Source organism: Cupressus sempervirens, chromosome 1 (assembly GCF_028749045.1).
Source record: "Cupressus sempervirens isolate cs-2001-9-10 chromosome 1, ASM2874904v1, whole genome shotgun sequence".
Lineage (NCBI taxonomy): Eukaryota > Viridiplantae > Streptophyta > Pinopsida > Cupressales > Cupressaceae > Cupressus > Cupressus sempervirens.
The window spans coordinates 68,289,521-68,361,609 of record NC_143118.1 but is presented as its reverse complement, the minus strand read 5'-3'; positions in this window follow the sequence as shown (position 1 = coordinate 68,361,609).

The following is a 72,089-nucleotide window of genomic DNA, read 5'->3' as shown; positions in this document are numbered from 1 at the left end:
CACAACTTGAGATCTAGGACTATCTTCCTTGTTAAACTCTTGATGACCTTCTCCTTAGGTACATAGTGTTGGGCCAATGTCATGATCAACTCAAATGATTGGACTGATGTTAGGTGAGAAGCAACCTTCACTAACCCACTTCGAATTAGATCCAACACCATAGCTGATGTCTCTTTTGGTTTGTTGCATAGGGTGAGGAAGAAGTTCTAGTTAGTGTGTCCCAATTCAATGTCTCAGATCTCCATGTGTTTTATCTTGTGATGCAGAGGGTAAGTGTGGTGGACAAGGTTTTCAATAAGTGAATGATACAACCCAAGAAACTCAATGCTTCAACTATGCTGCAAGAAACTCAAATTATGATTTCACCCTCCCTAATGGAAAAAAATGACAAAATAAATCTATTTATATTGTATTATAAAAGATTCATATGGTTAATGGGTTTACAACAACACCCAACACTTCAATCTAGAGCACTTTTCCTCAAACTCTTGCTCTTTACTAAGAACAACCAAAAATACTTTTAATCCCCCAAAAATGATCTAATTTAACCTTTGAAAAACCAACCACAGGAACCTACAACCTCTCATACCCTTTTTATTCATTATCTCAACCTTAGAAAGAAAATAAGACAAAATACACCACCTTGCTGCCCTCTGGATAGACCTATGGACAGTCGTAGTAACTTTTTAACCAGATCAAATTTCTTCAATCCCTTTGGTGAGCTTGGGCATAATTAGGTTATCTTAATTTTTTCTAAAGCATATCAAAATCCAACAGTTCAATCCAAAAATATTGCCCCCGCACCAGGCTGCATTTTTTACAACCTTTATTTCTGAACTTTTACCCTTTCTCCAAACTGTGATCACTCATTCTTATTATTTCTACACATCACTTGTTAAACATGTATAAAAAAATGCTAGTGAACATTATTCCATGAGGTCTAGGACTTTGATCCCATGTAACAATCAATCCCTCATTGAAACTTCAAAATAATTGCTAAAATGCAAAGAAAATTGTGATTGTATAGTATGAATGAACATAACAAGAGTAACTAAAAGATCTTCAATGCATTAGGATAATATTACAATAAGATTCAAACCCTTCTCAATACATTTTCAATCCTCCTCAATGAAATTCCCAATTCTAAAAGTCAAACAAAAACAAATGCCTTGAAAAAGTGATCTGTATTGATGTTTTCCTTGCACAATCCATACACTCCAACATTTTTCCATACAATCCTTCATTTTCTAATATATAGACCATTCCTAACTTCCAAAACCATATTTGAATGGTTGGAATGTTTATTTAAGACTTTAGACACTAACAAAATCTAATTCATTCCAAATTTATAATCTAACCATTGCTTTTCAAATATTTGAATTTGTAACCTTACAATTTATTAATTCAATGACCTCTTACTTTATTTTATTGATCTAATAACCTATTGACTTTCTCAAAAGACTCCTAGACCTTTTAAATACTCAAATTTATCAATTGGATGCTATTGGTCCATTACAAATCATGTTTACTCTTTGAAGGACACTTTGCCAACTTATAGAGCTTTTTTCTTATTATATACTATCAAAAGCCATTATAGGCTTCAATATGGTCTAATTGACCTTCTTAGAGTCTTTATGGTTTTTCTTCATCCATTGATCTTCATTGGCCTTTATGATATTCATGTTGGTTTTGACTATCTATTTTGTTTTGACTAATTGTCCTTGGTGCCCTACACCATCTTGAAGTCGGGACTTCTTCAGTGCTCCCTAGTATTTGAAAGCTATGAGCTTTCGTGCTATCTTTGTCACTATAGAGGATGATGATGACGCCATTTGTATCTACAAAAAAGGAAGAAATGTTAGCATTCAAATGTCAGGAGACCCTAATGACACTCAGATGAGACCTAGACTCACGAGAAATTGATCGAAAATAGACAAAAGTGATCAAAAAACCCTAAAGAGCCTGATATATGCACTAACGCACCTATAGGTGCACAAAGTGCACAAGTGCGCTTTGATTTTGTACTTAGAAAATAATATGCATAGTTGTGCACATGCACATATGCGTTAGGTGTGCACATGCAAATTTATCATCTTTAAAGGAAGGGGGTTGGTGATTTGTTTTGTGCACTAATGCACCTACTAAAGGTGTGCCCATGTACATGTGCACATCCTCAATACTTTATGTTTTACCTTTAGAAAAGGTTTGAAGTCTTTGGCAGAGATGCAGACGTGCAGTGGAGCAGAGTAGTGCAGTTGGTGAGGGTGTGAAGGTGTGGCAATAGTAGATGAGAAGATGACAAGTGACAAGAAAATGGTGGGGTGGGGGGGGGTGTTTGGTAATGGTATGGTTTATATAGGCCATGGGTTGGCCTTAGTGCGCACCTCCGAGGGTATGCACATGCACAAGTGCGCATCCTAAGAGAGAGGTGAGTGCACATATGCACACTTAGTGCACATGTGCATGTGCACACTTTATGCACTTAGAAGCCTAAATTTTATTTCGGATCCTACCTGAACTATTTGATGTTGCCTAACCAGAAATTGGGGTCCTCACTTTGTGACTCAAATTGGGGTGTGTGTTGTGAGACCAGAAGAGGGTAGAGGATATATTGGCATGTAGAAAATAAACACATCAACATAGATGGTAAAAAGAAAAAACCATTAAAAAAAAAATTCATGATTACTACCTATTGGCAAAGGAATTTAACTAGACTAAATTGTACATTTTTCTTGGCCAAAGAAGAATTTGGTAGACCAATCATTTAAAAATCGAAGTTGGCAATGTTGGGTGCAAGATTTTCATTGAAATCGATCTAAAAGTCATATGATTTGCTAGTGTTGTAATGTTGAAAAACTTATTCATATTTTCTTGAATGATGACTAAGCCTTGTATATGGTGGTGATATGAACTAATAAGAATAAAGTAGGAGGTCATATATGTTAGCATTAATTGTAGTCAACAATGAATGTGCACAAAGTTGCATGCAAAACAGACAAGAAACATTTTCCAAGATGGGAAATTTGACATTGGGCTTGTGAAATGTTAGCATTAGATACATTTTTAGTGGATTGTTCCTAGTTAAAGAAGTCTATTGGTTAATTAAAGGTCCATGAACTCAAAACATTCTCATTGAAGAATACTTATATAGTAATCAAGGAAATGTAATATTCTCATACATACATTCTCAATGTACATATCTCCACCATCTAGTGTATCTTGAACCAAATTAAATTAGTAGGAAAAGGGAAGTTTTGGCACACCCCAATAGCCGCTCACCAAAAAAAAAAGTGCTTTTGGCACAAATGGATCAATCAGTGAGCAAGAAAGCTAAAAAATGATCAATTATTCGTACATGTATGATGGGTTAATAGTACATTGTTATCGACTATTAATACAAGTGTTATTTTTTTTGCGACTTTTTTATAAGTTGTAATTAAGAAGTATCTATATCGATCATTGAACCCCTCAAGTAATCTCTTCCCCAATTACCTAACAAAAATAATGATCATTGTCAAACTTGTAAATTATATTATTAAATAATTTATTAATTTTTTGAAACAGAATTCAATGTTCAAAGATCTGGCACTGGCTAAATAGCCGAATATTTGCACCCGGCTAATTAGTGCCTTTCCAAACCCGTTATGTTTCCCTCGACAGCATCCATTACGATTCTTGTCAGTCATGTCAGGGTGTCGTAAGTCAATTACCTCCCATACCAACCATTCCAAAAGCTCGTCGTCTACTGTCAATTGAAGTACCATAGCTTCCATCTTCCGCAAGAGCATTGGAGACTATTTTGTCTTCCCCATTCTGCAATTTATTTTTATTGATACCTATTTGCAGCGAGTAGCCTTTATGTTTTAGTTTGGCTTCAAATAAATCACCATCGCCCAATCGATTCGATTGCACATGTAGTTGCTCCCAAAATTAAAGAGAAAGTCGATGAATATGTTGGTCACAAATTATGCATTCCATTAAGAAAAATCTCATCGTTTTTATCATGTCTGATCTTATCAAAATTAGATGAGGGTATGGACAAGTCATCGAAAATAGTTCTTGGTATTTTCAAATATTTGAATCGGGTAAACCATCCCATGGAGATTTATATCCTATATTGAATGGAGATTTATGTAACACATTCCACCCTTATTGTCCTTAAGCTATCCCATATTTATAAGATACAAATAAGACTTTCATAGTAGACACTTAGATAATTGATTGATTTCTCTTTATTAATTATAATTTGGTTTAATTTTTTATTTATATTTGTAACATAATAATATAATATACATTTACTTTGTTTTATAATTTTAGTCAATTTAGATTTACAATAAAAAGAAAAATGGTGATAAAATTTTACTTGAAATTAAAAGTTAGATATTTATTTAAATTGAAATTAATTTATGAAAGATCGGGTATCGAAAAAATATTCCATAAGCAAGAAAATGATGAAAGAATATGAAAAAAACCATGAGTGCCAAAGATGGAGAATGGCTTTGATGCATATAAAATTGAAGATAATCTATCTCTAATGATATATTTGAAATTAAAATGTGGACTAGAAGCTAGAAATCATTGTTAAAATGAGAGGCCCAACCTTATCACCAAAAAAGTCAAGGACCGTCAAGTTATAGTTTGAAGTAAATATACACCCTCTTAAATCATAACATGCAAGACATAAAACAAGGAATATCATGTACTATATGGGGGATAAGAACTTCATACAAGGAATAATAATTCGCATTATTTAGTTTTGTATCAATATTTATAAAACAAATATCATCTTAATACATTCATCACTAAGTTAGTCATCATAATTTTACATAACCTAAAAGAGAATGGTAAGATGTGTGACTTTCACTAGTGCATTTACTAAAGAACAAAAAAAACAAGAATAACTAAACTATTTTGATTCTTCAAAGTGGAAAAAAACAAATGACTTTATTAGGATTGTCAACTCAAAGGAATGTGGTTTTATTTGATTAAACACTATACATACATCAAACTCAAAAGAAATTTCTTGATCAAAGTTTTTTTTTAAAGTAAAGAGTTATGACATGATGAGTCAACTTTCGAAAACAAATGAATTCCATGTCTTCTATTAAAGATAGTTTAGTACTTAACAACTAATATCTAAAATATAATATATTATAAATATTATCTTAAAATGTCTTAACATGATCTTCTATATAAATATCATCAACATGTGATTATCCAAATATATGTTGGTCATGATCCTCGATATAAATATCATCAACACTTGCAAATAAATTGAGTTAGTTATAAAATTGATCTCTAAACTAATGGTGAAATTGATTAAATTTGAATACATAAATTCCTTACCATCTCCACTTTGCATTATGTCTCTTATTGTTATTGCTTGGTTAAGATCAAGATAAAAGGGTAACACACGGTCTTGGTTGTTGTATTGATCATTTAAATTTGCAACAGAATTCACATTCAAAGGCTCAAAACTTAACTTTTGCATTAAAGGCACAAAACTTACGAAAATGGATTTACCATTTATAGCTTGCATTGCATCCATTGTTGTTGTCTTGGATAGGATATCTTCTTGAGTTTTTTCGTCCACCATCTAACATTGCAACACAATTGCATATTTAATACATTGAATCGTATAAAATCAATATACAAACAAAAGAATCAAAATTTATTTATTGTTATTTTGTAATTTCATTACCATTTCTAGTTTGGATTTCATTTTCATGACAAAAACTCACTCTAACTTCATCACTTTCATCAACCAGTGGAGTGGCATCATCTATAATTGAATAAAATTAATTTAGTTAGTTTTGAAGAAACATAATGATCATTAAAAATAATTGCCATATGTAACTTGTATTTCACCTATAACCATTTGGTTCAAATCAATGGAGAAAGGTAATTGATGTTGAGATTTGCTATCTGGATTTGATTGTGTGACCAATTTTTTACATCAACGTTTCGGATCACACTCCGTGATCCATCATCAGGATGCATGCAAAAGAAGAGAAGGATAAAAGAGAAAGTTAGCAAACCAGACTTCAAATAAAAGGTAGGGGGTTGGGGGGAGAGGAGGAAGAAAGCACACAAAACGAGGACAACTACCAAATAAAGGAAACCCAAAAGACAACCAAGCCAACCTGAAGAGGAAAAAGAGTTGCAAGACCCAAAGAGAAAATCCTGGTGAGCAACCGAAAGACCCCAAAAGATAAGAAAGGAGAATATAACACTAAAAAATTAAAAAGAATAGAAAATACTTGAAAAAATTAAAAGAGGTTCTAACGAAGAAAAAGAAGAAAAAATTAATTAAGAGACTGGAAGAACCAAAAGAATAATGAAGAAAACTACTAAAATAATTAAGAAAAATGATAAAATAGAAAGGAAAGAGAAAAGACGCCTAAAATATTTTAATGATTGTGTATTAAAATAAAAAGAGAGGTTTGAATTTATAAATAGAGTTTCTTATTCGTATCCAAAAAAAAATTCTTTTCAAAATTAATATTTTATTTCTTTTGTTTGATAATATATTTTTATTTTCTTTAAAACAATGTGTATTGTCTTTGTTTTCTTATATAAAACTTAAATTTATGTTAGTTATTGTCTTGTATTCTAACTCATATGTTTATAAATACAATATCATTAATATTTTAAATTATACTCTATGATCTATTATTATACGACTACCTATTTTTTAATTATAAAACAAATTTTAAAATGAACTTAAATGATTTTTTTGTGATTCTCACATTGACGACAAATAAATAACTTTGAGTATTGTTCAAGCTCAATAGTCTTACTCTCTTATTAAAAGTTAAAATACTAATGTAGTGTGGGTTCTCTAATATTGAAAAATTGAGCAAATAGCCTAAATGAAAAACAAGGATGATAAACACATCAATACACCGGGTGCTTCACCCCTGTGAGCATCACCTAGATCCAATGAGTGCTAAGTGTTCCATTTATTCTCATGAGAGATGGATTCATGTTGAATCACTACTCATGAAACATGGGTCATCGAGTTTGACTCAAAATCACACAGTTAAATCCTGATATTTACATCACAATTTGACTAGCTGTGGAAATCATGTCCTACTTACCACATCAATACAGTTAAAATCTTCCTTAAATACAAAATAATATCTTCGAACAAAAAAATGCAGATTCAGGTATTCATAAAGACAGCGGACAGCGGGCTTCAGGCATAGTTGGTACGGGAGGTAATTGACTTACGGCACCCTGACATGACTGACAGGGACCGCAGTGGATGCCGTCGAGGGAAACGGAACGGGTTTGAAAAGGCACTGGCTAGCCGGGTGCAAATATTCGGCTATTTAGCATCTAATGCTTGGAGAATTCTTGACCAAAACATAAAAGTTCTCCGGACAAAAACGTGTTGGGGCCAACAAAAATAAGACAAAAAAGTGTGGGAGCCGAATAAATTGGTGGAATGAATGTACGCGGCTCCGCTACACGACAGACAAGTGCTCAAAAAGTTTTATTTTGTACGCAAGCGAAGATTTTAATTTCAAAAGCTGCCAATTTCTGTACCTTTCAGATATTTATTCAGCTAAACTAAATAGTTTTGAGTTAAATTATTGTTTACTGAATTACAAAACAAATATAAAATACTACATATATTCTGTATGTACCCAAATAAATCGTACTAGATATTATGGTGGGATTTTCAACGATGATACATTCACAATTATTATCCGCTTGAACGTGGATTTTATTTTTCTATGGTAATCCGACAAGAAGTAGTTAATGTGAGGTGAAAGGTCAGATAAAAGGTAGTGGATGACATATGTTGTAGCTTTTGGAATTCAATATACAGACTACGTTTGATTTGACCGAAATAGGTTGGCTACATAAATGCCTTGGTTCAAGAAAGCTTGTTGCTATATCAAGGCCTAAAGATTACAACAATAATTTTTTTGCTGACAATTATTACAAAGATTAAGCTATTGTCATATAACTTTATTTTTTCATTTTAAAAAAATTACATTTAATAGAATTGGAGAGGTAGATTATAAGAGTCAAATAAGAGAGAATTGTGGAAAATTCTGTCGTATTTTGTGAAATTAGGTTTTCATACAAATTTGTTAACTTGTGTTATGAGACTATTGGTTTGGAGAACAACTATTTCCTAAACATTAGGATATCAATTTTTAATCAAGTTTTCAATTATAAAATTTACCCATCTATTATTCAATTGAGTGATTCATCTAGGGGAAGAGAATGAGTAGTTATTATAGCTAACTTTGTGCACCCTAAGTTCCTATATAGTATCTTAGATTCCAATGATATTTTTGTTGTCTTCATATATGGCTTAGTTGCTCATAATAGTTGTTTCGGCTTATGGATAGTAAATACATATGCTATTGGATTTGATATGCACCAAAGGGTCAAAAGTTGATCATTTCAAAGTGTCATGTGAAATATGTTCCATATTGCCTCGCTATCGATATGTTTTGAGAACCAAAAAAAATTGAATAATTGGTCTAATACTTATGCACAAATACCCCATTGATTGTGAGCTATTGGTACTAATAAAGTTATACAATTGATCAAATCACTAACTTTCTTGATTTTTTCCAAAAATTTGGTAGTTATTTGCTCACTAGATGGTTTTTCAGTAGGGATTTGATTACTGAAATCTAGTGAAAAATTGGAATATAGGTAGTGAGTTCTCTTCTCCTATTAAGTTGTGTTAAATGGAAAGTTTTACATTCACATGCATCTAATTCATCTAATAAGCATGGATTTGGTAACCCATAAACCCTCCAAAATGAGAAGGTAAAACTAGGGTGGGGATGACACCCACAAAGTATCACTGCAACAATATGTAACTATTCAAGGTTACAAAGTTTGACCACTTCCAATGGTCTGCCCTGTGAAAGGCCTATCCTATTAAAGACTATACACCTGGTTAAAGGATTTAACCACCCTATTAGAAGTGGACCTGGTTAAAGGACTTTAGTACATTCACTTGGAATGCTACCCTGTTAAAGGATTTACAAATGGCTGCTAGGCCAATCTAAGTCCATAGAATTTTCATTCCTAATACAATTGCTAGATAGTATTAGAAAGTCTTGACCTAATAACTTGTAATCCTCAATTGCTGATTCTAGATCCTTGTTCTGCTCTGACTACATTGATCCTTGCTTGATCTAATATGTCACTCTTCGAAACTTTGATACTATGTTCTTGATCAACTGAATTCTGCAATGCTGCTTTGTTCTGTTCTAAGTCTTTAAACACCCCTCTGAACTTCGCTATATTTCACCCATACACTTCGTACACGCACATATAAAATGGGGTATTTTCCTCCTTTTAAAGATTTTGAAGACTTAGGGTTAGGTATGAATCTACATCAATATTAAATCTTCATTTCTCGCTCAATTCTTGCACTTTTGCTATTGGTTGCATGCCTTCTCCATTTTTCTTATTGGTTGCATGCTAATTACATAGGTTATGCAAAAGATTCGATCTTATCTTCAAGATCCTTTGAGATTAATCCTATGTTGGCTCCAAAAATGGTTTTCATCTGAGTTTGTGAAGATACAAACTCATATGTTGATTCTATGTTACTCGGTACTTACTAATTGTTGATGCTTGACACATATAGGAATTTTGTATCACTCGGCTCATATAGCAATTCTATCTCACTCAACATCTATACTCTGCTCAGCACCTATGGTGACTCGACATCACTTATCACTTAGCACTTGAACTTCACTCAACACCTAATGATCACTTGACACCTGAAGTTCACTCGACACCTATTGAATTCTCTGGCTTAGCACACACTATAGATCGACTTTTGTATTATACTTGACATTAACTGAAGAATTGGTTAAGTATGTTGGCACTCAAATGTCAAAACCAATTTGAGACCAACAATCTCCCCCTTTGATATGAGTGGAAAAAACACTTAACTAGGCATTATGAATCTAATCTCTATGAGTATACTACACATTCTGTTCAAAACTTCAAAAAAAAATTCAAAATTTTGTATACCTCAAAAATTTTGTAACTCCCCCTGAGTTGATGTGCCATTTCTATAAGCAAAAACTCTTGTGCTGAATTTTTCTCATGATAATGTATCTAATACTCTTTGCCTCGTTTGCACTATGTATCTATTTGTACCTTGTTTCTACTCCCTATACTCTGTATTTGTTCCCTTTTCACATCTTCTTGTAGTTTTGTATCCTTTTGGCTATATCTCCTTATTTCTCCTCAAAAATTCAAAATTTTATATCTCCCCCTTTTGGTATGTCTCCCCTTATTTACACATCCATTCTTATTATATTATGCACAATATTTATATCTACCCTTGTTTATTTACATAATGCATATCTCCCCCTTTATTATCTCTCCCCCCTTTTTGACACTTATGTCAAAGGGTCCTAAGAATGAATAGAATATTTAGCCAAAAAATTTGTATTTACCTCCATGATCATCTTTAGAGAAGCATCCCAATTGTCTAAAGCAATTTCCAATGATTTGTGTTGGATGGCTATCTCTACTGCTTGATGTACTAGGCCTTCTAGAGTAGAAAGATTAGGATATTTCTTTAGTACATTTTCTGCATAGGCCATTTCTTTATGGAGTACTTCTAAATGTGGGGTAATGGAGGATTGAATTTGTATCAATTTGGCTTTAATATTGGCCTCTTCTACTGTCCATACAGCTAACTCTTTCTATGTGTGAAGCATAGTTGCAAAATGCTTCTCACTTTGAGCTGGATCTTTAGGTAGTTGTGTGCTAGAAATCTTGAGATTTTGTTCCAAGCTGAGTATCCTTTAGCTAGTTTCTTGTGTGAAATATGATGAGTCAAACAATTTGGAGTACAACAAGAATACATTCCCAATTACTATTTTTGTCTTCTCAATCTTCTTAGCCAATTCAACTCGTGAAAGTGCTATTTCACTAGATATCTTCTCATTGACTTTCATTTAAAACTTCTTTTCAAACCATTCTAATAATTTAAAATTAGTCCAAAGGTCTTCATTCTATACCTGGTCCACTATGTTGGACAATTGCTCCATGATGGGTTGTGTTTCATTAGGTACTGGTAAGCTAAATGCATCAAGTAATATATCTTTGATTTCCACAAGTGCTTGTTTCTATCTATACTCATTTATGAGTATCTCTTGTTTCTTCCTTCTCTCAAGTGCCTCTTTCATTTATCTATGCTAAATTCATTGTCCTAGAGTCATAGCTAGGTATGACTATTTCTTCATCAAGTGCAGGGTCTCCATAATGAAGTACCCTTGCAACCTTGGTGGAGCTCGAGCCTGGTGCTAAAATTTGCAATGGTACTGCATTAGTGCTCGACTTCTTAGTAGGAGTCCCTGAGGTAGGCAAGTTTACCAATGTCTGTATTGCCTCCTACTCCTTATGGGTTTTCTCTTCTTCTTTCTCCTCTTCTCTATTGCCTTGATCAATAATAATAATCTGAGGAGGTGCACCTTGGGTTTGTGCAGTAGGAACATCTTGTCCTATTTGTTCCTTTGTTGGCTCCTCGACAGTTGTTGTCATTATGACTGTAGAATCAACCTTAGCAGTTTTATCTTGTGTTTCTTGCTCTTTAGGTTGATCTACTGTAGCTGTGGGAGGTTGTGAAGGTGGCTTTTGTATATTTTCCTTCTCCATTGTGATTTTTGCTACAAGCTTCTGCAACTCATCCACACTCACCAAAATCAGATTAGTACATAGTTGTGATTGCAGTGTACTTTGGTGAAGGATCTTTTTGAGATCCTCTACAATAAGTAGATTGATGTTCTGACCTGAAGTGTCAGGAACATCCTTTACAATTATTGTTTCTACAGGTGTTGCATGTGGAGGACTAGGTGGTGGCATTTGGGTGTCTTGGACACTCTATTCTATCTGCTGCTCTTTAGCTGTTGCCTCTTCACCTTGTGTCTTCTCCAATGTTTCCTCTTCTTTTCCTATCTCTACCTCTTCCTCTTTCTCATTCTCCTCTTCTTCTTCATCATTTCTTCCTTCAAATGGGTCTTCCTATCCTTCCTTTACAGTTGTTAAACCATATATCAGTTTCCACATTTGTGTGGACTTTTACACAACATCTTCTATTTGGTTTTGCAAAATTCTAAAGGCTCTATATTTGGGTGAAAATTTGCTCCCATGTTTCTTGTTAACCTTAGTTATTTGACCTTTAGTAAGGTCTGGCATTACATGAGCCAATGTAGACTCTCTTATTTCTTTCTCCATTTTGAGATAGTAATGACATTTATTTTCAACTAATTAGCTTAGCTCCTTAGGCATTGAGTTGTCAAGTGGGGTGGTCTTGAACTTAGCCATCATAGTATAGATGGACTCTTTCACTATGTTCTATTGTTCCTTTGAAAACTTATTAAAATCAATGGTCTTTAGACTAGTTAGATCTGCATTATCTCTAATATTATTGCAAATACTTTCCAATTTAGATGTGGTAGAATGCCTTACCAATCTGAATTGCTCTTCATTAGACTCTATCCTTTACTTCATTTGATTTAGGAGGTGCAACATACTTTCTTCTTTTCTTCTATTGTGCAAGTTCTCCTTGCACTATAGCCTTCTGCTTCTCCTATTCTTTTGCTACCTGAGTTGTAGCCCTGGTATCTGCCCTTGTAGTTGGCTTGGCTTTGTTGCCTTCTTCTTCCCCTTGGATTATGTAGCTGGCTATTTTTGGGATTTTCTTTTCTTTAGCTCTAGCTTGGGTGCTTCTTACTCAACACCTTCTTCCTCTTCAACATCCTCGCCCATACCTTGGGTTATAGCAAGTGGCCCCTGACCTTGTTCCTCTTCATCATCCTCAGCTTCTTCACCTTCTACTTCTTCTACTTTTGCAGTGCCCTCACCAAATTTGGCCTTTATCTTCTTAACAAGTTTATCCTTCTTTTTCAGAGTGGAGGTAGTCTTTAACTCCATATCCACTTTTGATCTCACCATGTCATAGGTTCCAAGATGTGGTACATTCTTGTCTACTTCTTCTGCTAATAATGTAGTTATTACTGCTAATGCTTCATCTATATTAATTTCATAGCCAAGAAGTCTTAACCATCTCACTCTTGGTATGGAAGCTTGAGTGTATGTATAGTCAATATCTACAAGAAAGCATATATCTTTTACATGTTTCTCTACTAAGGAAACCGTAATTCTTTGCCTTTGCTTCATTGACTTCTTGAAATCTTCAAAATAGCTAGTCATTAAGGTCTCAAAATTAGCTCCCATCTACTCAATATATTCATTTACTTGAGCTATTATTGACCTATTAGTTCTCCATGCAACTTTTCCAAAAGAAGGAAACTCATTCTGAACATAAAAGAAAATACAAATCAAAATAGCACCAAATTTGCATTGGGCTCCCTTGGTTCTCCTGATTGCTGCTAGATTCTCATTAATGTATTGTAGTTGTAGTTTTGTAAGATCATAGGTATGATCCTTTTTCACCAATTTATAGCCTACATCCACTGCAATGCAAGGTAGACTATTGAGTCTGCTAGATTGGTAGAAATTGTGTGTAAAAACTCTGACAACAAAATCAACAAGAGGGTCTTGGATGGTATCAATTGTCATCCCTCTCTTGTTCCATTTGGTACTAGTATTCTTCTCAATTGCCTCCTTAGAATCACTCCTAGGGTCTTTGGCCAATTTAGGGTTGGGTACCCTGTCACTCTATGTACAATTCTTTTTGTGATTTTCACAGGGCCATCCTCCAACCATAAGCTTCCATCATGCATTCTGCTTAGCACTAGCCTAATCCATTCAGTCTTGAACACTGTGGGGAATTCTAGGGCATGCATTGAACCCTTCTTCTCAACTATTTGGTATTCTTCCTTCAACACTCCATTTTCACACAATTTATCATATGCCTCCCTCATCTCCATATCACTTGCAGCTCAAATTTTGCAATTGTAACATCTTCTTACATCCTGAACCATAACTACCTTAGGGGGCATGATGGATAGGGCTCCAGCTGGGTTTTTCTTATATGAAACTTTAGGTATTGGGTGGAAATCGAGTTGTTTGACCTCATTGGATACTAGCTAGACTTCAAATGGTTCCTTCTCCTAAGTTTTCCTAGAGCTAGAAGCCATTTTAGACAATCTAGGGTTTGCACACAAAGAAAACATGAAACTGTGTAGCTTGGCACAAATGTAAATACCTCAAGATCGATGAAATCATGCTAAAATGCTATTGAGATCTACTCAAATACTGGATTCTCTATTGTGAGGTTGCTCTACACTCTTTTTCATCTTTGCTATTCACTGTATTTAATGCTCAGTGTAGTTACAATTGTCCACTCAGGTTCTAAATGATTCTACATTACTCAGCTCTCATTAGCTTTTCAACACTCGACGTCAACAAAGTATTACTTACTCAGCTTCAATTGAATTTCCTCTTTACTTGACTTCCTCTACCAACTCAGCTCCAACTAGTCATTTGGCTTCTACTAATTTTGATAGTCAACTTGGCAAAACTTATGAAATCTTGAAAATTTAACTTTGCATATTTGTTCATGTTGATCTCTTCTTTTTAGTACTTACTTGTTTAGGAACTGATGTATGATAAATCTTTGTAAATCAGTCCCTTATGCCTTCTTGTACTTAGTTTGATGAAGTGTGATCACTTGACCTGTTAGGTGAAGTGATCCCTTCATTTGATGTGCTACACTCATCTTTATTCTTCCATGTCTTATTTGTTTCTCCTTTGATGTGTTCAACATCTACCTTCCCTTTACCTTTGTCATTCTTTGAGTTGGGTGCCTTTGACTTAGTTTGGAAACTCCTACTAATATGACTAGTCTTCAAGCAACTAAAACATGTGGCTTGGTTCAACCATCTATTGTAGTTTCTTTTGAAATGTGTTCTTATGCAATTTTCAAGAATGTGTCCATATTCCTGATAGTAATGACAACTATACCTGGTGTTGTAGTCCCAATTGTAGTGATGTCCATGGTTATTTCCCCTTGCTAGCTGATTGGGTGTCCACATAGGCTTTGATTTGCACTCAAAATCTCTATGTCCATACTTCTTGCAATTATAGTAGTGACCTTCAAATCTTGGTGTTCTGATAGTCCTAGTCCTGCAGTTGTGTACTTGATGTCCTTGTTTGTTGCACTTATGATAGTGACTCACATTCTTAGGTCTATCATGCTAATGGGAATTCTTGCTCCTGCATACATTAGAGGTATGTCCCTTTTTACCACAAAAATGAAAAGTAGGTTTAGTGTTCTTACCTTTGTTACTCCTTTCTTCTGCAGTCTTGGATGATTCTCCTTGTTCAGTGTTGATGTAACCTAGTCCTAAAGTATCATTGCTAGCCCTTGGTGATTTCAATAGTTGCTCAAAGTACTTGATAGCCTTGTTTGGTTTGTTAAAGCTCTCTAAAATCTCTTTCTCTCTTTTCAAATCATTTTTTAGTTGTTCATTTTGCATCTTCAGTGTAGAGATCTCAATATCCTTAACATTTAGTTCATGATGTGCATTCATCATTTGACTTAGGGTGTCTAGTTGCATGTTTGAAATTCTTGCAAGCTCAATCGACTTTTCTTCAAGTCTATTGGCAAGGTTTCTCTTGTCTTCTTCTAGCATAGCCTTGTCTTAAATGGTTCTTTTCTTCTATTTAGTTACCTCACAAAGCATTATGGCTTGTGACTCTTGTTCAAGCTTGAGTGTTTTGATTTCTTCTGCTTGAGCTCTATTGTAGTGAATGTAATAGCTTCTCATTTATTTCATATAATATAATTTCCTTTTGTATTGTGTTAATTTGTGTCACAAGTTATTCCCTCATCAACATTAGCTTTTTTTAGTGTACAACTTGGTGACATAATTAGAACATTTGTGCAGGGTTCCAATTCAAAATTCCTGTGTTGGTTTCCTCCACAAGTGAAGATATACTATTATGCTTTTTTAACAATTTTTCTTCTTGGTCTCTAGTTAACTCAGTGGATTACATTAATTGATTTATGAACATGATAAGGATTTGACAAGAGAAAAGTGGAACTAAGAGAAATTTTATAGAAAGCTAAACTGATATAAGAGAGAAAAGGAAGGTGAGGTGAAGAAGAATTTAAGAATATGGAAATATGATAACATTAGATTATAAATAAAATCTAAACTCTTAATCATGTCATGAAGGAATTTTTTGTGTAGGCAATAAATAATTTATCTAGGGAATGATGTTCTTGGTGTATGTTCAAAAGGTAGGCACATTTCTATAGACCCTTATTCTTGAGAGAACTCATGATAAAGAGCATCCCAAAAGACATCCTATAGCTTCTTATATTTAATGTACATGGATTCAAGATAGTATGGTATCCCTCAAATGAACCTCATTAAGAAATCCTTGCAAGGTGCACCATAGAACAAAAGATTCCAATGAGTAGAGGAAAGAGTGTCAATATCCAAGAATCACAAGTATGCTATGAAAAATGAAATCTAAAGCTAATTGAAATGCAAGATCTAAGCTAAGAGATGCAAGTGTAAGATTGAGATAATAAGCATGAAAGAGTTATAAAATCCCTATTCAGACAACATGATTTGAGCTAATGCATAAAAGAAATCTAAGCTAAGAACACAACTAAGAAAGTAAATCAAAGTGAGTACAAATTTGCTCAAGAGTGTGAGTAAAACATTTGACAACATAACAGTAGAGTGCAAACATGAGATATGAGAGAGTGAGGAGAGAGCCTCCTTTTAAATATAATTAGATGATAAGGAATAAGAGGCAAAGAGGTATATGTTGGAGAATCAATCTAAAGTTGACTTTGTGCAAAATAATCTATAAGAGGAAAAATCAATGGTAGTATTTAAGAGGAAAAATATGTGTGGTGGAGAAAGGGGATTCCAACCACCTTGAAATATAAGAGGAGTAACTAAGACGGGAGGGGTGAATTTGTTACTACTAAAATAAATTTTAGATCCCTTGGATGTCAAATGAAATTCAAACTGATAAAATTGACTACTGCTAATACTCAGTTAAGCATATAGAAATTATTGTAACTCAGTAAATGCAGAGTGTGAATTACTTTAGCAGATCTTAAGATGTTATCAATAATTTACTTGCAAGCATGAAAGAAATAACATGAACACATAAGACACCAAGATTTAACGTAGAAACCCAATTTCGGAAAAACTATCAAATGTAACTAGTTACTATTTTTTACTCTTCTAAAGTGAGCCCTATTAGGAGCCAACCCTATTAAAGGTTACAAAACACACTATTAGGTGTGATCCTATTAATGGATTTTATCACCCTGTTAGGAGTGGCCTTGCAAAAGGTCTTGAAAAAATTCAATGGAATTGCTACCTTCTTAGAGGATTTACAAATGGCTGTTAAACCAACTCTATTAAGAGTTTTTAGATCACTGCTACAATGGTTAGAGAGTAATAATGAAATGACTTGATTGTGATGCAACTAAATTGCTAATTATAGATCTCTATTCTGGTTCATACTTGATCCTTCCTAATTGAATAACACTTTTCTACTCCACAAGGATACTCGCTTATCCTTCAATTTGGCTTCCTCTCTTCTTATCTCTTTCAACTCATTCAACTTGCATATTACATACTTTGAAATCACAACTTGGCCTTTTACTTATACCTTCCAGATTGTCAAGTTGGCTCAAATACAAATTAGAATAACCAATATTCACCACCTCAATCGGCTAGAATCAATAGGTAAAATAATTAAGCTTTACATGCCAAAATAAGAAAATCTTTTGGTAGCTGACCCAACTCGATAGAAACTAATTCTGAAGTGATTTCCTATGTTAACCAACAAAAGCTCAGTTAACACTATGAACTTACAAAATCTCTTTGGTAATCGAGTTAACTCAATCAATATCGACTCTATTCAACTTTCCTTTTGTTAATCGAGTGAGCTAGGTTAACACTCTTTTTTACATAACTTCCTTTGACACCCGAGTGAGCTTGGTAGATATTGCCTTCTATATAGAGTAAACTTAGGAATGCTCGGTAGACTAGGAAAAATTTCTTCACTGACCAAATGAGCTCAATATGCACTGATTGTCAACTAATATGATTTTTGTGTAACATCAAAGACAATACATAATTAATCAATTGTATCCAACAATCTCCCTCTTTGGCATTAATGGCAACACAACATGTCATAGCATAATGAAATTTTGAGAACAAGACTCCCTCTATCAAAAAGTTTCTCCCTCTATGAATGACCTACTTAACTTCTCCCTCTACAAAATTTCAGAAAGATATGATAGTAAACTTCTCCCTCTTTGACAACACATGCCAAAGACAATTCTGATTAGTGCTAATGTACCTTGAGTATAGATTTATTTGCAAATGTCCTTGTCAATATTGCATCAACTGATTGATCTTCAACTTAGTTCCCGTTGATGCATCACTAAACTTTATTTAGTGAGCTTTAGCTAGGGGAATGACCCCTAGCTTACCTCTTAGATACAAAAATACATCCTTAGGTAATGGCTTTGTGAATATATCTACAAGTTGTTCTTTTGTATGCACATATTCCAATCTAATTTCTTTGTCGTAAACTAATTCTCTTACAAAGTGATATTTTATAGCAATGTGCTTTGTTTTGGAATGCATTACTAGATTCTTTGATATGTTGATTGTACTAGTGTTATCACAATACATCACTATTGGCTCTTTGATTTCAACCTTCATTCCTTCCAATAGTTGTTTGACCCAAACAATGTTAGAGCAATTCATTGCTACTGCTACATATTCTTCTTTTGCTCTAGATTGAGATGTGCAATTTTGCTTCTTGCTTGTCCAAGATACCAGCTTTTTACCAAGAAAAAATGCTCCACCACTAGTTCCTAAGCAAAATTAGTAAATACTTTTAAGTCAAGGTTTCCTCCAAGTTTGTACCATTAACCATAGTCTTCAGTACCTTTTAGATATCTCAATATTCTTTTTATTGCCATCATGTTGTTTTCTCTGGGTTTTACTGAGAATCTGGCCACTATTCCAACTGCTAAGGCAATATCAGGCCTTGTGTGTACCACATACTGTAATTTCCCAATCATTGATTTGTATAAGGTCTAATCTACTTCTTTGGAGTCATCATCTTTTGTAAGCTTAACTCCAGTACACATGGGGGTTCCAATTGGTTTTGAATCTTTCATTCCAAATTTCTTGAGTATCTCTTTGATATACATAGATTGAGTGATATAAATACCATTTTTGTTTTGCTATATCTGCAATCCAACAATTTTTTTTATTTCACCAAACATGGACATTTCAAATTCTTTATTTATTTGTTCTAAAAATGCTTTGCATAAGTCATCATTTCCTATAAATAAAGTATCATCCACAAATATTTTTGCCAACACAATCTTCTTATTTGATCCTTGATGTATAGACTACTGTTATCATTTGTTCTGTAAAAACCAATTTGTATCAAATAGTTATGTAATCTTTCATACTAGGCTCTAGAAGCTTGTTTTAGACCATATAGGGCTTTGTGTAATTTGTAGACTGTTAGTGAATAGATTTTTCTTGTCAATTATACAACGAATTTACTCTATGCCCAAGGTGTTAGAAAACACAAAAATGTTCACAATAGTTGAGAAAACTTCATATTAGTTGATTTTCTCTTTGTATTTTAAAGGTATAACTTCCTTATAAAATTTTCAATGAATTCAAAAGATCAACTTCACACTTTTACTAAAAAGTGCATAAGGTCCTCTTATGTACTCTTAAGTAGTGAGGTGAGAATTCATTAAAACAATAAAGAGAAAATTCATCATAATCTTCTTTTCAAAAACACCTACTCAAAGAACTAATAATACCACAACTTGATATTAATCACTCAAGAATCTTAATTAAAATGAACTTACAATAGGAACATCAACAGATATCTTGAATCAATAAATCAGAGCTCACCAAGTAAAAATGATTTAAATACTTCAAACTCCAAGTTTCAAAGCAGCAAACATACATATGCTATCAGTCAATTGCTATTTTAAAGTATCTATATATCAAAATTTCTTTCTAGCTATCTATTCTAACCCCTAATTAGTTCAATGCCCCAACATTTATAGTTTCATTACAAATCCGAAAGGCCTCCATCAAAACCTAGCCATTTTGGTTCAAATAGTTAAGATACAGACAAAAAATAGTTATAAAAACAGTTGCCAAAACATGACCAAAAATAACTATCTTGTTCAAGCTTCATCGCCAATCTTCTCTTCCTTGCCCATGGTTTGTTGCACCACTTTCTAGCTTTTGAAGGTGTTCATGAACTCTTGCATTGCATGGGAATGGGGATTTTTCAAACTTAGTAGCCTAGCCCTACACGCATCCTTTTTCTATTTAAACTCCTTGATTTTCAAGCTCTGAAGTGGCATGAGGTTCTTGTTAAGACATAACATGGATTCAATATTTGCCAATGTAGTGAAATCACTAGCAGTAGGTGATTCATTATCTCTGATCTTCTCAACAACATCATTGAAGATTTTAGTCAATGTTTTAGAATCCATGTTTCCATCATCAAATTGTAGAATCCTTGTAGGGTTTACTATATTCATGTCTTTAAGAAGTTCTTCATGCATCCCAACAATTTTTCTCTCAATGGCTTGCATCTCATTGATTGCTTCTTTATAAACTGATTCTTTCCAACCCATGTTATTTTTCAAGATGAATAACATACAAGGGTCTACATTCTTCATTGGATTTTCATTCAGAAACTTAAATACTCCATACTTTTCAATGGTAGTTACCTGGAATACAATTGCCTAGCACTGGCTCTATTCAGTTTCCCATCCTAGAATCAGGGTTTGAATCTCTCCCAAGAGCATTTCTCCTTTGGCATATATAATGGTGAATTCTAGGATAAATTTTTTACCTTCCTTGATAATAGTGTTCATCCAATCTTGCATTACATCTAACAACAACTTCCCACTTTACATTTACTTTACCAGTTGTTGGCTATCAGTAGAATTTAGATCGAAGGATTAAGGAGCTTGAACAATCGATAAGGCTCCTAGATTCATCAAAGAATAAATATAAGCAGCCATAGTCACCACTAAACCCTTGAGATCCTTTTTCTCCTTGCTATCTTTTTCAAACTGGGTTAACATATGATCAGCAAAAAATTTGAAAAGGTGATTACCAATGCTCCTATTAATAGTTCCTAGTTTGACTAAAGTGAATTTGAAACCTTCACTGTCAATCTCTCCAGACTTTATTTTCTACTTATACATGGCTATCTCAACTATTATTTTCCCAGTCACTGGGTCCTTAGTCAAATGAGTATTAGTTTTCAGTTTCTTTGCCTTTGAACCTCGAGTAGCATACTTGGTTACAATATCCTTTACGAGTGTTGAAATTGGCTGCATATTTCTTTTCTTACTAATTGAATTAGATAACCAAGATAAAATAGTAGGGCTGACAGAGATTTCATGAGCATCCCTGGTAGGAGTCATGAACCCAAGCTGATCCACTTTAGGGGCTTCAATAAACTGCACATCACCATTGACACTATTTGAGAAGTTGAGAGCATCATCTGAATCTTGTGCTTGAGTTGACATCTTTTCCTTTTGAATTTCTTGCTACTTAGGGCCTTAGATTTAGCTTTAGACCTAGTTCTAGGAGTCGTATTTTTTATATGAATTGGTGTCCTTTTCTGCTTACCTAGAGCCAACACACTACTTGCAATAGGAGATGAAAGTTGGATGTCAGAGGTCAATGGTTCATAAAAAGAAACTACCCTTGGAGAGGGTTCATTGACAACGTTCATGTTCTATCTCTTTAGCCAATCATCTATATAAGTGAGCATAAATCTAGCCCTTTGATTTATATCCTCTTCTTCTTCTTGGTTTCAATCTACTTCCAGTGATTTTGATTCATGGGGCTCTTCCCAGCCCAGTTCAACAATGTCTAAACCATCTTCAATTATCCCCTCTATTTGAAATTTCAGTTTTAGGAAATTGATTTGTTGCAATGTCAATCTTGAATGATCTATCCTCAAAAATTCTCCTTTATCTTTATAGTCTTGCCATAAATCTTCTAATTGTGGAGTTGTTAGTGAGTGACCTTTGAGACCAAGGAATTGAACTGCAAAGCCTTTACTATCAAAATTTCTTCTGCTTTGGTAAGAACCAAAACTAAATCTGAGAAAATTACTTCCTATAACAAAGGCACTAATCATACTATTACAAACCAAAGAACCAAGTTTGACAAGGAAAAATTTCTCCCAAGTCTCTTTTGGTAAGTTATCTTTAATAACAAAAAATAATTGCTTGCAAATTTTAGCTAAAATAAAGCAATCCAATGCATCTAGTGGAAGTTTTATTGGTTCATCTTCGAATCCACCTATTCTCAAATAGGTGAACTGGGAAATTGTATGAAATAGGTTCCATATTATTGAACCAATTTTTGAGCTTTAGAAGATAATTTGGGCATGGGTGCTTTGTTCAAAGATACATGCACATTTTCTATTAATACATCATGAATCTTCCTAAAATTCTCTAGCACTTTGTCTTTTTACAACAGGGGGCAATACTGATAAACTATTATTTCTTCATTCTAGACTGCATAAGGGAGAGGAGTAAGATCAATAATGTAGGCAATGTAGTATGTCAAGTATGAGGCCATGTAGAAACTTTCCCTAGATTATTTGGCATGTTTTAGTTGCGTCCTCAATGAATTAGCAATAATTTCAACCCAGTCCATCCATTGTTCTCCTTTCAAAATGATTTCTATATAATGATACATCCAATTTTTGAAGAGGAAAACACTAGCTAAACCCTTGAATTGATGTAACAACACTACAAGGTCATGAATATGAGGCTTAAGATGATCCTTGGTGAATATATTAGGTAACCTAGAACCTCCACCATAGTTAGTTTCAATCCATTTCCTAGCTAGAATATTGTGGTATTGGCTTGGAGTTTCTCGGTATTCAGCCACAGATTGAATGGGAGAAAATGTGACAAATGTATTTTTTGGTAGATGCAGTACATAGGCAATGGTTTCTCTTGAAAGTGATATAATAGGTTCCCCATCCTTGTTTATGATACTTTTTCTCCTTACATAATAATGATCAATGCAAATTTGAAGCAATTCGGGGCTCAAAAGGCCAATGGAAAAAGCTGCAGCTTCAACTAGACCATTGGTCAGAATTTCCATACATCTATTTGATTCATCAACATGCTCAAGAAAGTTTGTTTGCAATTTCTTCAATTTAACACCTTCTAAGTTGGTATAACATATGACAGACCCTTTTCATTCCAAACTTGAAATTTTGCCAAAGAAATGTAACACAGATTTCATCCTTAAACAAATAAAGCAAGGCTTCGAACTGATTTATCTTGGAAAACACATAGATTTTAGAATAAAAAGATAGATTTCTATGTTCTAATCTATGACCTACTAATAAAAAATGGTTTTCCTTTCCTTTCTCCTTAACAGCTTCTCCTTCAAATTCTTGATTTTTCGCACAGTAAATAAAAAGGGAAAGCCAAACTCATTTAAAAAGGAAAGAGTACTTATGTGCAAAAGTATAGCCTCATTATGAGGCATTCATGACAAATAACTCATGGCAAGGTTTACATGTTCAAAAGCCTTCTAACATGACCCTCTTATTTAATAACTCCCTTTGTGGTTGTATCAATAATGATTAGCCTCATAATGACATCCAATCCTCTTTTCAGTGAAAGAGTTTCCACTTTTGATCATAATGATGATTCTTCACATTTAGAATCAAAGCACCCTTTTTAATGAATACCCTCTAACATGAAAATTAATGTTTTGGGAAATGGCGGCCCATTTGTACAACATGATCTAATCTCGCTGGAAAATCTTTATTATAGAATGGCTTTGAACTACTTTGAACCAAGGTTCAAAGTGATTCAAAAGAATACCTCGTTGTATTGGTGTACATTTCCTATAGGAAAATTTTTAGTACAAAATTCTTTGATTGAACTACTTGGAACTGCTTCAAATGGGAGTTCAAAGTAGTTCAAAGTGATCCAAATGAAGAAACAATGACAGGGAGTGTAGGGGAAACTTTGTGCAACACTTAAAATGATTGCGAATACATGGAATGATGAAAGAAATACTTTAGTAATTGGATGGGAAAAAATTTAAGGAAAGATTTTTAAATATGACGACTCATTGGATAACTAACATAGACCATGTCCCTTTTGTCTGGATCATCAAAACCTTCAGGCTATTTAATGTAGACTTCCTCATCAAGAATTCCATTCAAGAATGTAGATTTAACATCCATTTGATATACTTTGAATCCTCTGTGAGTCGTATAAGCTAGTAGAGTTCTAACACTTTCTAATCTTGCAACAAGGGCAAATGTTTCACCGTAATCAATACCTTCTTCTTGAGAATAGCCTTTACATACCAACCTTGCTTTGTTTCTTGACACTTTTCCATCTTCATTCAACTTATTTCTTAATACCCATTTTGTACCAATCACATTTTTATCTTTGGGCCTAGGTACAAGAGTCCAAGTTTTATTCTTTTTTATTTGTTCTATTTCTTCATTCATAGCCTCAATCCAAATTTCATTTTCTAGTGCATCTTTAACATTTCTAGGTTCAAATTTAGCAAGTAAACATGTCCCTTTTAGTTTGCTTCTTGTCATTGTTCCATCTAATTCATCTCCAATGATATAGTCAGGTGCATGATGCCTTCTAACATATTTAGCCAATACAAGTTCTTTGACTTTTGAATGAATTTCATTGTCTTCATTTTGAATCTCAACTTCAAACTCAAGTCCTTCTATCTGTGGCTCGTGTTCTTTAGACTCAGTATGCATTAACTTGTTAGCCTCTAAATGTGACTCGAGTCCATATGACTTGATTTGCACTTCTTTCAACTTGGTAATTGATGGAGATTTGGACAGCTTAGGAGATGAGATCTCCTTTTTGTTAGATGTGTTTGGCAATGTCTCAGGTTCATAGGGAGTTTTATTTGAGTCCTTCTTCAACTGAACTCATTCCAAAGTATGAACTGCAGTGTTGATAGCTTCCTTCTAGTATTTGATAGCAACATTCTTTTCATATTACTATCCTTACACAATCCACAATGGATTTGTTTCTTCTTTAAGCTATTCCATTCTACTTAGGAGTACCAGGGGCTGATACTTGTCTTTTAATTCCCGTTTCAATGAGAAATTTTTGAATTCATTTGATATGAATGTTGATCTTAGATTGGTTTTGACAATTGAGTGTCAACACACTTAAGAAATTTTCTAAGTTGATGTCAAGTATAATATAAATGTTGAGTTACAATATGTGTCGAGCAAGTTTCAAGTGCCAAGTGAACAATAGATGCTGAGCAAGTTCAAGTGTTGAGCAAGAAAAAATTTAGTATGTGCCAAGCATCAGTAATCAACAAGTGCCAAGCAACACAGAATCAACATAAGAGTTTGTGCCTTCACAAACTAAGATGTAAACCATTTTTGAGCTAACATATGAATAGATCTCAAATCTTAGAGATAAGATTGAATCTATTTGTATTTCCTATGCAATCAACATGTAACCAATGAGAAAAATGAAAGGATTTGAGCCATAAAGTTGGATGAATCTCAGTCATAGATTCATACCTAACCCTAAGTCATGAGATATTTTTAAAGGAGGAAAAGCCCCATAATTCATATATAGATAGAGAGTGTGTGAGAGAATGCATGCGAGGAGTAATGCTAGCAAAGTTTTGAAGGAAGTGAAAGGGGTGAATTGACTTAGAAGAAGGACAGAATTGCAAAATTAGTTGTCAAAACAAAGGATGAATGTTACAAAATTTTCACATTAGATTAGTAAGGATCATATTGGATAGAACACAAATCTAAAATCAACAATATCAGATTGTAATTGCATCAGATCAAACATTCTATTGTACTCTCTAACAATTGTTACAACAAAATAAAATCCTATGGATTTAGGTTGGTTTAACAGCCATTGTATAAAGCCTTTAATAGGGTGACATTCCAAGTGAGTGTTCTAAAGTCCTTTAGCCAGACACACTTCTAATAGGGTGTTAAAATACTTTAACAGGGTAGGATCTAATAATCCTTGTAAGCCTTTAACAGGGTAAGTCTTTCATAGGGTAAATCATGGGAATAGTCAAAATATGTAACCTTAACAAGTGAACTTTATTGCTATAGTCTTGAAGAGTTGTGGGTGTCATCCCCACCCCAGTTTTATGTTCTCATTGGAGGGTTTCTGGGTAATCATATCTGGTGTCAAGTGTTTATGTGGATGCATTTTCTTTACATGTTATTTCTATATGTTTATGCATGCAATGTTTTAAAGTTAAAAGTTTTATTGTTAAATTTTAGTACTTCTGATTCATCCCCCCCTCTCATAAGTATACTTCCCACTTGTAAATGCCAACAATTAGTATCAAAGCTAAGTTCTCATTAGGAGAAACCTTACAGCTTGGAGAAAAGATCTTGAGATGGAAGTCTACAAATTGGGAAAGACCATTGAGAATTAGGAGATTGAGATACACCTCTTACTGTAACAATTGGATGAAGCCATAAATGGCTTGAGAAGTTCACTAAAGAGAAGGAAAGAGATTGCCATAGCTGAAAATGATACCTAATACAAGGAGATTGACACCACAAAGTTATTTGTAGATGGTAACTCATGTGAGTTTGATGCAGCAATTGCAGATCTCATGGACAAGAATTGAGCACAAGTTGAAGAGATCATAAATCTCAAGTTGGAGCAAGAATCACAAGCAATACTACTATGTGAAGTGATTGAACAAAAGAGGAAATCCATAGAGGATAAGGCCATGATTGAAGAAGACAAAAGAATCTTGTCAAATAAATTGGAAGAAAAATCAGCAGAGCTATCTAGGATCTCAAACATGTAGTTGGATACCTTGAGCCAAATGATGAATGCCCATCATGAGTTGAATGTTAAGGACATTGAGAAAACTAAATTGAAGCTGCAAAATGAGCAATTGTAGAATGACCTAAAAAGAGAGAAGGAGTTTTCTAAAGGATTCAACAAGCCAAATGAAGCCATCAAGTACTTTGAGCAACTACTAAAATCCCCTACATCTAGTCAAGACACAATAGGTTTGGGCTATACAAGCACTGAAGAAGGAGAGTCATCCAAGACTACTGAATAAAGGAATGAAAAAGGTAAGAACTCCAAACCCATTTTTCATTTTTGTGGTAAGAAAGGACATATGACTAATGTTTGCATGAACAAGAATAGTAGTCTAAATACCAAGCCAAAGAAAATGAAATGTTGTTAGAAGTGCAACAAACAAGGTCATCAGGCACATGAATGCAGAACCAGAACCATGCATGAACGAAGATTTGAAGGACGCTGCTATAATTGTCAAAAGTTTGGACACAAAGCCTTTGAATGCAAATCCAAGACCACATGGTCATCAAACAAGGGAAGAAGCCATGAGAATTCCTATAATTGGGACTATAATACAAGACATAGCTATCACTATTGTCAAGAGTATGGACATATCTTTGAGAATTGCATAAGAATACATTTTAGTGGAAGCTATAGTAGATGGTTAAGCCAAACTACATGTTTTAGTTGTTTGAAGACTCATCATATTAGCAAGCACTGCCCAACAAGATCAAAGGCACCTAACTTAGACTCAAATAAGAGAAAGGGCAAGGTAGATGTTGAGCACATTAGAGGAGAGATAAATAAGACATGGAAGAAGAAAGATGGATGTAGCACATCAAATGAAGGGATCACTTCACCTAAAGGGTCAAGTGGTCATACTTCATCAAACTAAGCAAAAGAAGATATGAGGGATTAATATTTAAATGCTTTATCATACATCAGTTCCTAGAATAAACTACCACTAAAAATGATAGATCAACATGAATAAAGATGCAAGGTTAAATCTTTAAAGTTTTCACATTGTTACCAAGTAAGGAAAGTTTCTTTCAGATACTGAGTTGTCTGCCAATGCTAGTTGAAGCCGAGTGTGTAGTGGCTACCAAGTAAAAGGAAATTATTATTGAGGCCGAGTAAGGGAAACTCCAGTGGATGCCAAGTGTTGGAAAATCAATGGAATCCAGGTGAAACAAAAAATTGCATAAGGAGCTGAGTGGACAACTGTATATGCACTAAGAATTAAATTCTATGTAATGAAGGGTATAAGGTCAATTTCTCAATCATTTCTCATCATGATGAACAAAGAGCAAGAGAAAGAAGAGAATAGAAGTGATTAGCAATTAGATATTGAAGCTTTTGCAAAGATTCCAGCAAAGATTCAACACCGTTTCATCAATTTAAAGGTATTTCTCAAGTGCCAAGCTACACAGTTACACAATTTTTACATCTTGAAACCCTAGTTTCCAGAAATGGCCTCTAGCTCTAGGAATCCCCTAGACAAGGAACCATTTGAGGTTTAGTTGGTTAGTAATGAAGTTAAACAACTAGATTTTAGGACAATTCCTGAAGTTGCATATAAGAATGACCTTTCTGGTGTACTATCTATAATTCCACCTAAAGTTGTAATGGTACAAGATGTCAGAAAGTGTTATAACTATAAAGTTGGAGCAATTAGTGATATGGAGATTCGTTAGGCCTATGAAAAAATTTGTGAGAATGGGGTATTGGAGGATGAATTTTAGATTGTTGAAAGAAAGGGCTTAACCCATGCCCTAGATTTCCCTATAGTTTTCAAGACAGAGTGGATAAGAATAGTTTTGAGCAGAATTCACAATGGATGCCTATGGTTGGAAGGTGGACCCATCAAGTTGTCAAAGAGAATCATACATAGGGTAATAGGATACCCAACTCATAATACCCAAAGACCCTTAGGAGTGATTCAAAAGAAGCCATTGAGAAGAATACTAGGGCAAAGTGGAATAAAAGGGGCATGACAATTGACACAATCAGAGATCCACTTGTAGAATTTGCTGTTAGGGTCATATCCCATAAATTTTGCTAGTCAAGCTGACTAAATGGTGTACCATGCATTGTAGTTGATGTGGGATACAAACTTGTCAAGAAGGATCATACATATGATCTAGCAAAACTGCAATTGCAACAAATCATGGAGAACTTAGGAGCAATAAGAAGATCAAAAAGTGCTCAGTGTAAGTTTGGATCAATTTTGATATGCATATTTTTCTATGTTCAAAATGAATTCCCCTCTTATGGTAAGATAAGTTGGAAAACCAATAGGTCTATAGTATTACAAGTAAATGAGTACATAGAGCAGATGGGAGTTAATTTTGAAGCCCTTATGATAACTATTTTGAGGACTTTAAGAAGTCCATGAAGCAAAGAATAAGGATTCCAGTCTCCCTAGTGGATTAACATATCAATGACATTTTTTTTTTAGTTGACATTGACTACACTTATATCCAAGCAATAGTACCTAGAGTGAGATGGCTAAGGCCAGTAGGATATGAGATTAACATTGATGAGGCATCAACAAAAATCACAACATTGCTTGTAGAAGAGATTGATAAAAGTGCAAATTTTTTTGGCACTTTTGATGTTGTAAAGTCTAAGGTAGAAATGGAGTTGAAAAATGTTTCAACCCTAAAGAAAAAGGAAAAATTGGTCAAGAAGCTTAAGGAAAAATTTGGTGAAGGGACAACAAAAGGAGAAGAAGATGATGAAGAAGAAGAAGAATAGGGCCAAGAACCACTTGCCTTGACACAAGGTATTGGAGAAGATGTTGAAGAGGAAGAAGGTGCTGATGAGGAACAAGTCGAGGAAGCACCTAACCAACCAGAGCCTAGGAAAAAAAAAGCAATCACAAAGCCAAGAACAAAGTCAAAGAAACAGAAGATTGCTCAGCCATGCCCTGCAAAGCCCACTACAAGAGCAAGCACAAGGGCTACCACTCAAAAGGCCAAGGAGAAGGACAAACAAAAGAAGGCAACTATCAACAAGGTCAAGAAAAGAAAAGACTAAGAAGAAAATATGTTTCTCAACCTAACTCAGATGAAGAGAGAATAGAGTCAAAAGACACAAGCCAATTTAGAGTGGTAAGTCATGCATTAAAATATGATTTAGAAAAAAATTGTGACAATGTTAATGTAGACACTTAAATTTGTCCAAAACCCATTTCATGACCAATTAAATAAATATTTATTATTTATTTAATTCCCCTACCTTAATTAAATAAATATTACATTTATTATGTTTGCCTTACCTTGATTTAAATAAACTAAGGTTCGTTTAAATCCTAACCTATTCCCTTTGCATCTAACCCCTTTCACTTTAATTAAGTATGTCATTTACTTAATTAATTATCTCCTAATCCCACTAGGAATTAAATATTGCATTTAATCCTATTTGAGCACATGGCTCCTACATTTAACCCTCACCTAACCTCACTAGCCTACTAACCCATCATGCTAAACCTACCCACTTCCTAATCATGCTTGCTTTGCATAATCATCCTAGCTAACCACCTCTTAATCCTAAGTGTGTTCTCACACGTGTGTGAGGAATCCTCACACATGTGTGAGAGATGTTCACACTTTCCTCATCCCTCATGTCTTGCATGTCTCTTGCACACTTGTCCTCTTGTATGAGAGTCAAGGTGTCTCACACGTGTGAGAAGCCATGCCTTCTCACACCTCTTGTACACTTGTCCTCTTGCATGAGAATCAAGTTGTCTCACACATGTGTGAGAAGCCATGCTTCTCACACCTCATTGATCATGTCACCATCAAAGGTTGCTCACACATGTGTGAGCATATTGCCACCTTTGAATGGTCAAAACCCTAATCCATGTGGAGTCTACTTGTCCTCCACCTCATTGACACCTCATCAATCCTGAGGGATCCTAGCCCTCCATCTTGCATTCAATCTCAACCGTCCGTTGCATCCATTTTCCTATAAATGGAGAGCCCTTTCCTCATTTTTAAAGGAAGCACTATCTACCTTATTGTTATGTTGTTGGACTTGTGAGCAACCACATCCCATGAGCAATGCAATCATCTAGACTTGATGGTTTCATGAGGTTTTTTTTAATGTTTATTACTCTTGGAAATTAAGCTTGAAAGACTTAAAACAAACAATAGTGATTTTCATCACTAAGGGAATTTGTAGTGATTTTTATCACTTGGACTCAAAAGTTAATGCTTAATCACTTTCATTTGAATGGATGAATATTAGCATAGAAAACATTTGGACTTGGTGTTTAAAATTGACATACATGTTTAGGATAGCAAATATTTTGATTTGGTACATAAAAAGAACTCACACTATCTGGAATGCATTAAGGGATAATAGGCATGTATGCCTAGGCTAGATCACATTTGGGTTTGGTGCTTAAAATGAAGTCACACAATCTTGAATGCCCTAAAGTAAATTAATTTTATTTTTAGCATCTTTCATTTTCAGCAATTTTTCTATGCACATGCTCTATTTACTTTCTTGTTAACGAATCCACACTTTTCATTTACGTTGGCACTATTTAAAATTGGAAAGAACATTTTATGCTTTAAACACATGTGTCTTCAAGTAGATTAAAAAACCTAAAGTTTCATTGGGAATGAACACGTGTCTTTTTGAACCTCGAGGCCACTTACGTATTCTCTCCCCTCACGCCTTCGGGTGATCTTGGGTGCACAAGAAATAAGTGGTCTTGTTTTTCTTTTTTTTAGGAGGCCTACTTGGGGATTTCATCACCCCTTGGGATGACCTCAACTCCAGTGTTCTGGCAGAGTATAAAAATCGGGAGGTGAATCAAAAGACACCTCTCTTGGAAGCAAAATATTGTCACTATTGGCTAAGCCCCAAAGAACTTTATACTTTTGGGAAGTGAAGGAGGAGATTTGGGTTACCATCTCCCCCTGGCTGTGTGGCAGTATTTTCTTTCATCTACAAATTTGGGCCTCACGTACCTTACGTATATCGAGGACACCCTCTAGTTGATCCTTGTACAGCCTAGTTGCAACCTTATAGGTTTGTTGGTGTGTTTGATGTTCTTGAGTGTTTGAAACACACTTGCCTTGTACATATTTCATTGTATATATTTTGCATCTTAAACCTAAAAACCCAAAAACACCATAAAACATAAAAATCCAAAAAAATCATAAAACTTCAAAAATCCAAAAAAAAATCAAAACAATTTCAAAAACAACAAAAAAACAAGTCTTGGTTTAAGACCTCTTAGTCAAGTTGTCCACATCACTTCCACATCACATCTTCTTTCCATCCAAGTCATCACCCTCATCCATCTCTTGTCTTCATCATTCAAATCATTACTTGACACCTTCATCATCTCTATTCATCCAAATCATTTCCTCGTCATTCAATCTACTTCCTAATCTTCATTCTAGTCATGCTTCATCATCATCTAGATTCAATTTCCTCTGTCAATCTCATCATTCATCCTTAATTCAATCCTCCACATCATCATTCTTCTAATTCAACCCCTTTGTCAAATTCATGCATCTCTAATCAATTTCTAATTCAATCCATTTACATATTCCTCCATAATCAATCTTCCTAATTTCATTCGTCTTCCTCTAATTCAATCTTTCACCAATCATTCTACTTTGGACATAGGAGCATTTTCATAAACATTGGACTTTCATTCAAATTTCACATTCACTTATTTGCAATATCATAGGGTTTTTATCAAATCAAATCAAACCCTAATCCAATTCAATCACATCATATCCAATCAACATCAAATCAATATCAAATCAAATCCAATCAAATTTGATCAAATCAATATCAATTCAAATCAACACAAAGTCCAAACTTGCTCATAGTCCTAAGTTCATCTTCCATCCATCATCAAATCTTTCATCACTCTTCTTCTAACATCTATGGATTTGAATTTGCTTAATCACATGGTTGACAATCTTCAAAGACAATATGGAGTTATACCTCCCATTCAACCTACATATCAAATCCATCCTTCACACTTCATATCCAACTCTAATCCATATCATGTTCATTATTCTTCTACCTTTGACAAGGGAAATCCACCTCATTATCCTTACACTACATACAATTCCATTCCTAGCCCACACACTTCCTCCAACACAAATGCCCTTGCCATGGAAATAGAGCAACTAAAGAATTATCTTTTAGCAAGTCAATAGAAAGAGGCCACCTTTCATGCCATGTGTCCTCTTCCCCCATGTTTTGAAGATCCTAGTCCTCATGTCCCATCCAACAACAACCCTCCATGCAATCCCCTACCCATAGTTCCACCTTCACATAATCCTAATCCTCCAAAATCCACATCATCCCCACCTCGTAAGGGTTTTTTCACATCACTCTTGGCTAAGTGTAAAGAACAAGATAAAGCAATCCAATCACCCAAAGTGATACCCCCAATTCCATCTCATGACCTTCCTCCAAAGCATGACATTATAGATGCTTCTTCTCCTCTAGATTCGAGCATTTCTCCATCCCATCCTTCCCCTATCCCTCAAGATCCATTTATCCCCCCTAGTCCTTCTCATGTTTCCCGTCTTAATCAAGATCAAGGCATTTCATGTACTGCACACATTACCAATTCCATGCCATCTCAAGCATTAGCCTCCATAGATCCTCCACTTCATATTGAAGTTCCTTCCACTCCATCCACCCATATTCCTCCATGTCAAGATCAAATCACTCCATCTCATGATCCTATTCCATATCATGATCCACACATTCCACTTCATGATCCTCTTCTAAGTCAAGATCAAAGCACCCCTTCATTTTCCTTTCATGATTCCACCCCATCCCAAGATCCGATTATCCCTCATGATCCCCCTTGTGATCCTAATCCTCCACATGATCCTATCACACCTATCCAATCCCCTCCTAAATCCCATCTACCTAGACTTGCATCTTGTATTGAAAATGATAAATATCCCATTGTAGAAAACATGGCTCAAGATGTTGGTACACCTTCCACTCCTTCAAAATTCAAAATTCCTCCATCCAAACCTAAGGCTTCCCATCATTCCTCTTCCAAGTCCATTCTAGGTCCTTATCTTCCATCCATTCTAGGTCCTTATGTTCCATCATCAAACCCTTCATCCCTTCCTTCCATTTTGGGCCCCTACATACATCCATCCACCATATCCATGTCTACCATTTCATTCCTTCATGGTCCTAGTAAAGATCAACAAAGGAACACATCCTTGAATTCCTCCAAATGTTCACCATCCATACGATCTCCTTCATGCACCCCTACCATAGCCAATGGAAGCAAATTGGATGCTAAAGAAAAAGCAAATAATGCCAAAAATCCACAAAAGCCCAAGGATCAACATGTCCCTTCTAAAAGACATGTCCAAGAAAAGGAAAATCTGATCCAAAGCAAAATAAAAAAGCCACAAAGGCTCAAAATTAGAAATGCAAAAATTTTGTGGATACCAAAGCTACTTAATGTAGCAATGAATCTCAAAGAAAGATTCCAAATGACATCCAATTTTGCTAATCCAAAGGCTTCCCTCATTCCTAAACCATCTAAGCTTCCATTTTCCAAATCCGTTTTGGGTCCTTATATACCCAAATCCACCATTCCAAATCCATCGTCTCCTTCATCCATTTTGGGTCCCTATATCCCAAAATTCACCCTTTCTCCCACATATCCTCCGCAATTTCCTCCTTTCCATCACCCTTCAAGGTGTGTGCCAATGACGATCTTTCCGCTTCCTTCACAAGTGTTCCAACCTAGCATCCACCAACCATGTCTTCCTCCCACCCATTCATAAGTCATTTTCCTCCATTCACTACCCTCCCAACATCTAGGAGCAAATTGTAAAAATTCCTTGAAAATAAAAAGGAAATAAATATCAAGGGATACCATCCATGAAAATAGATGCTTGAGTCCTCCCTTCATTTTCCTATCATGTATCCATTGCCTTCCAATTCCACTCATCCATCCATTCACTTTTCCTTCTTCCACTTGCACTCTACACTGGGGGCAAGCTCCATCCATACCATTCTTCCATAATTCCATCTACCGTTCATACATTTCCATCTTTGATCTTGACTTTCACTTTCCTTCCATCCATCTATGCACATTCCATGTCCCTTTCTCGTTATCCATACATTTTCCTACATGTTTCCATCATCATTTCATGCATTGCATCTTGACATCCCATCCATATCTTCCCTTCCATAGTTCTTGTCATGTTCATTCATCCATTTTCCATCCATACTCCTACATATTTCCATCCTTCTTTCATATGTCCTTGATCTTGGTTATCCCTTCCATTTCATCCCCTTCATATTCCACATTTCATCCACATCCTTCATATCATTACCCATCCCTTTTTCATACCCTCCCTCACATTTTCCTTATTCATTGCCCTTTCATCCCCATGCTCGTGATCCATACTAGAGGCACAATACTAAAACGTTCATACATGCTTTGGAAGAACACATGCCTTCTCTTCCTCCATATGCTAAGCCTTCACACCATTTTCCCATTTTCATGCCTACTTTCCCACCATATCTCCTGCCATTTTCATGCATCCTTTCTCGCCATATTTTCCACCATATACCTATCCTTGGTATGGGGCATTTGGACTCCTTCGAAACATGGTCCTTGGTTTCGCACTTTCCAACACCATATCATTTGGCCCCTCATAGCCTTTCACTATTCCTGTCATCCACCACCTCACGTGGTTTTTCCTCCATTTACTATACCTTGACCCTCCCTTGTCATTGGTTCCATTCTATTCATTCTATATCACATTCATTTGATCAATTCATTTCTATCCATTCTATCTCACATTCAGTTCTAATTCTTCCACTTCAATCAAATTCATTCATCCTCTAATTCAATCAATTTTCAATTCTTCTAATCCTTTCCAATCATATCGATCCTACTATCATCATTCTTCATCCTATCAACATCATTCTTCCAATCTTATCCATGTTCATTCTTCTATCCGCCATAAAATCAAAAAATAAAAAAAATCTCAACTATGCAATCAATACTAATCCAATCAATCTAATCTTGTAATCTTGAACATGAATCTTTAATCAATTCATCAATCTGACCTAATCAGATGATAATCCAGTTATTATATTCAAACATCATTATCATGGGATGAATCCTTCCCAATCCTTGGATGTGCATTACACTTAGCATTAGCTTTGCCATCCTTAATCAATCATCATCAATCAGTCCATTCATGGGTTTTCAGCTTGACTAGGGGCAAAATGGTGGTTTTCTTTTGGTCTTTTGTGTATGGTTTCTTGATTTCTTGTATACATTAGCATTTTTTGCATGTATTATGGTCTTTTCATCCTATTGTCTCAGGAATCATGATCTTCCATATCATGGTTTCATAAGGCATATGGTTGTATTAGACCCCTATTTTCACGTACTTGACACATTGTCATCTTGGTTCCTTATACCTTGGTGCATAGTGTTGAGTACAATATCAAACTTAGGTTGTTCACACCATTGCAGCATAACTCCCTTCCATCTTCCTTCCATTTTGAAAGAACATCCGTGTTCTCCTAACCCGCATGTCCTCTCGAGGGGGCATACCCTTTCACCCTTGTTATCCTTCCTCATCCTTCCATGACTGGGGCATCACACTACTAGTCTTATCCTTCCAACCACTATATTTTATTCTTCTTTGATATAACATTACTAATGCTATATCAAAGAGGGGCAAAATGTAGACACTTAAATTTGTCCAAAACCCATTTCGTGACTAATTAAATAAATATTTATTATTTATTTAATTCCCCTACCTTAATTAAATAAATTTTACATTTATTATGTTTGCCTTACCTTGATTTAAATAAACTAAGGTTCGTTTAAATCCTAACCTATTCCCCTTGCATCTAACCCCTTTCACTTTAATTAAGTATGTCATTTACTTAATTAATTCCCTCCTAATCCCACTAGGAATTAATATTGCATTTAATCCTATTTGAGCACATGGCTCCTACATTTAACCCTCACCTAACTTCACTAGCCTACCTAACCCATCATGCTAAACCTACCCACTTCCTAATCATGTTTGCTTTGCATAATCATCCTAGCTAATCACCTCTTAATCCTAAGTGTGTTCTCACACATGTGTGAGATATGTTCACACTTTTCTCATCCCTCATGTCTTGCATGTCTCTTGCACACTTGTCCTCTTGCATGAGAGTCAAGGTGTCCCACACATGTGTGAGAAGCCATGCCTTCTCACACCTCTTGCACACTTGTCCTCTTGCATGAGAATCAAGTTATCTCACACATGTGTGAGAAGCCATGCTTCTCACACCTCATTGATCATGTCACCATCAAAGGTTGCTCACACATGTGTGAGCATATTTCCCCCTTTGAATGGTCAAAACCCTAATCCATGTGGAGTCTACTTGTCCTCCACCTCATTGACACCTCATCAATCCTGAGGGATCCTAGCCCTCCATCTTGCATTCAATCTCAACCATCTGTTGCATCCATTTTCTTATAAATGGAGAGCCCTTTCCTCATTTTCAAAGGAAGCACTATCTACCTTATTGTTATGCTGCTAGACTTGTGAGCAACCACATCCCATGAACAATGAAATCATCTAGACTTGATGGTTTCATGAGGTTTGCATAGTTCTATTTTGATGTTCATGTTATCTTTATTTTACATTGTTTTCTTTCATATTTTGAGGTTTTGCATGATAATGTAGGAATGTGCATTAGTTGCTTAGTGTTATTTCCTTTATTACATTTTTATGCAACACAGTTAAAGATAAAGTTAACTTAAATGGCTTGAAGAATATTGAATTTAGTAAGTTAAGTAAGAATGAGCATAGCATGGTTGAAGAATTAGTTTATACCATGATGGACAAGTTCAAAACCACCCCACTCAAACTTGAAAATTCAATGCCCAAAGAGTTATATTATATTGTTGAAAATAAATAGCATTATTGCCTTAATATGGAAAAAGAAATAAGAGAGTCTACATTGGCTTGAGTAATGCCTAAGCTCACAAAAGGGAAAATAACCAAGGCTAAGAAGAAGCATAGGAGAAAATTTGCACCCAAATATAGAGCCTTCAACATTCTTTAGAATAGGATTGAAGATGTTGTCAAAAAGTCCACTCAAATGTGGAAATTGATTTATGGCCTAGCAATTGTCAAAGAAGGAGAGGAAGGTCCGTTTGAGGGAAGAAACAATGGAGAAGAATATGACAATGATAAGGAAGGTGAAGGTGAAAAAGAAAAGGTAGATGATATAGTGGAGAAGGAAAGTCAAAAATATGATATGGCAACTGCTGAAGAGTAGCAAATAGAATAGAGTGTGCAAGACACACAATTGTTGCCTCCAAGTCCTCCACATGAAACATCCACACCAATAGATACAAAAAAGTGAAGGATGTTCCTAAAAACTCTAGTTAGAATATCAATCCATTGACTATGGAAGATCTTAAAAAGATCCTTGACCCATCAACTCTACAAGCTCAATTATGCAGTAATCCAGTATTGGTCAATGTAGAGAAGTTATAAAAAGTAGTAGCTGACTTGACTAGGGATAAGATGGCAACACAAGAAACATATTCTGTCATCCCTATAGCTAAAAGTGGACAACCTAAAGAGAAATTTTCACAAGATACATCAACTAAGGTTGACTCCACAATTAAAGTTTCTACAACTACTGAGAAGCCAACAAAGGATCAAATAGGATAGATGGATACTTCTGTTCCTAGTACACAAGTACAAGGTGCACCTCCACAAATAATTATTGTTGATAAAGATAGATCAAAGGAGGAGAAGGAGACCCCAAAAGAAAAGGAGAAATATGCAATTCAAACCTTAGTAAATCTACCAACCATTGGGACTCCTACAAGAATGCATCAAAAGCCAAGCACTGAAGCAATACCACTCCAAATTTTAGCACCAGGCATGAGCTCTACAAAGGTTGTAAGGGTACTTCACTATGGAGACCCTACATTAGATGAAGAAATAGTCATTCCAAAGTATGAGTATGCAACCATGACCATTGATCAGATCAATGAAGTGCAAGAGGCACTAGAAAGGAAGAAGAAGCAAGAGATACTCAGAAATAAGTATAAGAAAAGGCAAGCACTAATTGAGATTAAAGACATCATTTTAGATGCATTCAACTTGTAGGCACTTGATGAAATGAAGCCAATATTGGAACAACTATTAGAAATTATTGAGTAGTTGACTAATGAAGACCAAGAGACAAATGTAAAACTCATGGAATGGTTAGAAAAGAAGTTTCAAGCAAAGGTGAATCAAAGAATATCTAGTGAGATAGCACTTTCATAGGTAGAACTGGCTAAGAAAATAGATAAAGTGAAGGAATTACTTGAGAATATCTTCTCATCATACTCAAAATTGTGTGATCCTTCCATTTTCACAAAGGAAACTAGCTAGAGAATAAGCTCAGAAAGGAACTTGAAGATATCTAGCACGCAATTGCCAAAAGATCCAACTCAAAGTGAGAAGCACTTTAACAAAACACTTCACACACAAAAGGAACTAGCTATATTAATAGCTATATCAATTCACTCTAACCACTCACATGGAAATTTTATAAAAGGAACTAGCCTATGCAGAAAATGTGGTAAAGAATGATCCAAATCTTTCAACGTTAGATGGCTTCATTCACCTTGCAATATAGACAACTATACAAATTAAATCCCTAGAAGTTGCACTACAAAATTGGGATGCTGCTGTGAGAATTATAATGGAAGTGAACAAAACCGTCTTGGAAAAATATTCAGTTAGTGTATAAACCCTTTGACGTAAGTGTCAAAAAGGGGGAGAAATTAAAAAAAGAGGGGGAGAAATTGTAAAAGGGGGAGAAAAATAAAAAAGCCAAAAGGACACTTAATATGCAAGGGGAAACATGTGAAAGGGGGAGTTAAAATAAAAAGGGGGGTGATAAAATAAATAGAGAAAAGAAAGGAGAATAGTAAAATAGGAAATAGGGCATAACAGGTTACATTAGATAAAGAGAATCAAAATTCAGAATTCAAAATAAAGATAAGAACTATCAATAGAGGAAAATCAATCTACTTAGAGAGATTTTGGATACAAGTAAATGGCACATCAACTCAAGGGGAGATACAAAATTTTTAGGTATATAGTCCTTCAAAAAATTTTGAAAAACTTTGAAGTTTTGTATATATGCCGAAAAAAATGTATATAATACTCAAGGAGATTAGTTTAATCATGTGTAGTTAAGTGTTTTTGCCACTCATGTCAAAGGGGGAGATTGTTGATCTCAGATTGGTTTTTACAATTGAGTGTCAACACACCTATGAAATTTTCTAAGTTGATGCCGAGTATAATATAGATGTTGAGTTACAATATGTGCTGAGCAAGAAATTCAATAAGTGTTGAGTCATTCAGATGCCAAGCAAACATATAGTGCTGAGAAAGTTTCAAGTGCCGAGTGAACAATAGATGCCAAGAAGGTTCAAGTGCCAAGAAAAATACAATTTAATATGTGTCGAGCATTAGTAATCAGCAAGTACCGAGAAACATAGAATCAATATAAGAGTTTGTGCCTTCACAAACTTAAATGTAAACCATTTTTGAGTCGACATATGAATAGATCTTGAAGCTTAGAGATAAGATCGAATCTATTTGTATTCCCTATGCAATCAACATGAAACCAATGAGAAAAATGAAAGGATTTGAGTAGGAAAGTTAAATAAATCTCAATCATATATTCATACCTAACCTTAAGTAACTAAATCTTTTTAAAGGAGGCAAAGCCCCATAATTCAGAGGCAGATAGAGAGTGTGTGAGAGAATGCATATGAGGAGCAAATGCTAGCGAATTTTTCAATAAAGTGAAAGGGGTGAATTGACTTAGAAGAGGGATAGAATTGTAGAATTAGTTGTTAGAAAAAAGGATCAAGGTTACATCATTTCCATATCAGATCAGTAAGGATCAGATTGGATAGAACAAGGATTTGAAATCAGCAATATTAGATTGTAAGTGCATTAGATCAAACATTCTATTGTATTCTCTAACAATTGTTATAGTAGAATGAAATCCTATGGATTTAGGTTGGTTTAATAGCCATTATATAAAGCCTTTACCATGGTGACATTCCAAGTGAGTGTTCTAAATTCCTTTAGCCAAGCATATTTCTAATAGGGTGTTAAAATTCTTTAATAGGGTAGGATCTAACAATCCTTGTAACCTTAATAGGTGAACTTTATTGCTATAGTAGTGAAGAGTTGTGGGTATCATCCCCACCCCAGTTTTATGTTCTCATTGGAGGGTTTCTGGGTAATCATATCTAGTGTCAAGTGTTTATGTGAATGCATTTGCTTTACATGTTATTTCTATAAATTTATGCATGCAATGTTTTAAAGTTAAAATTTTAGTAATTTTGATTCACCCCCCCTAGTAGTATACTTACCACTTGTAAATCCCAACAATGAATTCACCACATCTATCTAATCTTAAGCATTTCAATCTTTTTCCAGTTTCTTTTTCTACTCTAGCCAAATACCATTTGAATTTTTCAAAAGCTTCTAATTTTTCTTTCAGATACATATCAGTCATCATTCTAGGATAATCATCAACAAAAAGAATGAAACACTTTTCTCCACTATAGGTTTCTATTCCAATGGGTCCACATAAATCAGTATGCACAATTTCCAAGACATCTTTTGATTGATGGTTTTTGCTTTTAAAACTAGTCTTTCCCATTTTACCAATTTGGCAATTCTTGCATAATCTAACATTAGGTTTCTTCAAACTAGGAAGACCTCTTACTCTTTTGAGTTTGCTTATCTTGACCATATTATCAAAGTTTACATGACATAGTCTTCTATGCCATAGTTAGCTTTCTTTTGAGCAATAAAACATGAACAATCACCAAGATCAAGATAAAATAGGTTACCTTTTGCTTGCCTACCTGATCCAATTAGGTTTCCTTGGTTATCTAGTAGTCTTGCCTTGCCATTAATGAATTATACCTTGAATCCAATGTTGTTCAGCTGTGCCACACTTAGTAAATTATGTTTTAGTCCTTCAACCCAATAGGCATTGTCACATACAAGTTCATTGGTTAATGAGATACAACCTTTTCCTTTTATGTAACAAGGTTCATTGTTTCCAAACCTTACACTACCTCCATAATAGTATTCAAAATGTTCAAACTTAGTTTTGTCTCTAGTCATTTGGTGAGAACATCCACTATCTATGATCCATGTGTCATTTTTGCTAACATGAGAGACAAGTTCCATCTTATCTCCTTCATCATTAGATTCATCTTTTGCAACAATATACACTATTTCATCTTCATTGTTATTAGAATCTTTAGGTAGAAAACAAGTTTTCTTACCTTTGTCTTTGTAGGATTTGTGACCTTTGAATTCCTTCTTGCTTTTGTACTTGTGTCTTTTCTTCTCTTCCTTGCTTTCTTTGTTTGGACACCTAGCAACAATATGACTAATTTCTTCACAAGAAAAATAGATTAGAGGGATTTTACCTTTATACTTTCCTTTGCTCGTAGAATATTTCTTTGCAAATAGAGCTTCAACAATTTCAAGATCACTATCAGAACTTTCTTCTATTTCCTCCTAAATTTTTGATTGATTTTCTTTTATTTTCTTTCCTTTTTTCTTTGAGTGAGAGTTTAGCTTCAAATGTAGACTCAATATTCTTGGAAGTAGGAACATAGTTGTCAAAGTTGTCTAGTACAAAAGCTGTCAATCTTCCTACTAGGACATCCAAGCCTATCTTGTTATTTGGATCACATCTCTTTTATTGAATAGCAAATACTCTAATTACATAAACAGGAAGCAAAGTTTTGAGTATTTTACTTACAATAGTTTCTTCTTTGATTTTTGGTCTAGATGCTTTGATTGCACTAACACTAGCCTTGATTCTTTCCACATATTTTGCAACATTTCATCTTCTCCCATCCTCGTTTGATCAAATTTTCCTCTAAGGCTTCCTGCTTTGTCTCTTCTTACATTGTCATCTCCTCCATAGATTTCTTTTAATTTATTCCACATATCAAAAGCAATTTTACAATCTTTGACCTTATCAAATTCAGCATAACTAAGAGCAAATGCAATGTCAATCATCATAATGTTATGGTTCTTCTTATTAGCAATATCTTCAACTAATAATGTTCTAGTGGGAGTTTTGTATTCTTCATCAAGATATTTGCATCCTAAATCACTAATGGTAGCTAGATAAAGCCTTAAAAGTCCTTGCCATGCTGCAAAGTTATCTCTGTTCAGCTTTGGAATTTCTCTCTTGTAAGACATCCTAATCTTTAGCTTAGGTCCCTTGAAACCTTCTTTGCAAGCACCAAAATCTTTGATACCAATTGTTGGAAATATATGAGGAGTAACTGAGAGGGGTGGGGTGAATCAGTTACTACTAAAATAAATCCTAGATCCCTTGGATGTCAAATAAAATTTAGAGATATAAAACTGATTGTTGCTGATTCTTGGTAAGCATACAAAAATTACTATAACTTGGTAAATGTAGAGTGTGAATTACTTTAGAAGATCTTAAGATTTTTTTAGTAATTTACTTGCAAGCATGAAACAAATAACATGAACACATAAGACACCATGATTTAATGTGCCAACCCTATTAAAGTTTACAAGACACACTATTAGGTTTGACCCTATTAAATGATTTAATCACCCTGTTAGGAGTGGCCTTGCAAAAGGTCTTGAAACAATTCAATGGAATTGCCACCTTGTTAGAGAATTTACAAATGGTTGTTAAACCAACTCTATTAAGAGATTTTAGATCACTGCTACAATGGTTAGAGAGTAACAATGAAATGACCTGATTGTGATGCAACTGAATTGCTGATTATAGATCTTTTTTCTAGTTCATATTTGATCCTTCTTGCTTGAATAACACTTTTCTACTCCACAAGGATACCTACTTATCCTTCAAGTTTGCTTCCTCTCTTCTTATCTCTTTCAACTTATTCAACTTGCATATCACATACTTTGAAATTACAACTTGACCTTTTACTTATACCTTCCAGATTGTCAAGTCAGCTCAAATCAAATTAGAATAACCAATATTCACCACCTCAGTTAGCTAGAATCAATAGGTAAAATAATTAAGCTTTACGTGCTAAAATAAGAAAATCCTTTGGTAGCCAACCCAACTTAGTAGAAACTAATTATGAAGTGATTTCTTGTGTTAACCAATAGAAGCTCAGTTAACACTGGGAACTTACAAAATCCCTTTGGTAACCAAGTTAACATGGTTCATACTAACTTTTTTCAACTTTCCCTTCATTAACCAAGTGATCTTGGTTAACACTCTTTTCTGCATAACTTCCTTCGATGCCTGAGTGAGCTCGATAGATATTGCCTTCTATATAGAGTAAACTTAGGAATGCTCGGTATACTAGAAAAACTATCTTCACTGACCAAGTGAGCTCAGTATGCATTGACTATCAACTGATGTGACATTTGTGACACATCAAAGACAACACACAATTAATCAATTCTATCCAACAAATGAAGTTTATTCATTGATGTCAAATATCCAAGGACAATTCATTGACCCAATAAGCACACTAACTATTGATGTTAATAAGGTGAAGTCACTATAAAATTATATGTATAGTTATCATAAATCTTAAACATTAGAGTAAAGTATGAATGACATTATCAGGATGTTATCAACTTATGAAGGAAGCTTTATTTGGAAGTTGACAATAGGAAGAAGATGTTGAAATAATTGATTAATTGTGTATTGTCTTTGATGTTACACAAAATGTCATATCATTATTAGTCAGTATATGTCGAGCTCACTTGAGCATTGAAGATAGTTTTCTATGGCTATCGAGCAATCTAGAGTTTGCCTAGTTCAGAAGGTAGTGTCTATTGAGTTCACTTGGGTGTCAAAGGAAAGTATGTAGAAGATGAGTGTTAACCAAGCTCACTCAATTAATGAAGGAATCACTGGATGGAACCAGTGTTAGCTGAGCTAACTTGATTACCAAAGGAACTTTGCTAGTATGCAATGTTGATTGAATTTCACTTGGTTAATACAAGAAAATCATTTCTGAGTTAGTATCTACCAACCAAGGTCAGCTAATGAAGGATTTTCTTGTTTTGGCATATTGAGTTCAATTGATTTATCTATTGGTTCTAGTTGGCTGAGAAGATGAATATTAATTACTTTAATTTGTATTTGAGTCAACTTGATAATATGAAATATATAAGTAAAAAGTCAAGTTGAGGGTTAGAGTGTGTGAATACATTGAAGATTTGATGATGATAAGAGGAAGAAAATTAGAAGGATAAGAAGAATATCCTTGTGAATATGAAAAGATATATTCAATTAGGAAGGATCAAGTATACAAGCTAGAATTGAGATCTGTAATCAGCAATTCAATTGCATCCAAATAAGGTCATCTCATTGTCACTCTCTAACCATTGTAGTAGTGATCTAAATCTCTTAATAGAGTTGGCTTAACAATTATTTGTAAATCCTCTAACAAGGTGGTAGTTCTATTGAATTGTCTAAAGACCTCTAACAAGGCCACTCCTAATAGGGTGATTAAATCATCTAATAGGGTCATACCTAACAATGTGTGTTGTAACCTTTAATAGGGCTGGCTCCTAATAGGGCTCACTTTAGAAGAGTGAAAATAGTAACTAGTTGCAATTGGCGAATTTTCCCAAATTGGGTTTCCACGTTAAATCTTGGTGTCAAATGTATTCATGCTATTTCTTTTCTATGTTTGCAACTAAGTTAAAGTAAAAAGTAATCACAGATAACATCTTAAGATTTTCATGTTAAGTAGTTACTAAGCATTCTTAGAGTTTACCAAGTTACAACATTTTTTTGATTGACAAGCATCAACAAAATTAATTTGTACTAACATCTAAGGGATTTGGGATTTATTTTTGTAGTAACTGATTCACCCCACCCCTCTTAGTTACTCCTCTTATATTTCCAATAGAAATAAGAGATTAACCCTAAGAACTATGGTGAAGATTGTATCTAGGGTTGGTAAGAAGAAGAGATAACACAAATAGATTAATATATAAAGAGATGGAGATAGAGGGATACAAAAAAATGGAGAACAAAAAATGATCATCATAGAGAGAGAATAGAGAACTAAGGGATCTAACAAACATAAGGAAAAAGAAAGAATAAAGTCAATTTATCTTGTACAAATACCTAATCAATTTTCTACAAGTTATGTAAAATCCTTTCATAAAGGTAGTCTTTTATAGGAATAACAAGTTTGTGTATGAACTTTTGTTAAATCCTCTAACAAGGTGATGAGAAGGATGAAATCTCTTAGTTAAGTAGTCTTAATAGACTAATGATGCAATTAAATCTATATCAATCACTCCTCATAGGGTGAGTTTCTTAGAAGGAATCTTTATTGTAAGCCTCATAAAAAACCTTTTTGACTACATAGAAACAATCGACAACCTTTTTTACTATAGTGAAAAAGTTGTGTATACCATCCGACCATAATTATTCCCTCTAACTAAGGGTTTTTTGTGATACCAAATTTTACGTGTTATGTTTATCAATTTTTTAATGTATTAGTATTATTTACTTTCATGCATAAAAATTGTTAATTTATGAATTACATTGTCTGTTACATGAAAGAGTTATTAGATTAGAAATATTACAAACTATCAGTTGATGTGAAGAATAAGGATTTAGAATTTGAAGTTTATTAAGTACTAATTCACTCCCCCCCTCCCCCTCAATACTTAACCTTCCCAACTAATACTTAACAATTGGTATCAAATATTAATTCTCTTGAAGGAAGTTAGACTACTTGAGAGTAGATCTAAGAAAATAAAAAGATACAAGGAAAAATAACTTCAAGAAACCCTAGATGAAGCTATAGCTCAAAACGAAGAACTAAAGAAAAATTTGAAAATTTCATTTGCAAAGAGAAATTAACTATACAAAAGATTACAAATAATTCTTGAGGATCTTGAAGAACTCTCCCAAAAATAGCACGAGTTCTAAGGAAGTTGATGTAGCAATAGCAGATCTATTAGACATAAATACTATTCTAGAGTTTAACTTGCAACAAGCCAAAAGGGAACTTGAAAGTCAAGCATTAAAAATGAATGAAATGCTAGAAAGAATGAATTATTTTGAAGATAAATAAAAGGAAGACTTGAAGTTGATTAGAGAAATAGGGAAAAGGGAATTAAAGATAAGGATAATGGCATTCTTCAATTGCAACATGAAAATAATATACTGAATGGTTACATGAGTGATACAAATAAGGGAGAAAAATAGATCCTTGCTGAAAATGAAAGATTGAGAAAGGATATAAGATCTAACTAACAAGATGAAGGTAGAACAAGAGGTAATAAAAAACTTACTAAGTTTGACCTAAGCATGGAAAAAATTGATGAATAGCTAAAATGGAAAAAGAGGTCGAGTGATACAACTCAACTTTTCTATATTGATAACAACAAATTTGAAATTAGTGAATCATTCAAAATTGTCATAGAAAAGACATCACAACAAATTAATAATCAACATAAAAAACCTACTTTCTATAGCTATGGAAAACTAGGACATACAAAAAATGTATGTAGAAGTAGACCATCTAATACTTATGTTGGATATAATTGATTAATTGTGTATTATATTTGATGTTACACAAATTTCATATCATTATCAGTCAGTGTATGCCAAGCTCACTCAGGTAGTGAAGATAGTTTTTTGTGTCTATAGAGAATTCTTGTTCAGAAGGTACTGTTGGTGCTCAAAATTGCGTTCCCATTTTGAGTGTCTATTTCAAATTTTGAATCACTTTGAGCCCCCTATGAATGATTTTGTGCATATGTACCCAGCTGTACCTTTGAGCCCCAAGAGGTGTTTAATATTTCTAACAAATTTCATTTAGTGTGTCTTGTGTTTCATGATGTTAAATTGTCATTCTAAGTCATTTTGTGAAGTCATGTTTTGAGCAATTGTCAAATTTGCATTTTCACCTGTGTCAAATAGTGACAGGAGGCTGTGTTTGTCATTGAATATCTCATACCCAAAAATGTTTCATGACATGCTACTTTGAGAGTATTTAATGTCCATACAAGAGAACCTATGTTTAAGATTTTGAGTCATTTCGAGTCCGTTTGACTAGGTCTTGAGTCCCTCAAAGTTGGTCTTTTAATGTTGTCATGCTGATACAAAATGTTCTGAATTCTAGGAGGCCCTATTTGATGAGTTATAACTTTTTACCAGTTGACCCAAATGATGAAATTCATTTTGCATTGGATTCTAGGGGTTAGAGACTTGTTATGTTTCAAGTTTGAGCTTATGAAAAATGTGTTTGATCAGTTTTCAAACATGATTCCAAATGCAATTTCTAACTTTTTACTGGTGTCAAGAATTGCAGATTGATCAGAACCCTTGTTTGTGACATCATATCTCAAAATCCATGATAGGTGAGATCGCATGGATTGTATCACTATGTTTTACTCTAAAAATTCTTTGAGTGTGCCAATTTTAAGGTCTTGATGAATCTGTTTGCACACTTTCCTAGGTCAATTCCATTTGCAAAAAATGTTTTTTTTCCATTGTTTCCAGTCATCAATATTGAGTAGCCCATTTTGATTGCTTTCCATTTGCACCCAGTTATTCGTCATGAGCCCAAATCCCAGATTTATACTCTTCTAGTGACAGCGAACCAATGTCCCAATTTTTGTTTCCCAAAGTGTTTGTTTACCTAGATTTCAAAGCCAAATCCAAACACAATTTATTGTTTATTAACATGTTTCCTTGTAGGTAGTTCTGAGAGGTCAACTTTGACAGTCAATATCTTTTGACCTCAAATTCGTCATGAGACAAGATTCAACAGGGTGCAAGAGTCCAGAGTAGAGAATCAATATGCCAATTTTCACAGCCCGATCAGGTGTTTTGGTTAGTTTTTAAGGCCAGTCAAAGGACCTCCTGGCACCAAGTTGATAGTTTGCATAAGATGATAATATGAGTTTTTAATAATAGATCAGTGGTCAAATTTGTTTTGAATTAGTGCAAGAGGGTGAATGGATCACTTAGGCACTTTAGTTGTTTAGAAACAATTTATTTTTTTGGCCAGACCCACTTTGGAGCCTAGCTAAATTCATCAGATGAATAAGAAATCAAAAAATAATGAAATCAATAGAAGGAGAAATCGCTTGGAGTATCAATTGTATTGAATGCAACTACTTCGGCCAATTCAATTCAAATTGATTCACAACATCAATAGGCTCAAAAATCCATGTCATATAGTAGACACAAATACACCTCACTTTCTAAGAAAGGCTCTACAAGTGGAGTTACATCACCAGGAAGTGTTATAAATTCAATGGTACCATCTAATGTTAACAACTCATCAAATGGCACAACACCTTTTCCTAGTTCAATAACCAAACCAGATCAATCTAGTGTCACCCAAAAATCTACAAAGAAGACAAGAATATGAAGAACAAATAGAAGACTTGGAGGAGACCATACTAAATAGTGCCAAATATTACTATATTCAAATAAGTTCCTCTTTGGTAATGTTGAATTGGTGGGAAGATTGAAAAACACATTTCTTACTAAGTGTGATATGCCTATGAAATCAGGAGATTTTGTGTAGTAAAGAAGCACTCTTAAATGTCTAAATTGCAAAGGATTACAATGACAATGACGACATAGGATTTGGATTTTTAGTTGCTTCCTGTATTCACCCAATCAAAATGTGGACATATATGTAATTCTTAGGCCAAAGATAAATAAGAATGATATTGGAAAATATGATCTTTGCATGAAAAAACAATCTGAATATTGAGGTAAAGCATCTTTCATCAAAAGAATTTGTAATAAAACAAGTGCGAGAAATTGCATCAAGTTGGACATGCTCAAACAATGTGATTAGGTCGACACAAAAGGCTCACAGAGGTGTATTCATTATATTAATATGGAACCAAGTTGTGTGAAAGTGAACTTCTCTGCTATATCTTGAATTGATAGCATTATTCAGTTGCCTTAATACAATGAGCATGGTATTATGGGCCATATCATTATGGAAATAAATCAAAGTAATAAAATGATTCGTGTCAAATAGATTGATTTGGCATTTTTAGAAAGCATGATCAATATTACTACACATTTTTGGAATCAAACATGTGCACTCTTCCATAGCCCATCTTGTATAGGCTCATGCTAATTGTTAAATTGACTTTTATACATAGAAATTCAAGCAGTCAGTGCTATGCTTTGGGTTGTACCAGGAGCATAACTATTGAAATTCACATTACTCACATAGTTTTCCCTATGGATTCCATGCATAAAGGGTAGCATTAGTCTAAGAGAGATCCAATGTTTCTCACAATAGTAAGAAGAGATACAAGCAACATGAGCAGAGGGAGGTTTCATCAAGTCAAGAAGATCATGCATTGAAGAGCATGTAGCCATAAAAATGAATAGAGGAAAACTCCACACTAAAGTGGAGAGACAAAGCAGAGGCACATTAAAAAAGAGAGCCCACACAACTTGGAAGTCAAAGCCGTATGAACATAATGAAAACCCAGTGCAAAGGAAGATATAATGAAAAACATGTCATAAAGAAAAAAAAAGCCGTAGCTTGTGGATAAATGCACTAGGAAGGAAGAGTGAACATGCACGTGCATGATAGGAGGCAAGAAACCCACAGTTTGAAGAAAGATATAGGCAAACCCATGCATGTGTAGGAAGGCACAAAAAGAAATAGGGAACCCATAGCATTCAAAGAGAAACCACAGAGAAAGTCCCACCTCCATACAAGAATTAATCCTCACACTAGTCAAAGAAAATGAAGCTGTTTGAAGGAGGAATCTATGGGCAAATTAGATAAGAGAAATTCAAAACTATTCACTTCAGTAGCAAAGTGAGATGATATTGGAGGCCTTCAATGCAAACAAAGAAGATTTTTTTTTTTTGCTCGAAAGAGGGTAGAAAATGAGTCTCGGCCTGATGAGCTTCCCCCATCTTAGGGTGGGAATTATGCTGGTTTTGGATCTTCCAGTAGCTACCCTCCTTCATCTAAGGTAGATCAAATTGATATTCTAAAAGACACTATTTCCATAGTCTCTTAGGGAATTGGTCATTTTTTTGTAGTTGCTGCAACAGGTACATAGTATGCTATGAATGTGGTCAGCAAGTACTAAGTTCCAAGAGATGACATTACAGTAGACTCCTACATTATAAAAAGGAGGCACACAGCTGAAGGAGTAATCTAAGGTTATATAAAATGGAGAAGCCCAGCCTCGACATTGAATCTAAATGACACAAAGGATCTTGTAAATGTCTAAAGCTTCAGTAAACAAAACACTAATCTTTGACTGTGGGGTTTCTTTTGTAATCTATGTGCTTATTATCCCTTTTCTATGAGCAAAAGTGACAATAGGAAAAGTTTCCTTTGTGAAGATCAAGTGAAGGAAAAAAAGAAGAAGATACCATCAGAGAAAGGGGGCTCCATGTGAAAAGGAAGAGAAAACAGAGGAAAAAGCATAGGAAGTTGAGAAATCCATGAAAATCAATGATCCCACATTGGGCAAGCGGGAGGAAATTTAAAATTTTAAAAACTATCTAACACATAACACATTGTGTCTTAAAGGCATGAGCTTTTGGATGTCATGTGATGTAAGGAGGGACCCACCTTTTTCGACCAGGTGGAGGTAATAAATGAGTAATTTTAAATAAAAAAGTGAGTGTGGTGATGTGGCAGTAAGCACTCAGATCGTGCCATGTGGCTACATTGAAGGGCTGGTGCATGCCCGCAAAAGAAAGATGCTCGACAGTTATATAATGTGGAATTGTGGGAAGATGACAAGTGGCAGCAGGTTCTGGCTGTCAATGAGGTGGTGCTTGAGTAGATCAAGACTGACACACCAAATGATGACATGTGGCCTAGATCAACGACCAACACATGCCCACAATACGAAGATGCAAGGTGGTTAAGCAAAGCAGGTATGCAGGTGATTGACACATGGTAGTGAGCCTTCCTAGTGATGACATGGTGATGATGGAGCAGGTGCTATCTGACCGATGTTGTGGCAACTTGGTAGGCCAACCAGAGGCCACCATGTGGAAAAAAGCCCAATTAAAGGAGGGTTGACCTCAGATGGAGACATGAGGGAAAATAATAAAATAATTTTGAAATGTCTTTTTAAAATGTTTTCTCAAAAAGTGTCTAAGTTTTAGATTTTAAATTTGAATTAGCATTTTTCTAAAGTATAGACTTTAGAAATTTTAAATTTTTCTAAAAATTTCAGTTGCAGACTAGAGTCCTACCAGAGGGATGATTTTCAAAATGGCTTTCTAGAGGTTCCTAATAAGAAAATATAGCGATGTTATATATCACCAGAATCGAGAGAAACTAAATTTTTTGAATATGAAGTTGGTTTTTGCATAAAACATCACTAATTCAAGCTACAAGAGGTTTTCTCTTTTAGATTGAGTTACGTATTTTATTAGGTGTTTGGAGTCACCAATTGTAGAATTTAGTGGAAAAACACCTAAAACACATTCAATGACTCTTATATTAAGATATTTTGAGTATCTATGGTGTTTTGGCTAAAAATTGATTAGTTGGCACATATCCAGGTTCAGTTATCAGATTTTGTCTTTTGCTAAGATATTTTGCAAATTGAAAGGTAGAAAAAAAAGGATATGATTAGCAGTTGATGGGAGAAGGTAGAGAGAGGTTATTTAGTTGCAAGGGATTAAATTCCAAGTGGACACATGTCATTCTGAGATCAGATCTAGGAATTCATCTTTGTCTATATCTTGCTTTCTTTCATCCATTATGGGGGTTCCAATTTTTTTCACTACAAGACCATTGTCAGTTCCAGTCTTTGGAGAAAAACCACTCACTACTATGATACCAAGTTGTGGTTTTAGTTTTGATGTGTTCCCATACTGTGACACCACATTTTTCAAAAAATTTCTCTTGTATGAACTGTAGTAGGAAAGATAATACAGTTAGTTCTAATCTATTAGGTGTTTCATGTTTTGATTTCATGCATATGAATGTATTGTTTCAAGAAAATAAATACAAAGAAGAGCAGATGATTGAGTTTCATTTTAAATCTTGTTTCCTTTCTTAGTGAGCTTCAATATTTTATGATCTCTGAACAAAGAGCCTAGGTTGTAGTTGCAGTCCCTTAAGGCTGTATGTTGTTTCATTATTGCTTATAACTCAAGGGGTTATGTAAATGCTTCAGGGAGATCAATAGGGTTGCAAGTTTATTGATGAGGATATTAGGTAAGAATGAGATTTAGATTGAATACAGGTGTCTATTTACAATGTGAATGGGTAGATTAGATATCTAAAGATAGGAATATGTATTAGGTATCCATATGTGTGATTTTGATTCATGGAATTGCCCAATGGTTAAGGCACTGATCAGCTATAGGATCATTAGTTTTTAACTACTACATATTAGGGGTTTTGTCGAATTCAACATTATTAATCAAATGCTTTTCCCTGTCATGTTGAAGAGCTATAATAGAATGCCCTCACTTAGCTTATGAATTTCATAGATTTGCATTTAGCTACTATAGATCTATGTTATTACATGAGTTATTAGGAGATATAAGGGGTTTTCATCTGTAGTAAATAGGTTCATATTTATGTTTAAATTGCATTAGTAGCATACATCAAAACCTCAAGGTTAACCCACCTAGGTCTTGTAGAGCCTAAAGTGAAGAAGGGTCAAGCCTTATAGTTGGCCCAGTGTCTAAAATGATGTGTTAAAGATGGGAGTTAGCTACCCCTAATGTATCATATTCTCATTGGGGTAATTAAAAACCTATAACATTTTAAAACACCAACAAAATGGTGACTCTACTAGGGAAAGTATTGAATTTGTGTGATGGAAAAACCTTCAGAATTTAAAGAAGATTCAATATATTAGAAAATTTTTGCTACAATAGTGGGGTTGTGAGGTGTTGTTCATATCCTTGCTGAATTTTGTGTTCTCCAATAAGCTTTGTTCTCTTACAATAGTAGTTCTGAAATTGGATGTAAATTGTGTTGAGAAATGAGTATACCTTCAATTAGTTCAATTTTATGAGTTGATGTTGTAGTTTCAAAGTCAAAAAAAGTTATGTTTCAACTTTGTGTAGAGGTTTCAAATTCAAGATAAAACTGAAGAGGTGTCTTCAATTTGCTGTTGTTTCAAATCAGTTTGTGGTATCTTTAGGGCTAATGCAATTCATGTCTCACTTAATGTGAGTGGTGACTCGAAGTTAATCTCTGTACCATTGTAGTTCTATGCATGAATTGTGATTAGTTACTATATGATAAGAGTAGATTTGAAGAGGTTGAAACATTCAAAAGCTTGGTAAGATTTGTGATGTGCTAGTTCAAAAAGTTCAGTAAAGAATTGATAAGATTTTGAGTCTGCTGTTGTAAGTAGTGGATAGAGAACTTTTAGGCATCCGAATCTTGAGGTGTTTTTATTTTTCATGATGTTATTCTTGTCATGAAAGAAAGTGGTATATGTATGTGTTCTCCATCAAGTGATTTTCAGCACTAGGAGGAGGAGAATAGTGTGATAAGTTTCGTACACTTCAATGGATTGAGTTTCAGCTTGTTGTATTTTAGTTTGTGAAGTGTATTTGAAGAGATTTATTTGGTAGAAGGATATAGATCTGCTGCAAATTGTAAATCTAAGATTTATTCTTGGTGAATGAGTTCTGTATCTTTGAAGAATGTTAAGTTTCAATCCATCTAGTATGCAGCCTATCAATGGAATTCCTAGATCTATTTCTACCAAGAGATATATGCCATTATGTTTTGATGGTATTCATGGTTTCCTAAATGTCATTACTAATGATGTTAGAAATAAATTGCCTAAGTTTAGTGGGGACCATCTTGTTTCAACTAGTCACCATGTTGAATTGTTCAGTGATTTGGTGGGTGACTATGAGATTGCTCATGAGGACATGGATATGAAGTTATATGTTCAAACTTTGGAAGGTGATGCTAGAGACTGGTTTTCTCTTTTACCAGCATGTTTCATTTTATCTTGGGGTGAGTTGCATTCCACTTTCATGGAGAAATTTGGAGAAAGGGTAAGCATATTTGATTCTTATGATAAGTTCTTGAAAATTTAACATCAAATTTGCAAGAGTTTTGAATAAAATCCCTTAGAGTTATAGACCCAATGATCAAATATGTTTAGCTATTTACTTTGATGCATTTGACAAGAAAATGAATTATCTACTAAGGGATAAAGAACCACGGACATTATATTAGGCTTTTATGACTACTAGGGATATTGAAAATAATTTGAAGTATGGATTGATTAAAGGTCATTTTTCTATGAATGATTGCCAGTATAATGGTTATGAAAGAAAAGTTGAACATAGTGTTGATATTGTAATTTCAAATTAGAATATCAACACCCCTACTGTAATGAATAATTAGATTGAAATTCCAAATCAGAGAGTGTGTGTAGAGAAGAATGTGTTTATTGCAAATGAAGCTACATATGTTCCTGATGTTATAGCAGTAAGAAATATTTTAGACTTTGATAGGGTTCAAAACTATGTTGATTTTATGAATTAAGGTTTAGTTATAGCAGTAAGTTCTTCTCATGATAATCATATGTATGATGATGTAACTAATGCTTCAAAGTTTGAGGTTGCTGCACCTATATCTTAGTCTTGTGCAAGTGAGAAGGCTAAGCGTTACCTCTCTGATCATGAGTTTGATGTTGCTGATCTGACATGCCATGGAGAGATGACACAAGATGTAGAGTGCGAATCACATTTATCTTAGTCATAGTCAAAAGAACATAACGCATATGTTTGTAATGTTTTAGCAATAGATGGTAAGGTGGATTCACTTGACCAGTCAGATATGCAAGATATGAATTCTCTTATTGAGAGATTGCATTATGTTGAGAATGTTATAAAGGTTGAAGTTGAAAGATATGCATCCCAATATGAGTATGAAGAAGCTAAAAGTCATCTTTCAAATGATGAAGGTGAAGTTGTTGATCCGACATATTGTGAAGAATCCTCATGTGAAGATAATGATGAGAGTGGTTACTCAAATCAAAGTGAGGAAAATGACACTACATGTTCACCTTCATATGAATCTGATGCTGATTGGGAAGAAGAAAGCAATGATGGTAGTGAACATTCATCCAAAGGTGAAGGTATGAATTCTTTTTCTAAATTTGAAAAGGAAAGTGCATCTCAATTTTTATATTATACAAATCAAGTAGTCAGTGAAAAATTTGAGAGTGATTTGTCCTAAAGGTATGAAGATAAAGAAATGTTGAATCCAGATAATGTTAATGAATTTGGATATGAAGATTTCAAGGAAGGGTTGTCAAGTGTTCTTACATTAGACTATAAATTTCTAGCATGTAGTGAGGGGTTTAGGAATGATTCATGGTCTATCCATAATGGTTATCCTAAACAAGATAATAAAGAGAGTGTAATTATGGACACTATATGTTTGGTAGAAGAAATAGCGAGTCTTCATATAGTTCTAACTTTTCTTCATATGCTGAAAGACTCCATGAGGATGAAATGGGTAGTGAATTTAAAGTGTATACTAATGCCTTATATGATGAAGATCCCAATGACGAACAATCCATCTTTTTTCCAAATGTTCAAAAAGGATCCTTGCATGGAGTTATTAATCCATTGTTTGAAGAAGACATGGAAGTTTCATATTTAGTTGGGTTAGATGCAAATGGTGATACACTATCATACTGCTATAACAAATCAGAATATTGTTCTTCCATCCATGATCTTGAATTTTCTAATGATGTTGCATTTTGTGAGCTTGAAAATGAGGTGTTTGATGGAGTGGTCTTTGAAGAGAAACTGACACTTCATAGTAAGTTTTATGATGATTCATATCAAGTAAAAACTAATAAGCACTTGAATTGTGAAGATACATCGGGTGGTTGTGAAGTGACTTCATATTTTGATGAAAATGTTATGCATGAGTACAAATCTAATTGCTCATTTGAAATTCAGTTGACAACATTTGAGGATATGCAAAGTCAAGGTATGAGCAATACATATAACTCATTTGATGAGGTTGAATATAAGGCTTTTGTATTTCCATTTGATGATGTTCATGAATTAGTTTGTAAAGATTAGTTTTAGTTTGATGTTGGTATTCATGAGCATGTTGATGTTCTCTTTCATAGTGAGCAAGAGGTTAAGTTTCTGCCAAATTTTTACATGCACTATGAAAGTAATGGTGATGATTTTGTTTTGCCAATTGAAGAAATTGAAGATGTGTATCTAATTAGTGAAATTGGCATGAGTAATAATTTCAACTTACCTCATGATGGAAGGAATGAAAACTAAGTATATGATAGAGGTAAGAAGTTTTGTTGAAGTTTGGTGGCCCAAGGTCATCATTTGTACATAGTAGGGGTAGTTGTTTTTGCTTTCAATAAAGTTGTTCGAGAGAAGTTCTTGCTGTTAGGTGTGTGGTCTACTTCTTCCAGAGATCTGAATCCTTTCCATGCCTACAATGGACATGCATCCCCAGATAGAGCCACTGTTGGTGCTCAAAATTGCGTTCCCATTTTGAGCGTCTATTTCAAATTTTGAATCACTTTGAGCCCCATATGAATGCTTTTTGTGCATATGTACCTGGCTGTACCTTTGAGCCCCATGAGGCATTTAATGTTTCTAACACCTTTCATTTAGTGCATCTATGTGTTTCATGTTGTTAAATTGTCATTCTGAGTCATTTTGTGAAGTCCTATTTTGAGCAATTATCAAATCTACATTTTCACCTATGTCAAATAGTGACAGGAGGTTGTGTTTTTTATTGAATATCTTATACCTAGAAATGTTTCATGACTCGCTACTTTGGGAGTATTTAATTTCCATACTAGAGAGCCTATGTTTCAGATTTCAAGTCATTTCGAGTCTGTTTGACTAGGTTTTGAGTCCCTCAAAGTTGGTCTTTTAATGTTGTCATGCTGATACAAAATGTTTTGAATTTTGGGAGGCCCTATTTGATGAGTTATCACATTTGACCAACTGACCTAAATGATGAAATTCCTTTTGTGTTGCATTCTAGGGATTAGAGACTTGTTATGTTTCAAGTTTGAGCTTATGAAAAATCTATTTGATCAGTTTTCAAACGTGATTCCAAATGTAATTTCTAACTTTTTACTAGTGTTAAGAAATGCAGATTGATCGGAACCCTTGTTTGTGATGTCATATCTCAAAATCCATGATAGGTGAGGTTGAATGGATTGTACCACTATGTCATACTCTAAAAATACATTGAGTGTGCCAATTTTAAGGTCTTGATGAATCCATCTGCACACTTTCCCAGGTCAATTCCATTTCCAAAAAATGTTTTTTTGCCATTGTTTCTAGTCATCAAATTTTGAGTAGCCCAATTTGACTACTCGCCATTTGTGCCCAGTTATTCATCATGAGTCCAAATCCTAGATTTATACTCTTCTTATGACAGTGAACCAATGTCCTAGTTTTTGTTTCCCCAAGTGTCTGTTTACCTAGTTTTCAAAGCCAAATTCGAACACAATTTATTGTTTAGTGACATGTTTTCCTGCAGGTAGTTCTGAGAGGTCAAATTTGACGGTCAATATCTTTTGACCTCAAATTTTTCATGAGACAATATTCGATAGGGTGTAAGAGTGTAGAGTAGAGAATCAATATGCTAGTTTTTAGAGCCCGATTAGGTGTTTTGGTCAGTTTTTAAGGCTAGTCAAAGGACCTTTTGGCAGCAAGTTGATAGTTTGCATAAAATGATCAAATGAGTTTTTAATAATAGATTAGTGGTCAAATTTGTTCTGAATCAGTGTGAGAGGGTGAATGGATCACTTTGGCACTCAATTGTTTAGAAACACAATTTTTTTTAGCCAAACCTACTTTGGAGCTTGGTTAAATTCATTAGATGAACAAGACATCATAAAATAATGAACTCAGCAGAAGGAGAAATCACTTGGAGTATCAATTGTATCCAATGTAGCTACTTCATCCAGTTCAATTCAGATTGATTCACAACATCAATAGGCTTAGCAATCCATGTCATCTAGTAGACACAAATACACCTCACTTTCTAAGCAAGGCTCTGCAAGTTGAGTTGCATGACTAGGAAGTGTTATAAATTCAATGGTACTATTGGGACAAAAAATTGCATGCTTCATTTTTAGTCCCATTTCAAATTTTTGAGTCAATGCAAGCCCTATGAATGCCCTTTTGATGAGATTGTACTCGGCTGTTAATATGAGGCCTAAAAGGTGTTCAATATTTCTAACACTTTCCATTCATCCAATCTACCTGCTCCATGAAGATAAATCATCATTCTGAGCCGTTTGGCAAAGTCCTGTTTTGGGCCAATGTCATTTCTGTATTTTATGTTAAGTGTCAAACAATGATAAGAGGTTGTGTTTGCCATTGAATATCTCACACCTAAAAATGTTTCATGACATGCCACTTTGAGAGTAGCTAGTGTCCATACCTAAGAACCTATATTTCAGATTTTGAGTCGTTTTGAGGCCATTTGACTAGGTTTTGAATCCCTCAAAGTTGGTAGTTTACTGTTTTCACACATTTGCAAATTGTTCACATTTTTGGGAAGCCCTTTTTGACAGACTATAACTTTTGACCAGTTGACCCAAATGTTGAAATTCCTATTGCATTGCATTATAGATGTCAGAGACTTGTTATGTTTCAATTTTTAAGTCTTGATGAATCCATTTGATTAGTTTTCAAACGTGATTCCAAACGCAATTTCTAAAGTTTTACTGGTGTCAAAAAGTGCAGATTGTTCAGTACCCTATTTGAGGTGTCATATCTTTGTATTTGTGATTGGTAGGAAAATATGGTTTGTTCCCCTATGTTGTCCTCTAAAAATACTATAAGTGTGTCAGTTTTCAAGTCCTGAAAAATCCGTCTTCACACTTTTCCAGGGTCATTCAATTTGTAAAAAATGATATTTCACTAATGTCCTATGTCCTGCAAATCCAGGTAGTCAACTTTGCGTCCTTGCCAAATTTACCCTGTGATTCGTCATGATCCGAAACTGTAGAATCATACCTTCCTCATGGAAAAGTACCAATGTCCTAGTTTTCAGAACCTCAAGTGCTTATTTGTCTAGTTTTCCAGGCCATTTTCAAATGCACTTTCCAATTTTCTAACATGTTTATCTGCAAGTGAATTTAAGTTGGCAACTTCGAAGGTCGATACATTTTGACCCTGATGTCATCATGCAACAAGTTTTTGTAGGCTTGTTGAACATGCTAGAGAGAATAGAGATCCCGATTTTCAGAGCCCAGTTAGGTGTTTGGATCAATTTTTAAAGCCAGGCAATAGGCCTCTAGACACAATTTTCACAGTGGTACAGAGGTGATTCAAAAGAAGTTTTTAATGGTGATTTTGTGATCGAATTGATTCCAATCAGTTCAATAAGGTTAAATGGATCAGTTTGCATGTTCAGTTGTTCAGAAACAAAATTTTTTTTTAGTCAGACCCACTTGGGGCCTAACTGATCTGCATCAAATCGCTAAGAGATTATGAGTGGAGATCATGAGAGCGTTTTGAACTTTGTCCCCAATATGACATTCTTTTCTCTGAATCAATTAGGGGATTGGATCCTTATTCAATACATTCAACTTGGCAATTGATTAATTAGTAATAGAAAGGGAAAATATTGCCATTAAGAAATATCATTGTATTGACTTACAATGGAGATAATTCCAAAACCCGAGGAAGTGGATGGTGTGAAAGTCCTTCTGGCAGATTGTATGAATTTCGTGCCCAAATTTTCAAATATAAATTGTTCTATCAAAACTAAATTAAACTTGCCATCAAATTATGTAGCTTCCAATGCATGATTGAGCAAGATGAAGAATAGTGTCCATGCAAAAGGAAGAAGTCATAACCCTCATCTCCAAGTAATGCACATCAGAAAGTTGGAGGTGCAATGATGTCTGTTGCAAGCCCAAGCGAGATACTATGAAGAAGAACAAGGGCAACAGACATATAAATTGCTATATAAAGGAGTAGGGAAGTTACCCATGTTAAGGGAGCCTTACACAATGAGGGCAAGATCAAGTTTTAAAAAGGGAAAGTCACCAACTTTGAAATGCAGGGCAGCCAATCAAATTTTCCAATAGATTTTGAAGTCCTCACACCAAATTAAGTAGCCATCCATGCCTTCTAAAGGGAAGCTCACGTCCAACATAAGAAAATGCTAGTGCAAAGCTACAGGGTCCATGTGAGCAGAAAGAAGCATTCGGCATGGAGAAAATGTGCAGGATAACTCACACTTTGGAGCCACAGAAATATAAAAAGCCATAGCATCCTTCAGGGTCCATGTTGAAGTAGAAAGCCACAGGAAGAAACAAATGAAGTAGTCAACTAATATGAAGATAAAGCTATAGTTGGATAAAAAGAAGTAGTAAATAGTTAAACAAAGGCGTTAATAGGCAGTAAAAAATGCAGGAAACCCATGCAAAAGACTAAGGAGTCTCCCATATTTTGAGAGGGTAGTTGGCACATAAAATGACAGAGCAGGCATAAAAAAATGTTACCAATGAAACACACAGTCAATGCATAGAGCAAGCCATGCATTGGAAGGAAGTTGTTTCAAACAAAGATGCCCACGCCTTGAGTAGGGGAGGGCATAAAAGAGATAAGCCACAAAAATGAAAGTAATGTAGAAATAGAAAACAATCAGCGATAGGGGAGAAAATCAAGTTTGAGGATACCTCCAATAGAGTAGCAAAGGCCAATCAAGAAAGCAACAAGTGAATTGGAGCAGAGCAGCCGAATTAGAACAAAATCCATGCATTGCATATGCATTCCACTAGCGACAAAAATGATGATTTGGCTGTATAGAGTTCAAGTTGAGTGATTCCTCAAAATCCTCCTTGAACATGGCTCCAGTGAAACTAGAATTTGGCATAACATATGAAGAACACGCAGATCCAAAGCACCCACAGGATCCTGCCAAATAGAGGAGAACCTTGCTAAAGCTACCCATGAATAATGAAGGAAGGCGTGAGTAGAGATTTTAAAAGGAACAACTGGCTCAGTCATAGACATCAGAGAAATTGAAACCACAACATAGAGGAGAAAAGACCTTGCACAATGAAGGAGCCAGGTGCTAGCAAAATAGGGATAAAACATGATTAATCCCACATTGGGGACATGACGCCTTCCCAAATGTTTTAAATACAACTTCAAACAGATGAAGTCATGTCTTAAAGACTCACAGCTTTTGGAAAGCCAAGTGTTAATTGTGGGACCCGACCCTGTTGGAGGTGAGAGGTATAATTTTAAACGAAAATGCAATTCAAAGGCCAATGACATCAGCAGGAAAGGATACCAAAAAAGTAAGAAATTTGGCTAGTCGTTACCTCATTAGCCAAAAATTTCTTGGAACTCTGGCTAGTGAAGTAGCGAGTCATCGAGAAATCCAAAAATATGGCAAATACAAGCCAATTGCAAATGGAGGAACATGACACATGGATGAATGTCGCTAACTCGCCAAATGAGACCTACACGATGAATCACCATAGCAAGGTGGCAAGGGTAGGCGAGTTTGTGCCACATGGCACATCCTCGCTATCTTGCCCAACCAAGTTGCTCACTGATTAAGCATAACAAGTTAGCGAGGTGACAAGTGGCAGGGTGGACGAATCTCATGTTGACACATGTCACAGGCTGGTCAAAGGAAGTTTGACCCAAGTAGAAAATGAGGGGAAATTTGAGACTTTTCAAATTTTAATATTTTATTAATATTTTTCCTCAAATCCACGTCAGGTTCATTTAAGTAAAGTTTGAAACTTTATATACTTTAAACTTTATAAAAGTTAAAATTTTGCAAAATATATGTGGAAGTCATGAACAGAGGGCCGATCTTCAAAAGGCCATAACTAGAGAAAATTTTAACCAAAATAGATGCTCCAATATACCGTTGGAATTGGGAGAACCTGAAATTTCCAAATCTGGAGTTTTTTTTTGCATAGGTGCTTCCTGGTTCAAGTGATAGGCCAATTTATAAAACTTAGGGCATTGGTGGCAGAACAAGTAGTTTTCACCATTGAGCACCTAAATTGGTTAGGGGGCAGATTTAAAAGCTTGCTAGAATCTAAAAGTGAAGAAAATCAACTTGAGGTTATTTTCTTGCCTTCTTAAGACCATTTTAACTGATTGGTTACTTTTCCCTGAGTTCTTTTTTACACCAAAATCAGTTACTCTTCTCATCATCAGATTTTGAGATATTTTGATGCCTTTGAGAGGTGGAATGAAGAGGATCTGATATGCAGTTATAGAGAGAAGTTAGAAAGAAGCTTTGATCTTCTTGGGAAGGATTTCCAAAGGGACAAGTGTCAATTGCAAATTGAATCCAGTAATTTCCTTCTCCATACATATTCTTTCTTCTTCTCCAAAATGGGTTGTTGGTTGGTTTTCTATTTCCACTTCTTGGAGCTCTGCTCAGGCTATGAAAGCCACACACCTAGCATTTCTCTCTTGTATTGAACAACATTTTGAGTTTTTATACAGATAGTTCTATTCTGTTAGGTGATTCATGAGTTAATTTTTGTATATCTTTCATGTATTTGGTTTCAAGGAAAATAAATAAAGCACAACAAAAGTTTTAAGTTCAGTTTGAATCTTGTCTCCTAATTATGGATTTGTAATCTTTTCTAGTTTGTGATCAAAGACCATAGTTTAGATTGTATCTCATTTAGTGATGTATGTGATTGAAGTACCTTTCTTATGGAACAAAGAGCCATGCAACTACTTGGTGTTTATCACAGGGTTTGTAGATTTCATGATAGGATGTTCTGAGTATGAGATTCATTTTGTAGCAGATGTCTGTTCACAAGGTGAAAGATAGATCAGGAATCTTGATGTAGGGATAATGTCACAGATTTCTAGAAGATGCATGGTTATAATTCATGTAATTTCCCAATGGATAAGGCACTGGTTAGAGATAGGATCATTAAGTTTTGTTGCTCATACTTGGGTCTTGCTTTCATCAACATAATTAACTCATTTTTCCCTTTTATGTTGAAAGCTATTCAATGTTAACCTGCAGTTAGCTTGCCAGTTTTATGAGTTATGTTCTTAGCTATTTCATGCTTGTGATTCCTGGTTAAGTATAGAAGATTTAGGGGTTTTTATCTGCTTTACATTAGATTTAGTGTATGCTTTGATAACTGGTACCATATAAAGGATCTATAGGTTCACCTGCCTAGGTTTTGTAGAGCCTGAAGTGCAGAAGGAGTATAGCCTTATAGTTGGCCCAGGTTCTTGGTGAAGTGTATCCATTATTGGAGATAGCTGCCCATAGACGCATTCTTGCCTTGCATACTTGGTTGTTCAAACACTATTAAATCAGGAGCCAATAGGTACCATCTAATGTTAACAATCCATAAAATAGAACAACACCTTTGCCTAGTTCAACAACCAAACCAGATCAATCTAGTGTCACCCAAAAATCTGTAAACAAGACAAGAATATGAAGAGCAAATAGCAGACTTGGAGGAGACCACAATAAATAGTGCTAAATATTACTATATTCAAATTGGTTCCTCTTTGGTAACGTTGAACTAGTGGGAAGATTGAAAAACACATTTCTTACTAAGTGTGATATGCCTATGAAATCAAGAGATTATATGCAGTGAAGAAACACTCTTAAATGTCTAAATTGCAAAGGATTATGATGACAATGATGACATAGGATTTGGATTTTGAGTTACTTCCTTTATTCATGCAATCAAAATGTGGACATATATGTAATTCTTGGGCCAAAGATAAATGAGAATGATATTGGAAAATGTGATCTTTGCACAAAAAACCAACCTTAATATTGGGGCAGCATCTTTCATCAAAAGAACTTGTAATAAAACAAGTGTGAGAAATTGTATCACATTGGACATGCACAAACCATGTGATTAGGTCGACATAAAAGGCTTGTAGAGCTATATTCATTATATTACTATGGAACCAAGTTGTGTAAAAGTGGACTTCTTTGCTATATCTTGAACTGATAGCCTTATTCAGTTGCCTTAGAAAATATCATTATGGAAATAAATCAAATTAATAAAATGATTCATGTCAAATAGATTGATTTGGAATTTTTAGAAAGCATGATCAATATTACTACATTTTTTGAAATCAGACATGTGCACTCTTCCATAGCCCATCTTGTACAGGCTCATGCCAATCGTTAAATTGACTTTTATACATAGAAATTCAAGTAGTCAGTGCTATGCCTTGGGTTGTACCAGGAGCCTAACTATTTAAATTCACATTACTCACACAGTTTTCCCCATGCATTCCATGCATGAAGGGTAATGTTAGTCAAAGGAAGACCACGTTAAGAGAGATCCAAAATTTCGCACAATAGCAAGAAGAGATACAAGCAACATGAGTAGAGGGAGGCATCATTGAATCAGCAAGCTCACACATTGAAGAGCACATAGCTATATAAAGGAACAAAGGAAAGCTCCATGCTAAAGTGGAGAGACAAAGTAGAGGCACATTAAAAAAGAAAGCCCACGTAGCTTGGAAGTCAAATTCGCATGAACAGAATGAAAACCTAGTGCAAAGGAAGATATAAAGAAAAGACACATCATAAAGAAAAAAAAAGCTATAGCTTGTGGATAAATGCGCTAGGAAGGAAGAGTGAACATGCACGTGCATGATAGGAGGCAAGAAACCCATAGTTTGAAGAAAGACATAGATAGTCCCATGCATGTGCAAGAAGGAACATCAAGAAATAGGGAACCCATAGCATTCAAAGAGAAACCATAGAGAAAGTCCCAGCTCCATGTAAGAATGAATCCTCATGCCAGTCAAAGAAAATGAAGCTGTTTGAAGGAGGAATCCGTTGGAAAATTAGATAAGAGAAAGTCAAAACTATTCACTTCACCAGCAAAGTGAGATGGTATTGGATGCCTCCGCTGCAAATAAAGAAGATTTTTTTTGCTCGAAAAATGATAGAAAATGAGTCTAGGCTTTATGAGCTTCCCCCATCTTAGGGTGGGAAGTATGTTGGTTTTGGATCTACCGACAACTGCTCTCCTTCATTTAAGGAAAATCAAAATGATGTTCTAAAATACACTATTTCTGTAGTCTCTCAAGGAATTGATCATTTGTTGGTAGTTGTTGCAATAGCTGTATCGTATGCTGCGAATGTGGTCCAAGCAAGTACCAAGTTCCAAGAGATGGCATTACAGTAGACTCCCACATTAGAAAAAAGAGGCACGTAGCTGAAGGAATAATGTAAGGTTTTAGCAAATGGAGAAGCCTAGCCTCGGCATTGAATTTGAATGACACAAAAGATCTTGTAAATGTCTAAAGCTTCAATAAATAGAACACTAATCTTGAATTTTAGGGTTTCCTTTGTAATCTGCATGCTTATTATCCCTTGTCTGTGAGTAGAAGCGACAATAGGAAAGGTTTCCTTTGTGAAGATCAAGTGAAGGAAAAAAATAAGAAGATGCCATCATAGAAAGGAGGCTCCACATGAAAAGGAAGAGAAAATAGAGGAATAAGCATAGGAAGTTGAGAAAACCATGAAAACGAATGATCCCACATTGGGCAGGCAACATGAAATTTAAAAGTTTAAATACTATCTAACACATAACACATTGTGTCTTAAAGGCACAAGCTTTTGGAAGCCATGTGATGTAAGGAGGGACCCACCTTGGTTGACTAATTGGAGGTAATAAATGAGTAATTTTAAACTAAAATGTGAGTTTGGTGATGTGGCAAGAAGCACTTAGATCGTGCCACGTGGCTGCATCGAAGGGTTGGCGCATGCCTGCAAAAGCAAGATGTTTGACAGTTAAATAATACAGAAATGAGAGAAGATAACAAGTGGAAGTGGGTCCTAGCTAGTAGTGAGGTGGTGCTACAGAGTAGATCAAGATCAACACACTAGATGATGACACATGGCCCAGATCAATGGCTAGTGCATGCCCGCAATACGAAGATGCATGGTGGTTAAGTGAAGTGGGTATGCAGGTGATCGACACGTGGTAGCAGGCTTGCCTAATGATGACATGGTGATGATGAAGTAGGTGTTGTCTGAGCAATGATGTGGTGACTTGGCAGGCTAATCAAAGGCCACCACATGGCAAAAAGCCTAGTTAAAGGATGGTTGACCTCGAATGGAGCAATAAGTGAAAATAATAAAATAATTTTGAAATGCCTTTTAAAATTTTTTTCTCAAAAAGTGTCTAAGTTTCAGATTTTAAATTTGAAGAAGCATTTTTCTAAAGTATAGACTTTAGAAATTTTAAATTTTTGTAAAAAATTCAATTGCAGACTAGAGCCTTGGCAGAGGGATGATTTTCAAAATGACTTTTTGGAGGTTCCTAGTAAGAAAATATAGCGATTTATATATCATTGGAATCGGGAGAAACTATTTTTTTTGAATATGATGTTGGTTTTTGCATAGAATGCCACTAGTTCAAGCTACAAGAGATTTTCTCTTTCAAATTGATTTATGTGTTTTATTAGGTGTTTTGAGTCACCAATTGTAGAATTTAGTGGAAATACACCTAAAACACATTCAATGACTCTTGTATCAAGTTATTTTGAGTATCTGTGGTGTTTTGGCTAAAAATTGATTGTTTGGCACATATTCGAGTTTAGTTATTAGATTTTGTCTTTTGCTGAGATATTTTGCAAATTTAAAGGTAGAACAAAAAGGATATGAGTAGCAGTTGATGGGAGAAGGTAGAGAGATGTTATTCAATTGCAAGAGATTGAATTCCAAGTGGACACATGTCATTCTGAGGTCAGTTTTGGGAATTCATCTTTGTCTATATCTTACTTTCTTTCATCCATTGTGGGGGTTCCAAATTTTTTCACTGTGAGACCATTGTTGGTTCCAATCTTTGGAGAAAAACCACTCACTACTGTAATACCAAGTTTTGGTTCCAGTTTTGATGTGTTCCCATACCGTGACACCAAATTTTTCAACAAATTTCTCTTCTATGAATAGCAGTAGGAAAGATAATATAGTTAGTTCTGATCTATTAGGTGTTTCATATTTTGATTTCATGCATATGAATGTATTGTTTCAAGAAAATAAATACAAAGAAGAGCATATGATTGAGTTTCATTTTAAATTGTGTCTCCTTTCTAAGTGAGCTTCAATGTTTTATGATCTTTGAACAAAGAGCCTAGATCATAGTTGCAGTCCCTTAAGGCTGTATGTTGTTTCATTGTTGCTTATAACTCAAGGGGTTATGTAAATGCTTCAGGGAAATCAACAGGGTTGCAAGTTTACTGATGAGGATATCAGGTAAGAATGAGATTTAGATTGAACACAGATGTCTATTTACAATGTGAATGGGTAGATCAGATATCTGAAGATACGAATAGGTATCAAGTATCCATATGTGTGATTTTGATTCATGGAATTGCCCAATGGTTAAGGCACTGATCAGCTATATGATCATTATTTTTTACTACTACATATTAGGGTTTTTGTTGAATTCAAAATTATTAATCAAATGCTTTTCCCTATCGTGTTGAAGAGCTACAATAGAATGCCCTCACTCAGCTTATGAATTTCATAGATTTGCATTTAGCTACTGTAGATTTGTGTTATTGAATGAGTTATTAGGAGATATAAGGGGTTTTCATCTTCAATAAATAGGTTCAAATTTATGTTTAAATTGCACTAGTACCATACATTAGAACCTTAGGGTTAACCTGCCTAGGTCTTGCAGAGCCTGAAGTGAAGAAGGGTCAAGCCTTCTAGTTGGTCCGGTGTCTAAAATGATGTGTTGAAGATGGGATTTATCTACCCCTAGACCTATCATATTCTCATCAGGGTAAGTTAAAATCTATAACATTTTAAAACACCAATAGGTAGTATCTATCGAGTTCACTTAGGCACCAAAGGAAAGTTTGGAAAAGATGAGTATTAACCGAACTCACTAAGTTAATAAAGGAAATGTTGGATGGAATAAGTGTTAACTAAGCTTTCTCAATTACCAAAGGAACTCTACAAATATGCAGTGTTAACTAAGTTCACTTGGTTAATGTAGAAAAATTATTTCTAAGTTAGTATCTACCGAGCAAGGTTAGCTAACAAAATAATTTTCTTGTTTTGGCATATTAAGTTTAATTGATTTATCTATTGGTTCTAGCCAACTAAGATGATGAATATTAGTTATTCTAAGTTGTATTTTAGCTAACTTGACAATATGAAATATATAAGTATAAGGTCAAGTTGTGGGTTAATATGTGTGAAGTAGTAGTGAATGTATTGAAGATTTAATGATGGAAAGAGAAAGTGAATTAAAGGGATAAACATGATATACTTGTGAAGCTAAAAAGATATATTCAATTAGAAAGGATCAAGTATACAAGCTAGAACAAAGATCTATAATTAGGAATTTAGTTGCATCAGAAATTTGGTCATCTGATTGTTACTCTCTAACCATTGTAGCAATGATCTAAATCTCTTAACATAGTTGGTTTAATAGCTATTTGTAAATCCTCTAACAAGGTGGCAGTTCTATTGAATTGTCTAAAGACATCTAACAATGCCACTCCTAACATGGTGATTAAATCTTCTAACAGGGTCACAACTAATAGTGTGTATTGTAACCTTTAACAGGTTTGGCTCTTAATAGGGCTCACTTTAGAAGAGTGAAAATAATAACTAGTTGCAATTGGTGGTTTTTTCCAAATTGGGTTTCCACATTAAATCCTAGTGTCAAATGTGTTCATACTATTTTTCTTTTATATGTTTGAAACTAAGTTAAGGTAATGGTAATCATGGATAACATCTAAAGATTTTCATGTTAAGTGCTTATCAAGCATATTCAATATTTACTAAGTTACAACATTTTGTGTGTTTGCTGAGCATCAATAGTATTAAGTTTTCAAAGTTTATTTTGTACTAACATCTAAGGGATTTGGGATTTATTTTTGTGGTAACTAATTCACCCCTCCCCTCTCAATTACTCCTCTTATATTTCCAATAGTTAGTATTAAAGCTTTTGGTGCTTGTAGAGAAGGTTTCAGGACCTAAGCTAAAGATTAGGATATCTTATAGAAGAGAGATTCCTAGGCTGAACAGAGACAATTTTGTAGTATGGCAAGGACTTATGAGGTTACATCTAGCAACCATCAATGATTTAGGTTGTAAGTATCTTGATGTAGAATACAAGACTCCCATTGGAACATTATCAATTGAAGACATTGCTGAAAAGAAGAATCACAACTTCATGACGATTCATATTGCATCAGCTCTTAGTTATGTTGAATTTGATGAAGTAAAAGACTACAAAAAAACTTATGAAATGTGGACTAAACTAAAAGAAATTTATGGTGGAGACGAAAATCTAAGAAGAGCTAAGGCTGAAATTCTTAGAGGTTATTTTGATCAGATGAAAACATTTTAAAATATGTGGAAAGAATCAAAGCAAGTGTCAGCACAATCAAAGCATCTAGAGGAGACATTGATGACAAAATAGTTGTAAGCAAGGTACTTAGAACTCTTCTTCCTATTAATGCAATTAAAGTGTTTACTATTCAAGAGATGAGATGTGATCCAAATAATAAAATATCTTTGGATGCTTTAGTTGGAAGATTGATAGATTTTGAGTTGGATAAGTTTGATAACTATATTCCTAGTTCAAAAGGTATTGAGTCCACATTTGAATCTAAACTCTCACTCAAGAAAAAGAGTAAGAAATAAAAGGCCAATCAATTAGGAAGTGAAGAAGAAATAGAAGAGATCTTAGATAGTGATCTTGAATTTTTTGAAGCCTTACTTGCAAGAAAGTATTCCAAAGGAAGAGGAAAGTACAAAGGTAAAGTTCCTTTGATATGTTTTTCTTGTCAAGAAGTTGGTCACATTGCTGCAAGGTGTCCAAATAGAGAAAACAAAGATGAAAAGAAAAGAAATAAGCACAAAGGAAAGAAGGATTTTAAGAACTACAAGAACTACAAGGACAATAGTAAGAAATCTTGTTTTATGGCTAAAAATTATGATAACAGTAAAGATGAAATGATATATATTTCTGTAAAAGATGAATTTGATGATGAAGGAGATAAAATGACACTTATCTCTCATGTTAGCAAAAATGATCCATGGGTTATTGACATTGGCTATTCACATCATATGACTAGAGATAAAACAAAATTTGAGCACATGGAATATTATGATGGTGGTAGTGTGAGATTTGGAAATAATGAACCTTGTAACATAAAAGGAAGAGGATGTATTTCTTTGAAAAAAGATCTTATATGTGACAATGCTTATTGGGTTGAAGGATTAAAGAATAATTTACTAAGTGTATCATAGTTGAATAACATTGGATTCAAGGTAGAATTCATGGATGGAAAGGCCAAACTACTAGGTGGAAAAGGATATCTAGTTGGATCTAGCAAACAAACAAAAGGTAATCTATTTTATCTTTATCTCAATGAAAGTTCATGTTTTATTGCTCAAGTAGAAGAAAGATGGTTATGGTACAAAAAACTATGTCATGCAAAATTTGATAATTTGGTTAAGATAAGTAAACATAGAAGAGTAAGAGCTATTCCTAGTTTGAAGAAACCTAATATGGGTGTATGCAAAAATTGCCAAAGTGGTAAGATGGGAAAGACTAGTTTGAAAAGCAAGAACTATCAATCAAAAGAATTCTTAGAACTTGTGCATACAAACTTATGTGGACCTATTGGAATAGAGAGTTATAGTGGAAACAATTTTTTCATTCCTTTTTTGCTGATTATTCTAGAATGATGACTGTAATGTATCTAAATTTTTTTTGAAGCTTTTCAAAACTTCAAGTGGTACTTGGAAAGAGTAGAAAAGGAAATTAGAAAGAGATTAAAATGTTTGAGATTAGATAGAGGTGGTGAATTCATCTCCAATGAATATAATAATTTCTACAAAAGAAGAATTAAGAGAGAAGTATCAGCCCTTGGTGCAACTCAATAGAATGGTATAGTTGAAAGAAGGAATAGATACATCATGGATTGTGCATAGAACATTGATGATAGAAAAGAATGTTGCAATCAAATACTGGAAGGAATCAATTAGCACTATAGTTCATACTTTGAATAGAGTATAGTTGAAGAAAGATTCAAATCAAATTCCTTATCAACTATGGTATGGCTACAAACCTAATATAAGTTACTTGAAAGAATTTGGTAGCAAATGTTGTATCTTGAAAGAATCTAG